This window comes from Aegilops tauschii, chromosome 6, assembly GCF_002575655.3.
Source record: "Aegilops tauschii subsp. strangulata cultivar AL8/78 chromosome 6, Aet v6.0, whole genome shotgun sequence".
In the NCBI taxonomy this organism is placed as follows: Eukaryota; Viridiplantae; Streptophyta; class Magnoliopsida; order Poales; family Poaceae; genus Aegilops; species Aegilops tauschii.
Genome location: NC_053040.3, coordinates 355,173,769 through 355,245,857, shown reverse-complemented (window position 1 = coordinate 355,245,857; position 72,089 = coordinate 355,173,769). Strand labels below are relative to the sequence as shown.

At 45.5% G+C, this 72,089-nt stretch overlaps 1 long non-coding RNA gene across 1 annotated transcript; it reads right to left on the bottom strand.

The window, feature by feature from the left end:
• Nucleotides 1-56,238: 56,238 nt before the first annotated feature.
• On the bottom strand, nt 56,239-63,067 carry LOC141025649 (uncharacterized). Its single transcript, XR_012187898.1, has 2 exons — nt 61,864-63,067; nt 56,239-56,842 (listed from the first exon to the last, which is right to left on the bottom strand). It is a non-coding gene; the product is annotated as an uncharacterized lncRNA (long non-coding RNA).
• Between the last annotated feature and the right edge of the window lie 9,022 nt (nt 63,068-72,089).

The following is a 72,089-nucleotide window of genomic DNA, read 5'->3' as shown; positions in this document are numbered from 1 at the left end:
ATCTCCGGCGAGCGATTACGGCGGAGCAGTGGGTTGGCAGGGGGTTTGAGCGGTCGAGCAGCATCAGTGGATGTTACCGGACTCGTTTTGCAGCTAAACGGGGCTGGCCCTGGCATAATGGCGTCTGTCCACGGTGAGGTGACCGCACGGGCTCAACGGCGGCAGAGAGCGCGCTCCGCGCCCTGGGGTTCACGACGAGAGCGGCAGCGCATTCGGGGAAGTGGACGGCCACGCGGCGGGCTCCGGTGGTTTGGGCGGTGCTGGGTGGAGTTGGCGGCGCCGTGTCTCCCGCTGGCGCCCGCAAAGCCGCCGCCGGCGTCGGTCACAGGGCGGCGCACCTTCTGCTGCTCGTCGCCGTCGCCCGCAAGATGCCAGGCACTCGTGCGGTGCAGGGACGAGAGGGCGAGGACGAGGAGCAAGGCGACGCGATGGCACTGGCGAGATCGACGCCCGTCTCTGAAGAAAACGACAGTGAGCACTGCAGTGTTGTCTGAACTTACTGAAACTTGACATGACCAAGCAATGCAGGTGTTCGACAGTAGGTTTGTTAAAGAGATAAAAAATTTCTGGAGCTGTAACTTGGTGAGATGATCACTCAAAGCACCCAGGGGCTGCATGAATTTACTTGGAATTTTTGGAGAAAGTTTTGAATGAATTTCACCAAATTTGGCAAATCTGGTCCAAACTTGCAGCTGATGTAGTTTGAAATTTTTGAACTGGAGATCAGTGGATCTTCATGGTTCTAGGTTGAGGGTTCAAAGGACTAGGAGGGGAAAGAAGTTTGGTGGTAAAAGTCCAAACAGAAAATGGAGTTCCTTTGTAAATCTCCAAGTGCTATAAGAGAAGACAGAAATTTATTTGAATAGAATTTGAATGGAAATAAATACATGGGGAGGTTCAACTTGCTGGATTTGATGCAAAACATGATCCAGAGGTGAGGGTAGGGTTAGGAGAGAGGATTTGCACTTATGTCATGGCAAGAAGGAATAGTTGAAAGTGGCAAAGTACTTCCCAAAAGTCATAGTGCAAATTCTCAAAAATATATCAAAGGTTATTTTCTCAAATGAAAAACATTTTGTCTTGAGCCCAAATGAAAAGCAAGAACCCCCAAGGTCAAAGGTAGATCTTGGGTGAATCCAAATAAAATTTTTGCCATAAAGAAAAATATTTGAGAGTGAGAGTTCTCTTGAAGAAAATTTTTAAATCACTCCCTCAAGTCAAATAAAAATCTTTTTGAAAAAGCCAAATAAAAACTTGGGTGTCACAACACCTACCCCCTTAGGAAAAATCTCGTCCTCGAGATTTCTGCTGATCCTCAAATAGATATGGATACTCTGCTCGGAGGAAATCTTCCCTTTCCCATGTGGCTTCATCCTCAGTGTGGTTGCTCCACTGGACCCTGAAAAACTTTGTCGTTTTCTGACGGGTCCTCCGTTCAGACTCTTCTAAAATCTTCACTGGCCTTTCTCTGTAGGTGAGATCTGGTTGCATATCAATGTCCTCATGAGGTACATGTTTCTCCGGGTTACTCACACATTTCCTCAACTGCGAGACGTGGAATACGTCATGGACGTCTGATAGCTCCTTGGGTAGGTCTAGTTGGTAGGCTACTGTGCCTCTTCGTGCCTTTACACAAAATGGTCCAATAAACCTTGGGGCTAGTTTCCCCTTTATTTTGAACCGTTGCAGACCCCTCATAGGAGATACTCGGAGGTATACGGAATCACCAGGCTCAAAGCTGACCTCATGATGCTTCTGATCATAGTAGCTCTTTTGTCGGCTCTGTGCTGTTTTGAGTCTGTCCCTGATTTGTTTAACTTTCTCCTCAGCCTCCTTAAGCATATCTGGGCCGAAGATACGGCTGTCACCTGTTTCTGACCAATTCAACGGGGTACGACACCTCCGTCCGTACAATGCTTCAAAGGGTGCCATTTGCAAGCTGGCTTGATAACTGTTGTTGTACGCAAACTCGGCATACGGCAAACTCTCTTCCCAACTGGTCCCATAGGTGAGCACACAGGCTCTTAGCATATCCTCTAGGATTTGGTTTACACGCTCTGTTTGTCCATCTGTCTGAGGGTGGTATGCTGTACTGAAAGCTAGTTGCATGCCCAGAGCTTGTTGTAGGTGATCCCAAAATTTGGAGACGAATTGGGTGCCTCGGTCAGATATTATAGTCTTTGGGACTCCGTGCAAGCAAACTATACGGGAGAGATAAAGTTTTGCCAGTCTCTGTGTGGAGTAGGTAGTCTTCACGGGAATGAAGTGAGCAACCTTGGTTAGTCGATCTGTGATGACCCATATGGCATCATTCCCACGCTGTGATCGGGGTAATCCGATAATGAAGTCCATTCCGATTTCATCCCATTTCCACTCCGGTATCCTGTTAGGCTGGAGTAGCCCTGCTGGCTTTTGGTGTTCGGCCTTGATGCGCTGACATGAATCGCAACAAGCAATGAATGTGGCTATATCTCTTTTCATACCGTGCCACCAAAATCTTTCCTGGATGTCTTTGTACATTTTGGTTCCTCCAGGATGTATCGAGTATGGAGCGGTGTGGCTCTCCGTCAAGATCTGTTGCTTGAGTTCCTCAATGTTAGGTACGCAAAGTCTGTCCCGGTACCATAATGTTCCTTCACTGTCCGTGACGAATTCTGAAGTCTTACTACGGTTCATTTTCTTCTTTATGCCTTCGATACTGGGATGTCCCTGTTGAGCCTTCTTGATTTGTTCCACTAGGATGGGTTGTATCTCCAGGTTCGATATGGTGCCCTCAGAGACTAACATCATGTTGAGCCGAGTGCACTCTCGCTGAAACTCAGGCCTCAAGTTTTGCTGACCGTCACTGTCCGGGCTGGGGTTTCGGCTAAGGGCATCGGCCACTACATTTGCTTTTCCTGGGTGGTAGTGAATACCGACGTCATAGTCCTTGACCAGTTCCAACTAGCGTCGTTGGCGTAAATTCAGCTCTGGCTGTGTGAAAATATATTTGAGGCTCTTATGGTCCGTATATATTTCACAGCGATTTCCCAACAGAAAGTGCCTCCACTCCTTGAGTGCATGTATAACTGCTGCTAGTTCCAAGTCATGTGTTGGGTAATTTTCCTCATGTTTCCGCAGCTGTCTGGAGGCATATGCGACAACTTTGCCATCCTGCATTAGCACACATCCGAGACCTTTTCGGGATGCGTCACAATACACCTCAAAGCTCTTGTGTATGTCTGGCACAGTTAAGACTGGTGCGGTTGTCAGCTTTTTCTTGAGTTCTTGGAAGCTCTGCTCACATGCTTCCGTCCATACGAATTTCTTGTCCTTCTTGAGTAACTGTGTTATAGGTTTTGCCACAGTGGAGAATCCTTCAATAAATCTCCTTTAATATCCGGCCATTCCTAGGAAACTCCGCACATCTGTGACGTTCGCGGGTGGCTTCCAGTCTAGTATGGCCTTGACTTTTTCTGGGTCTACGGCTACGCCTTCTTGGTTCAGTATATGGCCTAAGAAACCAACTTGTCTTAGCCAAAATTCGCATTTGCTAAACTTGGCGTACAACTGATGTTTCCTCAATTCTCCCAAAACAATTCTGAGGTGCTCAGCATGTTCTTCTGGTGTCCTTGAGTAGACCAGAATGTCGTCAATGAATACCACCACAAATTTGTCCATGAATTTCATGAATACTTTGTTCATGAGGTGAACGAAATATGTGGGGGCGTTTGTTAGTCCAAACGGCATCACTGTAAACTCGTATAACCCATATCTGGAAGTGAATGCTGTCTTGGGGATATCCTCTGTTCGTACCTTCAGTTGATGGTATCCTGATCTCAAATCAATCTTTGAAAATACTTTAGCTTGTGCGAGCTGGTCAAACAAATCATTTATCCGTGGCATCAGGTATTTGTTTTTGATGGTGACCATATTGAGGGCTCGATGGTCTATGCATAGTCTCAGTGTCCCATCCTTCTTCTTGGCGAACAATACGGGCGAACCCCATGGTGAGGAGCTGGCTCGTATAAATCCCTTGTCCAGTAATTCCTTTATCTGCTTCTTCAACTCCACCAATTCTGAGGGTGCCATTCTATACGGCTTCTTATAAATGGGAGCGGTGCCAGGTGCTAATTCAATGCTGAATTCGATCTCTCGGTCTGGTGGCATACCTGGTAGTTCTTCTGGAAACACATCAGGGAACTCGCATACCACTGGCACTTTTCTTAATTCTGCGATGTCCATCTTGTTCAGTTTTGGTTTCTGTGATCGTGGCCTTTCTTGAGCGGAAACTCTTATTGTTTTGCCGTGATGGTGAGTGAGAATCACTGTCCGATTGAAACAGTCGATGAATCCTTTGTTGGTGTTTAACCAGTCCATTCCTAAAATGACATCCAGTCCTTTACTTTCCAACACGATGAGATTCGCGTGGAATGGTAGTCCTTCGAACTCAATGACCACTCCTTGGCAGTAACCCTGAGCAATTTGCTTATTTCCGGGGGACTTGATGATCATAGCTTTTTCCAAGGGGAGTATCGGAAAACCGTGTTGTGAAACAAAACTCTTCGAAACAAACGAATGGGAAGCTCCAGAATCAAACAAAACCGTGGCAGGTACTGTGTTGACAGGGAACGTACCGAGCACGATGTCTGGGGCATTCTGCGCTTCTTCCCTGGTCACATGGTTCAAGTGACCCTTCCTGTGGTTGTTGTTGGGATTGAAGTTGTTGCGCTTGGGGGCGGGATTGTTTCCACCATTGTTCGGCTTGGGTGCCGAGTCTCTTGGCTTCGGGCACTGTTTAGCATAATGCCCTTGCTGTCCACAAGCATAGCAGGTGACCCCTGGACGGTATGTGAACTCCTTGTCTCTGGCATGAAATTGTCCGACGGGTCTTGGCTCAGTAGTCGTGGATCTCCTCGTGTCTGTCCTTGGGACCTCAGTCTTGCCTCGGTTGCTGCGGGCAAGAGTCGTCTTGTCCCTCTTCCGCTTGCGGATATCTTCCAGACTACGGCGCTCATTCTCCAGGGTGATGGCCTTGTCCACCAGTGTCTTAAAATCCGGAAAGGTGTGTACAATCAGTTGGCATCTTAATGCTGGTGCCAGGCCGTCCAGGAATTTTTCCATCTTCTTGTTTTCTGTCATGTGCTCGTCGTAGGCATAACGAGACAGTTGGGTAAACTGGCCGTTGTATTCTGTGACGGTCATGCCTCTTTGCTTCAGGTCATCAAACTCTCTCTTCTTGATCTTTAGGATGCTCCTGGGAATGTGTGCCCCACGGAAGCCTTCCTTGAATTCTTCCCAGGTGATGTTGTGTTCCCTGGGGTGCATGTGTAGGAAGTTTTCCCACCATGCTGCGGCTGCTCCAGTAAGGTAGTGTGGTGCGTAAAGCACCTTCTCATGATCTGAGCATTGAGCGATAATCAGTTTCCTTTCAATCTCGCGAAGCCAATCATCGGCTTCCAGTGGCCTGTCGGTGTGAGCAAAAGTTGAGGGGCGAGTCTTCTGTAACTCAGATAACGTGGAATGTGGTTGATAGGGTTCACGGTGGTTTCCCATATTGATGACATGGTTCATCATCTCCTGGTGCTGTTGCTGGCTTTGCTCGAAGAGACGGCACACTTGAGATAGCGCCGCTTCGCTATCCTGTTGGCTGGACTGACCTTGAGTGAAATTGTTGCTGGTCTGTGTTCCGTAAACCTCTTCTGGCTGATTGGGCATAGAGCGAGTCCAAGGGCGAGACATTTTTCCAGTCTGGGGTATCATTTGCAAAACCCATGAGAAAAATTGTGTAGCGCAGGAAAACCCTTGCAAAGGCGATAATCAAAAAGGCTTCAAGGTTTTCAAGAAACACAAATGATTTTTCACGGAGAAGAAGTGTTTAACACAAATCTTACATGCGAAAGCAAGTACAAGATACAGCACTCAGGTTGTGCGTACACAATCCTGACATGTTATTAAAAGCTAGCGTACTACTCCGGAAGGCAGCAAACACACCAATACAAACTAGCGTACAGATAAGAACAACACATCATACAAGCAGGCATAACACGCGGCTACTCGGTGCTCTCAGTCGGAGATGGTGAAGATCTCCTTCCCCTTGCCGAGGGCAAGGCTCAGCGGTCCAGGAGAATCAACCTCCTCCTCTCTAGCTGGCTCCTGGCGTGCGATGCTGTGCTGCGGTGATGGTGCGGGGGCGACTGGCGGTAGAGCGCGTGCGGCAGGCGGTGCGGCTCTGACTGGAGTAGGAGCGATGACTCGGTCGAACTCCTCAGTGGTAGGCAGTCAGCGAGCAGTGGCCAAAACGGCCGGTGCATACGAGGCTGAAGACGAGACTAATGTCAGAGGCGGCGCCGTGTGGAGAAGCTCCTTCCTGCTGGCAGGACCGCCCCGGACTAAGTCCATGCGGGCAGCCACAAGATCATCTACGAGGTTGTCGAAAGACTCCTCCAGAGCCTTGAGATACTCCACAACCATCTCGATGGCTTCATCTCGCTCTCCCCGATGGCAGGCGAACACATAGTGGCTGGTGTAAGGCACATGGCATGGGAGGTAGCGGTAGCGACGAGTCTTCATCGTAAGAAGGATGTCCCGAAGGCGAGCTATCGCCTCACGGGCAGCCATCTGCATGGCATGCCTCTCCGTAGGCATGGCCCTTCCCGTAAAACGGAAATGGCGAGCAGCAGATCGTCCTCCCTTGAATTGCACCACAGCCTGGTGCATAGACACGTCGTCACTGAGCTTGTGCTGATAGAGGGTGAACTCCGGGCGAGCTGCTGGCCCGATCGCGAGCTTGGTGATGGAGACGAGGAGCTTGACAAACCCCTCGGGCACGTTGGTGAACACTCGATTCTCACAGCCGCTGCCAGCCATCTACAAAAGTAGGCAAAAATTCTGAGTAGTCATGTCATAAATTTTATGATGACCAACAGAAAATAGCTACAATTGCAAAATGCTGAAGAAGCACTAAAGACGCTAATAACCGATTAGCGATCGCACCTAGTGGCTTCCTACAGTCAGCCTGGCTCTGATACCAAGCTTGTCATGACCGGTTTTTCAATAAAATAATTATTGAGAAACCAATCCCTGTTACGGACCAGCGAGGAAGAATTCCTTCTCACTGATAGACAATACATTGGTCACAGAAGAAAAAAAATACCAGGAGTACTAAATATAATACAAAGTTGAGCAGAGACTGCCCAACAATTTATTACATGTACGCCAATAAAACAATACGGCGGATAGGGTGGCAAACTTCTAACTCACGATAATAACGGTGGTGGAAATATCATCGCGAAGCGAGTGACATGATTCCAGGGTACTACAACTCTTCGAGCGTCGGAGTGAGGCTCGAGAATACTTATTTCGGGTGGCGGAAGCGTAAACGATACAAGTGACCAATATCCGGGATCGCGCAGGACTGACTGGGACTCCTCTAGGCGTCAGACGCGCTATCAAACTCTTCATCCAAGAGATCGCCTTTGTCAACATCTGGCCAAATCAACAAGCCAGGTGAGTACTATGAAAGTACTCGCAAGACAGTTCGGACATAAGGTATAACCAATGCAAACATGAAGCACATGAATAAGTTAACCAGTGCGATCAGACATAGAGATAATAAATACTGGGTGCCAAGCGAGGGTCTGAATGACGCCTCGAGCGGAAACTGCAGAATAGTAATGCGGGTGCCAAACGAGTGTCTGAAAGACTCCTCGAGCGGAAAATGCGGAATAATAATACTGGTGCCAAACGAGTGTCTGAAAGACTCCTCGAGAGGAAAATGCGGAATAATAATGCTGGTGCCAAACGAGTGTCTGAAAGACTCCTCGAGAGGAAAATGCGGAATAATAATGCCACAGTCGGGCGTCGGGGCGACACCACATAAAGGGCTTATAACAGAAAGTAAAGACAGTACATGCCGCAGTCCGACGTCTGAGCGACATCACATAAAGGGCTTATATCGAAAGTGAGAAACGAGTACACGCCACAGTTGGACGTCTGCGCGACGTCACATAAAGGGCTTATATCACAACTCATTAATACAATAGCTCGGAGACATAAATTATCACAAGCATGAGACACGAAATAAAGTTAGTCCATCCACAGGAATAACAATGAAATTGAATTTACCACTTGAGCTTGTCCACCGGGGGCAAGATTTTCACACGGATAGATTTGGATATAAAGTCTACATCACTGATCATGGATACGATGATTTGGAAAGACTTGACTCTGCAGAGTTTGTACTTAACCACAGCCAACGGATTTCAGTAGTCACGGGGACTAGTTCCGTCTACGGTGTTCTGGAAGGAACACGTCTAACCAGTACACACCCAATTTAACCATCCGAAGCCAGGGATCACCCTCGGCAACATTCAGGAAAAACCCTGAGTCGGGGAGGCTACAACCTCGCGTAGCATGGGATCAAATTTCTATACGCGCGCTATAAGGGGGTGCCCCCCTCTCGGTCCCAACCGGAAACACCCATGCCCCCTGACCGAATGACTGGCTTTAATCCTGGGCCAAGGTACCATCATCCCGGCCTCTCTGTTTGGTGTGTACACGGAAAGAGGTTACCAACTTACTAAACCGTATCCTGGCAATGAGACATGTGGTAGCACGGAAAGGGGAAGGGACGATAACACGGCTCCAACCATGTTAACGTCGGAAAAGTCGGATGACACAAGGTTGGCATGCGACAACAGTACCACCTTGCTGCCCTTCATGTCACCACATGATTAGGCCACCTCTCATCAGAGGTCATCGCAACTTTGGAACATGCGGGAAAAGATCGATAACGTGGCTCCAACCATGTTAACGTCGAAGAAAGTCGGATGACGCAAGGCTGGCATGCTACAACAGTACCACCTTGCTGCCCTTCATGTCACCACATGATTAGGCCACCTCTCATCAGAGGTCATCGCAACTTCGGAACAACCGGGTCGTTGCCTTACAAGCAACGGGGTATTTACCGACACTCATATGCCACACACAAACTTTCACGTGAACATACAAAACATCTGCCATATCAAATGTTCAAACATGCTTGCCTGGTTCGGAGAAGTCGGAGTCTAGCTCGGCGAAGTTCGCGGCTCCGTCCCCTCTCCCGGAACCTACGGCAATCACGAAACGGGGTACTAACGTGAAAATCAACACATGCACAGAAACTTTGCCAAATATTTTTCAAATAAATCCCATAAAAAACTAGACAAAATTTGGAGAGTGACAGAAAAAGAATCACTCAAAAATACCTTTTTATTAAAAAGTTATAAAGGTTTCTGTCCAGGGACTTATCTGTAATGAAACAGAAAAGTTCCAGGGTTTTAACTGAGAAAACAGAAAACGCTTCGGCTGGGAATGCGCAAGCGCAAAAGGGAAAACGTATTTTGCCCGAAGGCGCCAACAAAAAACGGTTCGGGGAAATAAAACAGAGGCTGACACGCGGGGCCCGCATGTCAGGTTTGAAAGTTCGCCGGCGCCCGAAGACGGCGGTGGACGCCGGCGTCGAACCACGGCGAATTAGGAGAAACGGAGGGTACCAAGAGCTTCAGTGTCTTCTTCCGCGTCGGTGGGTGGTGGACTCGTCCAACGGGGAGCACCACGTCGACGGCGACACTATCTCCGGCGGACGGCGGTTCGGGTGAGGTTGGGGAACTCCGGTGGAGGGCTGCAAAGTACGAATTGAGGCGCGGGTCAGAACGGGTGATGCAAGGAGAAGCTACTGGCAAGAGAATGGGGGCTGCGGAGCACACACGGGGGCGAATCGGGCGGGATCCCGTGGCGGATCGCGGTGGCCGGAGTCGAGGAAGGAGACCTCCTCGGGGCTCTTCCAGTGGCTGGGCGTGCTCTAGGGGAAGTGTAGGGCTGGTGGGTGCTCGAGTTGAAGCTCGGGACCCCTATTTATAGGCAGATCGACGGGGTGGCCGTGAACGGAGAATCTCCGGCGAGCGATTACGATGGAGCAGTGGGTTGGCAGGGGGTTTGAGCGGTCGAGCAGCATCAGTGGATGTTACCGGACTCGTTTTGCAGCTAAACGGGGCTGGCCCTGGCGTAATGGCGTCTGTCCACGGTGAGGTGACCGCACGGGCTCAACGGCGGCAGAGAGCGCGCTCCGCGCCCTGGGGTTCACGACGAGAGCGGCAGCGCATTCGGGGGAGTGGACGGCCACGCGGCGGGCTCCGGTGGTTTGGGCGGTGCTGGGTGGAGTTGGCGGCGCCGTGTCTCCCACTGGCGCCCGCAAAGCCGCCGCCGGCGTCGGTCACAGGGCGGCGCACCTTCTGCTGCTCGTCGCTGACGCCCGCAAGATGCCAGGCACTCGTGCGGTGCAGGGACGAGAGGGCGAGGACGAGGAGCAAGGCGACGCAATGGCACTGGCGAGATCGACGCCCGTCTCTGAAGAAAACGACAGTGAGCACTGCAGTGTTGTCTGAACTTACTGAAACTTGACATGACCAAGCAATGCAGGTGTCCGACAGTAGGTTTGGTAAAGAGATAAAAAAAATTTGGAGCTGTAACTTGGTGAGATGATCACTCAAAGCACCCAGGGGCTGCATGAATTTACTTGGAATTTTTGGAGAAAGTTTTGAATGAATTTCACCAAATTTGGCAAATCTGGTCCAAACTTGCAGCTGATGTAGTTTGAAATTTTTGAACTGGAGATCAGTGGATCTTCATGGTTCTAGGTTGAGGGTTCAAAGGACTAGGAGGGGAAAGAAGTTTGGTGGTAAAAGTCCAAACAGAAAATGGAGTTCCTTTGTAAATCTCCAAGTGCTATAAGAGAAGACAGAAATTTATTTGAATAGAATTTGAATGGAAATAAATACATGGGGAGGTTCAACTTGCTGGATTTGATGCAAAACATGATCCAGAGGTGAGGGTAGGGTTAGGAGAGAGGATTTGCACTTATGTCATGGCAAGAAGGAATAGTTGAAAGTGGCAAAGTACTTCCCAAAAGTCATAGTGCAAATTCTCAAAAATATATCAAAGGTTATTTTCTCAAATGAAAAACATTTTGTCTTGAGCCCAAATGAAAAGCAAGAACCCCCAAGGTCAAAGGTAGATCTTGGGTGAATCCAAATAAAATTTTTGCCATAAAGAAAAATATTTGAGAGTGAGAGTTCTCTTGAAGAAAATTTTTAAATCACTCCCTCAAGTCAAATAAAAATCTTTTTGAAAAAGCCAAATAAAAACTTGGGTGTCACAATATACATGATCATTGCCTTGAATATCGTCATAACTATGCGCTTTTCTATCAATTGCCCAACAACAATTTGTTCACCCACCGTATGCTATGTGCTCGAGAGAGAAGTCTCTAGTGAAAACTATGGCCCCGGGGTCCACTTTTATCATATATAAAAACCCAAAAATACCTTGCTACAATGTTATATTTCTTTTTATTTTATCTTTTCAATTTATCTATCTACCACTACAAGATTTAATCCTGGCAAGTAACCGTCAAAGGGATTGACAACCCTCTTGTTTGTGTTGGGTGCAAGTATTTGGTTTTATGTGTGAAGGTGTTGTTCACGAGACTTTGTGGGATTCTCCCACTGGACAGATAACCTTAGTTCTTAACCGAGGGACATACTTTATCTCTACCGTACTGCATCTCCTCTCCTCTTCGGGCAAAACCCAACGCAGCTCACAAGTAGCAATAGTGTTCACCGAAGGTTGCCGCATGTTCATCCCCTGCAGGAGGTTAATGCGAGCTTCAAAACTGAGTAGCTGGTTGTATAGCTCGGTGACGGTGATTGGCTCGACGAGGGCAGAGAGAACCAAGACCACCGAGTTGTACTCGAGGTCCAGGCCCTTTAGCACGAAGGAGACAATTTTCCCATCAGAGAGAGGAGATACTGTGCAGGCGATCTCATCTGTCAAGCCTTGATCTTAACGAGGTACTTGGGCATCCCCAAGTAACCCTTCTAGAGATTTGCAAGTGCGATACAGGTGTTGACAAGCTGCATTTGTGTTTGCGCAATGAAGAAGGCGTGGATGGTACTCCACAGCTCATCGACGTCTGGAGAGTTACGAACTCCGCAGGAACCTCACATGATAGAGATCCCATAATGTAACCTTGTGCCTGCTGCTGTTGGGCGTACCAAGTCGTCCCGGCGAAGTTGAGGATCTGCTCTTCCTTCCCATCCTTGGTCATGGTGATGGTGGCAGGGGCGCCGTATTTGCAGTGTCAAGGTAGTGTTCCATCTATGCCCCCTTGATCTGGGGTAGCACGATGGCCTTCCAAAGAAGGAAGATTATCCTCGTCAGCTTCTCTAACGAAGGTGGCCCGAGGGAGCTAGCAGCGCTGCTAGAGGTGGAAGATGATGCATAGGTGGAACCGACGAATAGGGTAGTTAGGGAGCTCATGGTGGATGTGGTGAGGGTGGAGATGGTAAAGGCAGCGGTGCAAGCGGCAGTGCCTAACATGTCTTTGATCTGCAAAGGCTAGATTGGTTTTCCTCTTGGGCTAATGGCTTTCTCCTAAGTTTGCTAGATGCGTTGAGGATAGGCTCTGATGACCATGTAAAGATTGGAGGAAGTGTAGAACCCTTTGGTCGCGGGCCGTGATGTATATATCTGGAAGTTTGTCGTGGCTAACAAGTTGTGGAGATCGCTAGGGTACTCTAGGAGTTGAATGAGAGAGACAAAGAGAGATTACATCAAGAGGAAGGCTAAACAGAGAAAACAGAAGAAGAGATAGATATTTAAACAAACATCATATCTCCTATGTAATCTATCTAACACAGAGGTGTGGAGGATGAGGCCCGTCTTGAGAAGCTTTACATGCAGGCGTTGCCGCTGGTGGTGCTCGGCGTTGTCGGCGAATTCTGGCAGCTTGAGCTGCCATAGCAGCTCCAGTGGAAGGATGATCATATATCCTCTTCTGCCCACGTGCATTTCCATCAAGTCCATCCATTCAGAACAAATCATCATATCAAACGAACACAATGTATTTGCGTGTCAATGGTGTGCATAAAGCCATAAACATACGCACATGTCCGATGAGGGTGCGCATGAGTGTCTTGCGTAGGCGGGCGTCGCCGTGCTCCGTGACGCGCATATGTTGTCCCATGATCTCGGCAGAGGTCATGGGCCGCCATGGCACTTTCATCTACCTAGCGAGGCCAGGGACGAGGTGTACGGCAGCGCAAGGCTGGCCATGTCAAAGTTATGCGTTGGCATAACACTAGGTAGATACGCGGGTTTGATGTGGACATCGCGGGATAAACCCACATAATCCACATCTCTCGTGGTTCCACCCACGGGTGTCTACGAGTGCCAATTACATGGGCTTTTAAGTGGGTGCGTGGGTGCCACATGTCCACGTGCGGCCTGACATGGCTCCCCTACCCTATACTTGTGTATATATGTGCTTGTTTTAGGCTTGTAATCTCTCGTATTTAAGATGAAAACATGTATTAGAATGATTTGGCCTTTGTTACATAGTATTTGTCAACTCATTTGGTCCCTTTCATCTTTGATTTCTGCCTCCACTGGTGATGGAACATACGGTTAGAGACGGACACCCTAAACTAAAACATGTGATGTTCACACGTAAGTTGGCCTTTACCACGATGGCTCGAGAGCACGTGCGTGCACTGTTGAAACTCTCATGACGGCGTTCAATTGTCAGTGTGGTAGGACATTTGTGTTCACGGCCATGGCTTTGGTTGCATGGTGATGTTCAATGTAAAGGTTATGCACGCGAGCATCTCTCCTGCCATGCACGCATGGAACGATTTGTATTTCAGTTTCTCGTGATAATTGTGTATGGTTGTGCCCCTCAAATACCTCATAATCTTCTTCAGCAAGTGGCGGCGGCAACACACGAGAACTTTCGGTTTGGTGGTGCTCTCTGAGCAGAGGATCTCGAGCTCTGGTGTGAAAACCCAAGATATGAACTTCATTAGTTGCATCAAACAGTTGTGGTGTTTGCGCTTCGTGTCCTTGTTGAAGCCATTGTATTGGAGATTTCTTAGACATGCTCTCCGAAGTGGAAACCCATGATGGATCCGACGACGACAGTGCTTGGAAGTCGTTTCCATCCTGGAGGCATTGCTTTCGAAGAACCTTGCACGTGGTTCATGTGTTGTCAATTGTTTTGCTCTGTGTCCAATTTTACTTTTTATTCTTTATATATTTTGGATGTGTGCATGTTCATTGTCTCAACTAGTTTTTGATATTTTGCCAGAGGACGTAACTGGTATCATCTTGATAATAATTTATTATCTTTTATAAATAGGGAAACTGTACAGTAGACAATAGACATTTTTTAAGGCGATGATAGGCACCTTAGTCAAGGTCTGAGTATGTTTGAGACTCTGAGCTAACGATAATAACTGAACAATGGTTGGACCGAACAAGGATAACTGGGCCAACCCAAATCCTCATCGACAATGTCTACAAAACTGATCAGGCCGCAGCAAGGTGATATTGTCGGGCAATAGATATCCCACAAAGGCCACGTAATAGGCGGCCGAGTAGGAAGTGCCGGCTGGGTAGGTTTTTTAGAGTATTTTTTTGTGTCAGTTTATTTCGTGTGGCTTTTGGTGGTAATCCCAGTTTGGCTTGGTTTTTTGTTTTATACATTTCCAGTTTATTTTTCCTATGTTTTTTCTCTTTCTTTTTGTTTATTAATTTATTTATTTCTGTTTTTAAACTTTCTTTAGTTCATTTTGTTTTTGGTTTTGCCATTCTGAGTATTCTATATTATTCTGTTTAATACATTTATTTAAATAACATTTAAAGTCTCTAGGACCTACTGTACAATGAGAGTTGCGTCAAACAGTAGGTGCTTCGCACATGTGCGCTCTTGATTGGGTCGACCCATTATAGCGAGCTAGCTCACTGTAAAAAGCAGATCTACTAGTGAGCCAACTAACGGTAGCAAACCGAACACTATAGCAAACAATATTTAAAAACATGCAAACATTTATATCCGAAACATTTTTTAAAGATGGAAACAATTTTAATTTTCCGAACATTTTATAAAAAACATGGTTTGTTTTTTCAAAAATCAATCATTTTCCCAAAAATAGTACATTTTATGAAAAATATTTTTTTGTAAAATGCGAATATCTTTACAAGTAGTAGTATATTCTAAAACAAGAATTTTTTAATTACAAAGGTTTTTTAGTTTTCCATATTTTCAAAAATCTGGACATTTAAAAAAGAAAGAAAAAGGAAAAAACAGAAACTGGACCAAAACCTTCAGCAAAGTTTGTATAACCGGAATTCTTATTTATCTTTTTTTTGAGAAAAAACCAGAATTCTTGTAGAGCAGGTCGCAGCTAAATGGGCATACCCATGTCTAGGTCGGTTAGGCGAAGCCGAGAGACAGAGTGGGTGAAATAGGAATGGGAGCTCCTATTAGGCAGATTCTATTTGGTGCTTCAGGCGTGTGTTACTGTGCATTTTCCAAACGGGAGCCTAAAGCCATCAATGCTGGACCGGCCCGTTTAGCCACTATTTAATTTTTACTTAATTTCATCAACTTTTTCCAAAATCGGTGAAGTTTTTTTTAAATGATGAACTTTTCCATTTTTATGAACTTTTTTCAGAATTGATGAACTTTTTTCAGTATCGATGAATATTTAAAAATTGACAATCTTTACAGAAAGTTTTGCAAAATCGATGAACTTTTTTTTCAAATTCTTCGATGAACCTTTTTTCAAAATTGGTGAACCTTTTTTAAATTTGGTGAATTTTTTTTCAAAATCATTATTTTTTTCAACCTTGTCAAACTTTTTTCAAATTCATTGATATATAGAAAAATGATGAACTTTTTCAAATTCGATAAAATTTTCTTCGAGTTCATGAACCTTTTTTCAAAATCCGTGAATTTTTTAGAAATCTTGGTTTATCCTTTTTTATGGTTTTGTTTTTCGTTTTTCACACAAATGTTTCCCTGGCGCCTGAAGCGCCGAATAGGAGGAACCTTATGCGCCAGTTTTTCCAAGGGGCGCTCACGCGCAGGTCGTTTGGCCCGGCCCATTCAATACGACACAACTCCAACAGGCAGCTCGCTTGATCGATCTTGTCTCATAAAATAAGAAAAAACTTGCTCGATCGATCTACTAGCTCGGTCGTTGATTCTCAAAAAAAACCTAGCTCGGTCGCTAGTTTTTCCTGAACAAATAAAAACTCGCTCGTCAGTTGACCATTGGATCTTTGACCACTTGACGTTGACCGTGTTGACCATTGACATTTCAAATTTGAACAAATATCATGAAATAAAATATGATTCATGAATTTGACAAATAAAGGTTTGCAGATGCAAAAAAATCATGTATTTGAACAATTTCCTAGAATAGATTTTTTTAATATTTCTAATTTTTTCACAAAATTGAATGAGATTCCCGAATTTGAAAAATATTCACAAACTTGATAAAAGTTCAGTAATTTTAGAAAAAGTTCTTGAATTTTTTAAAGTTTGTGAATTCAAAAAAATTCACGAATTTGTAAATGTTTTTTGAATTCGAAAAAAGTTCTCGAATATAAAATAATGAGAATTTAAGAAAAGGTCATGAATTTGGAATTGTTCATGAGTTTGAAAAAGGAAGAAGTTCATGAAAATTAAAATGAAAAGGGGAGGAAGGAAAACTAAAAAGAAAAGAAAACCGAACAAAAATCGGCCTAAAATGGATAGAAACAAAAAAAGTGAGAAAGAAATGCAAGAAGAACCATACTACTGTTACAGTGCTAAATGGGCCAGCCCGTTCGGTCAGGTGTGTGTTCGTCGCGTACGAGTTACACTATATTTGACGCTTAAGGCGCTAAATAGGATGGGCAAATAGAGACTACGGGAGGAAGCCAATATGGATTGACTGTTTCTTCATTTTTCATAATTTTAGTGATATTTCTTTTGAGTTTTGTCCTAGGGAAGCCCATATGGCGTCACATGTTTTAGTTAGTTAGCCGGAGCCTAGCCCTCTTGTGTGGCAAGAGGATCGAACATGGAGTATTTGATCCCGAGCTCATATGCTCCCGCATGAACAGTAAAATCAAAAAACAATAGTAAAAAAATTCAAAAAAATCTGAATTTTTTTTGTGATGAACATTGATGAATATTCTAAATGCATGCAAAATTTCAGGTTGAAATGACATTCGTGGAGGTCTGGGCAAAAAAATAAAATCGATGATCCAAAAAGACTATTGTTGGAAGCATTTTGGAGTATCGATTTTATTATTTTTGCCCAGACCTCCACGAATGTCATTTCGACCTGAAAGTTTGCACGCAGTTAGAACATTCATCAATCTTTATCACACAAAAATTCAGATTTTTTTATTTTTTTACTATTTTTACCGATTTTACTGTTCATGCGGGAGCATATGAGCTCGGGATCAAAAGAGCACTTTCGAAGAGGATCCTCCTTTATTCCTTTGTCTCTCTTATCAAATGATATAAGTGTTTTGCCAAATGAATAGAACTACAATGTAGGTGATGGAGTCAAATCCAGCAAATCTCGGGTAGGGAGTCCCGAGCTGGTAGCTTTGGCATGATAGTAACAGAGACACAAGATTTTACCCAGCTTCGGGTCCTCTCGGAAAACTAATACCCTACGTCCTACTTTGATTGTATTGATTTCGAGGAAGTACAAGTTACAGGTTGATCTACCACGAGATCTGTAACATCCCAGACCATAGTCATGTTACAAATAACCTAATTAATGTGCCCTGTCTTCATGATTACCATAATTAGATTACAGTCAAGAATCAAGCCAACTCTCGAGTTCAATTCAAAAAAAAGTTTTGTCAAATGGTCAATTAAAAAAGTTTACACTATTCCTTAAAAGCCCTAAACATTTGTCACAAGTGTAACCCTAACTCAATTGGATTCCTAAATTGTCCCAGCGACCATTTTATTGTACTAGCAGCATTTACATTGGCAGTTTTAAAATAAACAAATATTTATACATCTCCAAATATTCCAAAAACTTGTGTGTGGCATTGTTGTATTGTACTTGAATTACGTGCAAAGTTTATGATGAACTAAAATAATTTTCTACCTAAACTAAATAAAAGACAACAGGTAAAATAAACTACAAAAAACAAATAGAAATGTTGCACTGTACTTGTACCTCACTGCTACAGTGCACAGCCCAGCCCACCAACCAGCCATCTCCTTCCTATGTACAGAGAGGAGGCATAGGCATGCCGTCGCAACAATCCATGGCGCCATGGGCGTCGGATGCATGACGTCTGGCGCTACAGGGACACCTGGAGGAGGATAAGACCATCTCCAACCCCGTAGAAAAACCCTAGCTTCATTCCTCTTGCTCTCTCGCTCAACATCGTTGATTTGGACGCGCCCAAGCTCGTGGTCTCCATGGCCGTCCTCGTAGCCACAACCACCGTCCAACCCGCCTCGTGAGAAGACGTCCAGGAGAACCGCCGCTATCGACTTCGTCCGTCCCGAGCACCGAATCGAGCTGTGGTAGCCCGTATATTCGCCATCGCCGTCGTCTTCGTCACAAACATCATCGTCGTCCATCGTCGATTGCCGCCACTCCTATCCACCTCCTGCCTTTCCGAACTCATCATCCCGGTCTTGATCCGCATCGTATGGCGCCGCCCCACCGCCATGGCCGCATCCGCGCGCCCCTGCCCCTCCTCCTCACCGCATGCCGCAGTCGCCCGAGTGCCCCAGCGCGCGCCCGTGTGCAAGCAGCCACGCCCGCCGCTGCTCCAGACTGCCCCGAGCGCCACCCCACGCACCGTCGCACATGCCCATGGCCTCCCTGGCGCGGGCATGCACCGCCCAGGCCACCGCCGGATGTGACCCTAACTAGTAGGATTGGCCTTGTTAGATTTGGACTTGGATTAGCTTAGGTTAATTTAATTTTTTAGTTTGTCTAAATGTGCGAATAACACGTGGGCCCCATTGTTAAATTAAAAGTTAAGTCAAATTAAAATTGTCTAAGCCTACGACATGCGGGGCTCACCTGCATTTTTCGTCTGTTGACCAGTCAAATGTTGATTGTGTCAACTCTGCCGCTGGATCCCACCTATAAGCCACCGTAGCTAGGTTGTGCTGCGTGCACTTAGCAACTTCCTTGTAAATTCAAATTAAAACAATTTCAAAAATCCCAGAAAAATTTTAAAACTTTGGACATTCATATAAAAAACTATAATAACTGAGTTGAAAATAATTTATATATGAAAAATGATCAGAAAATTATAACGAATCCGAATATGTCATTTGCATGCATGACAAACATCATTATCATAATAAACCTTGAACTTTTACATCAGGATCAATATAGAAAATAATGTGTGGAGTTAGGCAAATATTCCAAATATTTTCCCTCTTCAACTAAAATGCGTAGTAATGCATTAAATCACATCACCAACAGATGTTATAACTCCATGCAAGAGGCAATAATATTGTATTATTATATTTCCATGTTTATAATTAAAGAGTTTATAATCTATTTTATAACTGCTATACTTCTGGAATGTGCGATTTAGTGAAAAACACATATGCACGTGTGGAATGATAAACGGTAAAATATGACTCCTAGTCTCTCCTCTAAGACTAGCTCACGTGTTTTTGGTGATAATGTTTTCCAGATCTTAGGATATTCCTCAGAGTAACGATAGTCCTAAAACAATTTTGAGAATATGAGTTGGAAGAACGATTATATTGAATTGACCCAAACTTATTTGTTATACTTTGAGATACTATCGTCACAAGTCAATTGTTATAACACGAAGAGTTGACGGGTGCCTTAGTTCCTTACACCATGAGAGTATGGTAGTCACTCTTAATGTACAGTTGATAAACCAAAAGTATAGGGGATCGTTTGTAGCCTTCTTCGATAAATAAGAGTGTCGAACCCAACGAGGAGCTAAAGGCAGAACAAATATTCCCTCAAGTTCTATCGACCACCGATACAACTCTACTCACACTTGACGTTTAATTTACCTAAAACAAGTATGAAACTATTTGGCAAGAATAAAACTACGAGTACTTTGCGAGAATAAAACTATGGATAAATTACAAGGTAATACAAATAGATAGCTTTTTTAATAAGAAAGTCATTTATCCTTAGGCAATCAATAACAAGTACCGGTAATCATTCTTGTAATTTTATATGAGGGAGAGGCATGAACTAACAAACTTTCTCTACTTGGATCATACGCACTTATGACTGAAACTCTAGCAAGCATCCGCAACTACTAAAGATCATTAAGGTCGTGAAACCCAACCATAGCACTAAGTATCAAGTCCTCTTTACTCCCATACGCCATAACCCACTTATCCGCGTTTAGGCTGTTGTCACCCCCGCAACACTGGTAATAAGCAAACCATTAACATATTGCAACACCCTATAGCGGGGGCCCCTCACATTTGCACGAGATGAAGGGCACCGTAGGACAGCACCATAAATAAAATATACAATCATACCAACCAAGATCACGATTAACCCATAGGACAAAACAGATCTACTCAAACATCATAGGATAGCCATAGATCATTGGGAAATAATATATGGAGTTGAGCACCATGTTTTAGTAGAGATTACAGTGGGGAGAAGGGGTGCTACACCGCTGCATAGAGGGGGAGAGAGTTGGTGTTGACGGTAGCAAGATTGTTGATGTAGATGGCCGTCACGATCCTAGCCCCGGTGGCACTCCGGCGCCCCCGGGAGAGAGGGGGAGAGAGCCCCCTTCCTTCTTCTTCTTCCTTGGCCTCCCCCCTAGATGGGAGGAGGGTTTCCCCTCTGTTCCATGGCCTCCATGGAGGCGGAGGGGCGGGAGCCCCTCCGAGATTGGATCTCCCTCTCTGTTCTCTTCTGTTTCGCCTCCCTCAGAGCTGGCCCTTCACGGTTTCTTAAATTCCCGGAGATCCGTAACTCCGATTGCGCTGAAATTTTTACACGATTTTTTTCCATAAATTATCTTTCTTGCGCCAGAAGAAGGGCTCCAACCGATGTTCGATGAGGGCAAAAGACATCAGGGCGCGCCTGGGCCCTGGTGGCGGGCCCTAGTGGGCTGTGGGCACTGTGGGCCCCCGTTTGTGTCGATTCCACCTCCTAAAAATTACATATACTCCAAAATAATTCTCCATAAATTTTTATCGCGTTTGGACTTCGTTTGATATGGATTTTCGGCGATACCAAAAACATGCAACAAACATGAACTGGCACTAGGCATTGGATCAATAGGTTAGTCCAATAAATCATATAAAAAGTTGCCAAAAATATGTGAAAGTTGTATAATATTGGCATGAAACAATCAAAAATTATAGATACGACGGAGACGTATTAGCATCCCCAAGCTTAATTCCTGCTCGTCCTCGAGTAGGTAAATCGTAAAAAAGATAAATTTTGATGTGGAATGCTACCTAGTATAAACTTGACCATATATCTAATCATGGCATGAATATTAAGACATAAATGATTCAAAGCAATAGCCTATAATTTGATATAAAGACATCAATACTCAGGCATCCCAACAAACAATCATGTCTTTCAAAATATCAACACTAAAGAAAATTATCCCTACAAAATCATATAGTCTTGTCATGCTTTGTCTTCTTAACACAAAATCATAATTGCAAAATTTTATTAGCCCTCGAAGCAAAGTACTACTACGCATGCCCCTAGGGGGATAGATTGGTAGGAAAAGACCATCGCTCATCCCCGACCGCCACTCATATGAAGGAAATATGCCCTAGAGGCAATAATAAAGTATTATTTATTTCCTTATATCATGATAAATGTTTATTATTCATGCTAGAATTGTATTAACCGGAAACATAATACATGTGTGAATACATAGACAAACAGTGTGTCACTAGTATGCCTCTACTTGACTAGCTCGTTAATCAAAGATGGTTATGTTTCCTAGCCATAGACATGAGTTGTCATTTGATTAACGGGATCACCTCATTAGGAGAATGACGTGATTGACTTGACCCATTCCGTTAGCTTAGCACCCGATCGTTTAGTATGTTGCTATTGCTTTCTTCATGACTTATACATGTTCCTATGACTATGAGATTATGCAACTCCCATTTACCGGAGGAACACTTTGTGTGCTACCAAACGTCACAACGTAAATGGGTGATTATAAAGGTGCTCTACAGGTGGCTCCAAAGGTACTTGTTGGGTTGGCGTATTTCGAGATTAGGATTTGTCACTCCGATTGTCGGAGAGGTATCTCTGCGCCCACTCGGTAATGCACATCACTATAAGCCTTGCAAGCATTGTGACTAACGAGTTAGTTGCAGGATGATGTATTACGGAACAAGTAAAGAGACTTGCCGGTAACGAGATTGAACTAGGTATCGAGATACCGACGATCGAATCTCGGGCAAGTAACATACCGATGACAAAGGGAACAACGTATGTTGTTATGCGGTCTGACCGATAAAGATCTTCGTAGAATATGTGGGAACCAATATGAGCATCCAGGTTCCGCTATTGGTTATTGACCGGAGAGGTGTCTCGGTCATGTCTACATAGTTCTCGAACCCGTAGGGTCCGCACGCTTAAAGTTACGATGACAGTTATATTATGAGTTTATATGTTTTGATGTACCGAAGGTTGTTCGGAGTCCCGGATGTGATCACGGACATGACGAGGAGTCTCGAAATGGTCGAGACATACAGATTGATATATTGGACGACTATATTCGGACACCGGAAGTGTTCCAGAGAAGTTTCGGATAAAACCGGAGTGCCGGAGGGGTTACCGGAACCCCCCGGGAAAGTATTGGGCCTTAGTGGGCCTTGAGGGGAGAGAGAGGGCAGCAGCCAGGAGGTGGCGCGCCCCCTCCCAGGAGGAATCCTAGTTGGACTAGGAGAGGGGGGCGCAACCCCTCTTTCCCTCTCTTTCCTTCGCCCCCTCTCTTCCTAGTTGGACTAGGAAAGGGGAGTCCTACTCCTACTAGGAGGAGGACTCCCCCCTCTCCTTGGCGCGCCTAGGGCAGCTGGCCTCCCCCTTGCTCCTTTATATACGGGGGCAGGGGGCACCTCGATACACACTTGATATACGATATTTTAGCCGAGTTCGGTGCCCCCCTCCACCATATTACACCTCGATAATACCGTTGTGGAGCTTAGGCGAAGCCCTGCGTCGGTGGAACATCAACATCGTCACCACGCCGTCGTGCTGACGAAACTCTCCCTCAACACTCGGCTGGATCGGAGTTCGAGGGACGTCATCGAGCTGAACGTGTGCTGAACTCGGAGGTGCCGTGCGTTCGGTACTTGATCGGTCGGATCGTGAAGACGTATGACTACATCAACCGCGTTGTGATAACGCTTCCGCTGTCATTCTATGAGGGTACGTGGCCAACACTCTCCTCTCTCGTTGCTATGCATCACCATGATCTTGTGTGTGCGTAGGAAATTTTTGAAATTACTACGTTCCCCAACAGTGGCATCCGAGCCAGGTTTTATGCGTTCATGCTATGAACGAGTAGAACACAAGTGAGTTGTGGGCGATATAAGTCATACTGCTTACCAGCATGTCATACTTTGGTTCAGCGGTATTGTGAGATGAAGCGGCCCGGACCGACATTACGCGTACGCTTACGAGAGACTGGTTTCACCGTTGCGAGCACTCGTTGCTTAAAGGTGACTGGCGGGTGTCTGTCTCTCTCACTTTAGTTGAACCGAGTGTGGCTACGCCCGGTCCTTGCGAAGGTTAAAACAACACCAACTTGACAAACTATCGTTGTGGTTTTGATGCGTAGGTAAGAACGGTTCTTGCTAAGCCCGTAGCAGCCACGTAAAACTTGCAACAACAAAGTAGAGGACGTCTAACTTGTTTTTGCAGGGCATGTTGTGATGTGATATGGTCAAGACATGATGCTATATTTTATTGTATGAGATGATCATGTTTTGTAACCGAGTTATCGGCAACTGGCAGGAGCCATATGGTTGTCGCTTTATTGTATGCAATGCAATCGCCATGTAATTGTTTTACTTTATCACTAAACGGTAGCGATAGTCGTAAAAGCAATAAGTTGGCGAGACGACAACGATACTACGATGGAGATCAAGGTGTCGCGCCGCTAACGATGGTGATCATGACGGTGCTTCGGAGATGGAGATCACGAGCACGGTGCTTCGGAGATGGAGATCACAAGCACAAGATGATGATGGCCATATCATATCACTTATATTGATTGCATGTGATGTTAATCTTTTATGCATCTTATCTTGCTTTGATTGACGGTAGCATTATAAGATGATCTCTCACTAAAATTTCAAGATAAAAGTGTTCTCCCTGAGTATGCACCATTGCGTAAGTTCTTCGTGCTGAGACACCACGTGATGATCGGGTGTGATAGGCTCTACGTTCAAATACAACGGGTGCAAAACAGTTGCACACGCAGAATACTCAGGTTAAACTTGACGAGCCTAGCATATGCAGATATGGCCTCGGAACACGGAGACCGAAAGGTCGAGCGTGAATCATATAGTAGATATGATCAACATAGTGATGTTCACCATTGAAACTACTCCATCTCACATGATGATCAGACATGGTTTAGTTGATTTGGATCACGTAATCACTTAGATGATTAGAGGGATGTCTATCTAAGTGGGAGTTCTTAAGTAATATGATTAATTGAACTCAAACTTATCATGAACTTAGTACCTGATAGTATCTTGCTTGTCTATGTTAATTGTAGATAAATGGCCCGTGCTGTTGTTCCGTTGAATTTTAATGCGTTCCTTGAGAAAGCTAAGTTGAAAGATGATGGTAGCAATTATACGGACTGGGTCCGTAACTTGAGGATTATCCTCATTGCTGCACAGAAGAATTACGTCCTAGAAGCACCGCTAGGTGCCAGGCCTCCTGCAAGGGCAACGCCAGAAGTTATGAACGTCTGGCAGAGCAAAGCTGATGACTACTCAATAGTTCAGTGTGCCATGCTTTACGGCTTAGAACCGGGTCTTCAGCGACGTTTTGAACGTCATGGAGCATATGAGATGTTCCAGCAGTTGAAGTTAATATTTCAAGCAAATGCCCGGATTGAGAGATATGAAGTCTCCAATAAGTTCTACAGCTGCAAGATGGAAGAGAATAGTTCTGTCAGTAAGCATATACTCAAAATGTCTGGGTATAATAATCACTTGATTCAACTGGGAGTTAATCTTCCGGATGATAGCGTCATTGACAGAATTCTTCAATCACTGCCAACAAGCTACAAGAGCTTCGTGATGAACTATAACATGCAAGGGATGAATAAGACAATTCCCGAGCTCTTCGCAATGCTAAAGGCAGCGGAGGTAGAAATCAAAAAGGAGCATCAAGTGTTGATGGTCAGTAAAACCACTAGTTTCAAGAAAAAGGGCAAAGGGAAGAAGAAGGGGAACTTCAAGAAGAACAGCAAGCAAGTTGCTGTTCAGGAGAAGAAACCCAAGTCTGGACCTAAGCCTGAAACTGAGTGCTTCTACTGTAAGCAGACTGGTCACTGGAAGTGGAACTACCCCAAGTATTTGGCGGAAAAGAAGGATGGCAAGGTTAACAAAGGTATATGTGATATACATGTTATTGATGTGTACCTTACTAATACTCGAAGTAGCACCTGGGTATTTGATACTGGTTCTGTTGCTAATATTTGCAACTCGAAACAGGGGCTACGGATTAAGCGAAGATTGGCTAAGGACGAGGTGACGATGCGTGTGGGAAATGGTTCCAAAGTCGATGTGATCGCCGTCGGCACGCTACCTCTACATCTACCTTCGGGACTAGTTTTAGACCTAAATAATTGTTATTTGGTGCCAGCGTTGAGCATGAACATTATATCTGGATCTTGTTTAATGCGAGACGGTTATTCATTTAAATCAGAGAATAATGGTTGTTCTATTTATATGAATAATATCTTTTATGGTCATGCACCCTTGAAGAGTGGTCTATTTTTAATGAATCTCGATAGTAGTGATACACATATTCATAATGTTGAAGCCAAAAGATGCAGAGTTGATAATGACAGTGCAACTTATTTGTGGCACTGCCGTTTAGGTCATATCGGTGTAAAGCGCATGAAGAAACTCCATACTGATGGACTTTTGGAATCACTTGATTATGAATCAATTGGTACTTGCGAACCGTGCCTCATGGGCAAGATGACTAAAACACCGTTCTCCGGAACTATGGAGAGAGCAACAGATTTGTTGGAAATCATACATACAGATGTATGTGGTCCGATGAATATTGAGGCTCGTGGCGGATATCGTTATTTTCTCACCTTCACAGATGATTTGAGCAGATATGGGTATATCTACTTGATGAAACATAAGTCTGAAACATTTGAAAAGTTCAAAGAATTTCAGAGTGAAGTTGAAAATCATCGTAACAAGAAAATAAAATTCCTACGATCTGATCGTGGAGGAGAATATTTGAGTTACGAGTTTGGCCTACATTTGAAACAATGCGGAATAGTTTCGCAACTCACGCCACCCGGAACACCACAGCATAATGGTGTGTCCGAACGTCGTAATCGTACTTTATTAGATATGGTGCGATCTATGATGTCTCTTACTGATTTACCGCTATCGTTTTGGGGTTATGCTTTAGAGACGGCTGCATTAACTCTAAATAGGACACCATCGAAATCCGTTGAGACGACGCCTTATGAACTATGGTTTGGCAAGAAACAAAGTTGTCGTATCTTAAAGTTTGGGGTTGCGATGCTTATGTGAAGAAACTTCAACCAGATAAGCTCGAACCTAAATCAGAGAAATGTGTCTTCATAGGATACCCAAAGGAGACTGTTGGGTACACCTTCTATCACATATCTGAAGGCAATATATTCGTTGCTAAGAATGGATCCTTTCTAGAGAAGGAGTTTCTCTCGAAAGAAGTGAGTGGGAGGAAAGTAGAACTTGATGAGGTAACTGTACCTGCTCCCTTATTGGAAAGTAGATCATCACAGAAATCTGTTTCTGCGACACCTACACCAATTAGTGAGGAAGTTAATGATGATGATCATGAAACTTCAGATCAAGTTATTACTGAACCTCGTAGGTCAACTAGATCAAGATCCGCACCAGAGTGGTACGGTAATCCTGTTCTAGAGGTCATGTTACTAGACCATGACGAACCTACGAACTATGAAGAAGCGACGGTGAGCCCAGATTCCGCAAAATGGCTTGAAGCCATGAAATCCGAGATGGGATCCATGTATGAGAACAAAGTATGGACTTTGGTTGACTTGCCCGATGGTCAGCAAGCCATTGAAAATAAATGGATCTTCAAGAAGAAGACTGACGCTGATGGTAATGTTATTGTCTATAAATCTCGACTTGTTGTGAAAGGTTTTCGACAAGTTCAACGGATTGACTACGATGAGACCTTCTCACCCGTAGCGATCCTTAAGTCTGTCTGAATCATGTTAGCAATTGCCGCATTTTATGATTATGAAATTTGGCAAATGGATGTCAAAACTGCATTCCTGAATGGATTTCTGGAAGAAGAGTTGTATATGATGCAACCGGAAGGTTTTGTCGATCCAAAGGGAGCTAACAAAGTGTGCAAGCTCCAGCGATCCATTTATGGACTGGTGCAAGCCTCTCGGAGTTGGAATAAACGCTTTGATAGTGTGATCAAAGCATTTGGTTTTATACAGACTTTTGGAGAAGCCTGTATTTACAAGAAAGTGAGTGGGAGCTCAGTAGCATTTCTGATATTATATGTGGATGACATATTGTTGATTGGAAATGATATAGAATTTCTGGATAGCATAAAGGGATACTTGAATAAGAGTTTTTCAATGAAAGACCTCGGTGAAGCTGCATATATATTAGGCATTAAGATCTATAGAGATAGATCAAGACGCTTAATAGGACTTTCACAAAGCACATACCTTGACAAAGTTTTGAAGAAGTTCAAAATGGATCAAGCAAAGAAAGGGTTCTTGCCTGTACTACAAGGTGTGAGATTGAGTAAGACTCAATGCCCGACCACTGCAGAAGATAGAGAGAAGATGAAAGATGTTCCCTATGCTTCAGCCATAGGCTCTATCATGTATGCAATGCTGTGTACCAGACCTGATGTGTGCCTTGCTATAAGTTTAGAAGGGAGGTACCAAAGTAATCCAGGAGTGGATCACTGGACAGCGGTCAAGAACATCCTGAAATACCTGAAAAGGACTAAGGATATGTTTCTCGTTTATGGAGGTGACAAAGAGCTCATCGTAAATGGTTACGTTGATGCAAGCTTTGACACTGATCCGGACGATTCTAAATCGCAAACCGGATACGTATTTACATTGAACGGTGGAGCTGTCAGTTGGTGCAGTTCTAAGCAAAGTGTCATGGCGGGATCTACGTGTGAAGCGGAGTACATAGCTGCTTCAGAAGCAGCAAATGAAGGAGTCTGGATGAAGGAGTTCATATCCGATCTAGGTGTCATACCTAGTGCATCGGGACCAATGAAAATCTTTTGTGACAATACTGGTGCAATTGCCTTAGCAAAGGAATCCGGATTTCACAAGAGAACCAAGCACATCAAAAGACGCTTCAATTCCATCCAGGATTTAGTCCAGGTGGGAGACATAGAAATTTGCAAGATACATACGGATCTGAATGTTGCAGACCCGTTGACTAAGCCTCTTCCACGAGCAAAACATGATCAACACCAAGACTCCATGGGTGTAAGAATCATTACTGTGTAATCTAGATTATTGACTCTAGTGCAAGTGGGAGACTGAAGGAAATATGCCCTAGAGGCAATAATAAAGTATTATTTATTTCCTTATATCATGATAAATGTTTATTATTCATGCTAGAATTGTATTAACCGGAAACATAATACATGTGTGAATACATAGACAAACAGTGTGTCACTAGTATGCCTCTACTTGACTAGCTCGTTAATCAAAGATGGTTATGTTTCCTAGCCATAGACATGAGTTGTCATTTGATTAATGGGATCACCTCATTAGGAGAATGACGTGATTGACTTGACCCATTCCGTTAGCTTAGCACCCGATCGTTTAGTATGTTGCTATTGCTTTCTTCATGACTTATACATGTTCCTATGACTATGAGATTATGCAACTCCCGTTTACCGGAGGAACACTTTGTGTGCTACCAAACGTCACAACGTAAATGGGTGATTATAAAGGTGCTCTACAGGTGGCTCCAAAGGTACTTGTTGGGTTGGCGTATTTCGAGATTAGGATTTGTCACTCCGATTGTCGGAGAGGTATCTCTGCGCCCACTCGGTAATGCACATCACTATAAGCCTTGCAAGCATTGTGACTAATGAGTTAGTTGCGGGATGATGTATTACGGAACGAGTAAAGAGACTTGCCGGTAACGAGATTGAACTAGGTATCGAGATACCAACGATCGAATCTCGGGCAAGTAACATACGGATGACAAAGGGAACAACGTATGTTGTTATGCGGTCTGACCGATAAAGATCTTCGTAGAATATGTGGGAACCAATATGAGCATCCAGGTTCCGCTATTGGTTATTGACCGGAGAGGTGTCTCGGTCATGTCTACATAGTTCTCGAACCCGTAGGGTCCGCACGCTTAAAGTTACGATGACAGTTATATTATGAGTTTATATGTTTTGATGTACCGAAGGTTGTTTGGAGTCCCGGATGTGATCACGGACATGACGAGGAGTCTCGAAATGGTCGAGACATAAAGATTGATATATTGGACGACTATATTCGGACACCAGAAGTGTTCCGGAGATGTTTCGGATAAAACCGGAGTGCCGGAGGGGTTACCGGAACCCCCCAGGGAAGTATTGGGCCTTAGTGGGCCTTGAGGGGAGAGAGAGGGCAGCAGCCAGGAGGTGGCGCGCCCCCTCCCATGAGGAATCCTAGTTGGACTAGGAGAGGGGGGCGCAACCCCTCTTTCCCTCTCCCTCTCCCTCTGTTTCCTTCCCCCCCTCTCTTCCTAGTTGGACTAGGAAAGGGGAGTCCTACTCCTACTAGGAGGAGGACTCCCCCCCTCTCCTTGGCACGCCTAGGGCAGCCGGCCTCCCCCTTGCTCCTTTATATACGGGGGCAGGGGGCACCTCGATACACACTTGATATACGATATTTTAGCCGTGTGCGGTGCCCCCCTCCACCATATTACACCTTGATAATACCGTTGCGGAGCTTAGGCGAAGCCCTGCGTCGGTGGAACATCAACATCGTCACCACGCCGTCGTGCTGACAAAACTCTCCCTCAACACTCGGCTGGATCGGAGTTCGAGGGACATCATTGAGCTGAACGTGTGCTGAACTCGGAGGTGCCGTGCGTTCGGTACTTGATCGGTCGGATCGTGAAGACGTACGTCTACATCAACCGCGTTGTGATAACGCTTCCGCTATCGGTCTACGAGGGTACGTGGACAACACTCTCCTCTCTTGTTGCTATGCATCACCATGATCTTGTGTGTGCGTAGGAAATTTTTGAAATTACTACGTTCCCCAACATCATAAGGAAGACAATCAATAATAAATCATGCTCCAACTTCATAGCATAACGAGAGACTATACGTGCATGCTTCGAGAATCACAAACCTTAACACCAATATTCTTACTAAGCACAACCATTTACTAGTACCTCCCACATATTACCATCTCTATATCACAAAACTATTGCAAGGAATCAAACATATCATATTCAGTGATCCATAAGTTTTATGTAGGATTTCGTGACTAACCATGCAATTGACAAGTTCCTATTGACTCTCTAAATGGATATAAGTGAAGCATGAGAGTTTAATTCTTTCTACAAAATACCATGCTCTAACAAATATAAGTGAAGCAAAAGAGTATTCTACAAACAATGGTTTTCTATGTGAAGAGAAACATGCAATCCAAACTTCAAATGATATAAGTGAAGCACGTGAAGCATTCTGTAAAGCCATACTCAAAAGATATAAGTGAAGTGCAATGAGCATTCTATAAATCAACCATGGACTGTCTCATACCAGCATGGTGTAGAAAAGAAAAGTGAAAAATAAACACAAAAGACACTCCAAGATCTGCACATATCACATGAACGAAACAAAGACGAAAACATACCGATACTTGTTGAAGAAAGATGGGATGCCTTCCAGGGCATCCCCAAGCTTAGACGCTTGAGTCTCCTTGAATATTTCCTTGCGGTGCCTTGGGAATCCCCAAGCTTGAGCTATTTCCTCTCCTCCTTCTCCTCATATCGAGACCTCCTCGATCTTTGATCACTTCATCCACACAAAAGTCAACAAAAACTCGGTAAGATCCGTTAGTATAATGAAGCAAATCACTACTCTAAGTACTGTTGCAAACCAATTCATATTTTGTTTTTGCATTTTAGCTACTGTAATATAACTTTTCCATGTCTTATACCACCGATAGAATCGATAGTTTCATCAAAACAAGCAAAACAATGCATCAAAAACAGAATCTGTCTTAAACATGACAGTTTGTAGCAATCTGAACATCTACCATACTTCTCGTACTCCAAAAATCCTGAAAAATTAGGACAACGTAAACAATTTGTATAGAAATAGTTTGGAAAAAGTTTCAGAAACGTTTGACGTTCCAGTAAAAAAATGAAAATCCACAAGCTACAACCAAAGTTTCTGTTTCTGCACCGCACATACCAACAAGCAATCTAATCATCCTAAAGGCAAATCTTGGCACATTATTTTTATAATACAATGGAATTGTACAAGGGGATAATTATTTTGGTTGAAAAGTTTCTGTAATTCAAGATTCACAAAGTTTCCATGGGCATGAACAAAGTTCAAGGCATGCTCCCACTTCCACGGTGCTCGTCCTTCTCACTTTCACTTTTCTTTTTGTGAACGGGGGTCCCCAGACTTTCCTGCCTGCGGCCCGCGGCGTGGCGTTGCTAGCAGGCCTGTATGGCCCATCTTCATCAACAAGGCATTCAATACCCTCGCGAGGCGGACGACGCAAGACCATCTCAGGAGCTGCCTCCCCAGGCAGGCTCACGAGGAGCGGAGATATCAAGGCGTGGCAAACCTCGCGAGGCTCCTGTGACGTGAGCCATGACGATCGACACCAGGCGGGCGCCAGCGCGCTCAGCATCCTTGTTTCCTCTTTGGTGCTAAGGAAGCAGGCGCAGGCACGGAGTACCGAGGCATCAGGCAAAGGTTTCCATATCGCTGCAACAAGACCAAGACCAGCAGGCCAGTAGGACGGAGGTCACCATGGAGCCCAAGGCGGCGTCACCCCCAGGGCCTTTTGTAGGCGAAGACCACTTTTGTCAAGATAGCTTGTACTAGTTGTCCCCTTTAAAATTTGCCCGCCGTTGTTGGCTCCCTTCCCGCTCAATATTTGGGGAGAGGACCAGGGCCTATATAAGTAGAACTAGCCACCACGGTAGAGGGCATCGCATAGTGCATCAAGTCCTCACCACACAAGTCCGCAGAGCACAAGAACACCTCAACCTCAGGAGGCTGTTCTTCCCCTTGTATTGTTCATCATCAGCCCAAGAGGCAATCCACTACCACCACACTGGAGTAGGGTATTACACCACATCGATGGTCCGAACTAGTATAAATCTCGTGTCTTTCCGTGTCACGAGTTCGTCGAGTTCGTCCGCGAGATCTTAGCGAGCTAGGGCATAGATCGGTAGGAGGGAAAGACTTCGCGCGCACCCCAGAGTTCGAACCTTAAGGGTTTTGCCGGAACCCCAGATCCGACATTTGGCGCACCAGGTACGGGTGTGCCGTAGCTTCCCATCCGTCGATCTGCGCTCCGCCCGCATGGCAGGCGCCCCGTCGTCGCCTCCGACAGCCAGCATCGACCACGGGGCCGCGGGGTTCCTGGCCCTGGCCCCTGCCCTGCGGCGGGTGCGGTGGCCAACCAAGTTCAAGTCGGAGATGCCGCCGCGCTACGACGGCGCGGCAGACCCAACGGCTTTCCTGCTAGCATACGAGGAAGGCGTCCTCGAGGCCGGGGGCGACGACAAGGTCATGGCCAACTGGTTCCCCATGGCACTCGCCGGCGAACCACGCGCATGGCTGCTCAACCTCCCAGGATCCACGGTGGCGTCCTGGGGGGAACTCCGCGACCTCTTCACTGCTCGCTACGCGGTGCCGGTGCACCACGCAGTCGCAGCCCTGTTGGGCGGTTCTCAAGCACCGCCTTCAGATCGCCACGTCAAGCCGTTCCTCCGTTAGATTGGGGCCGCTTCCAAGCACCCGGGGGCTCCGCCGAGTTGGCTGCGCTAGAGGCCGACCTCACCTTGGGCTCAGAAGACCATCCCGACTCTACCACCGGCTCGGGCAAGCTCCCAATGCTCTGCACGCCCACCATCTGCAACGTGGCTGTTACCAAGACCCTCATCAACGGCGGTGCCGGCCTCAACTTGCTCTCCGTGGGGGCCTTCAGCCTTCTTCACGTGCCGCTCGAGCGGCTCAGTCTTAGCAAGCCCTTCTTAGGAGTTGGTGGCGGCGCTGCCCACTCTCTGGGACAGATCCGTCTCCCAGTCACCTTTGGCACACGCGACAACTACCGCACCGAGCTGGTCGACTTCGACATCGCCCGCATCAGTCTCCCGTACAACACCATCCTCGGGTACCCAGCTCTCGCCCAGTTAATGACGACGACTCACCCGGCCTACAACCTCATGAAGATGCCTGGGAGCAAAGGCGTCCTTGTTGGGGAACGTAGCAATAATTCAAAATTTTCCTATGTGGCACCAAGATCAATCTAGGAGATGCTAGCAACGAGAGAGAGGGAGTGCATCTTCATACCCTTCAAGATCGCTAAGCGGAAGCGTTACAAGAACGCGGTTGATGGAGTCGTACTCGCAGCGATTCAAATCGCGGAAGATCCGATCTAGCGCCGAACGGACGGCGCCTCCGCGTTCAACACACGTACAGCCCGGGGACGTCTCCTCCTTCTTGATCCAGCAAGGGGAGAGGAGAAGTTGAGGGAGAACTCCAGCAGCACGACGACATGGTGGCAATGGAGCTCGTGGTTCTCCGGCAGAGCTTCGCTAAGCACTACGGAGGAGGAGGAGGAGTATGAGGAGGGAGGGCTGCGCCAGGGAAGAGGTGCGGCTGCCCTCCCACCCCTCCACTATATATAGGGGCAAGGGGAGAGGGGGAGGCGCCCTAGGGTTTCCCCTAGGGGGCGGCGGCCAAACAGATTGGATCTCCCTAGGGAAAATCCTAGGGAGACTTGCCCCCAAGCCAAGCAGGTGGAGGCTTGCCTCCCAAGCCAGGTGGAGGCGCCCCACCTCCCCAAGTAACGTGGGAAAGGGTGTGGGGGGCGCACCACCCCTTAGTGGGCTGGTTTTCCCCTTCCCCTTTGGCCCATGAGGCCCTCCAACACTTGCCCGGGCTCCCGAAACACCTTTCGGTCATGCTGGCCATAGCCTGGTACCCCCGGAACACTTCCGGACTCCAATACCCTTCGTCCAATATATCGATCTTCACCGCCAGACCATTCCGGAACTCCTCGTGATGTCCGGGATCTCATTCGGGACTCCGAACAACCTTCGGTAACCACATACTATTTCCCATAACAACTCTAGCGTCACCGAACCTGAAGTGTGTAGACCCTACGGGTTCGGGAACCATGCAGACATGACCGAGACACCTCTCCGCCCAATAACCAATAGCAGGATCTGCATACCCATATTGGCTCCCACATGTTCAAGATGATCTCATCGGATGAACCACGATGTCGGGGATTCAATCAATCCCGTATACAATTCCCTTTGTCTATCGGTATGTTACTTGCCCGAGATTCGATCGTCGGTATCCCAATACCTCATTCAATCTCGTTACCGGCAAGTCTCTTTACTCGTTCCGTAATGCATGATCCCGTGGCTAACTCCTTAGTCACATTGAGCTCATTATGATGATGCATTACCGAGTGGGCCTAGAGATACCTCTCTGTCATACGGAGTGACAAATCCCAGTCTCGATTCGTGCCAACCCAACAGACACTTTCAGAGATACCTATAGTGCACCTTTATAGCCACCCAGTTACGTTGTGACGTTTGGTACACCCAAAGCATTCCTACGGTATCCGGGAGTTGCACAATCTCATGGTCTAAGGAAACGATACTTGACATTAGAAAAGCTCTTAGCAAACGAACTACACGATCTTGTGCTATGCTTAGGATTGGGTCTTGTCCATCACATCATTCTCCTAATGATGTGATCCCGTTATCAATGACATCCAATGTCCATGGTCAGGAAACCATAACCATCTATTGATCAACGAGCTAGTCAACTAGAGGCTTACTAGGGACATGTTGTGGTCTATGTATTCACACATGTATTACAGTTTCTAGTTAATACAATTATAGCATGAACAATAGACAATTATCATGAACAAGGAAATACAATAATAACCATTTTATTATTGCCTCTAGGGCATATTTCCAACAGTCTCCCACTTGCACTAGAGTCAATAATCTAGTTCACATCACTATGTGATTGTAATGAATCCAACAACCATGGGGTTTGTTCATATCTCGCTTGTGAGAGAGGTTATTAGTCAACGGGTCTGAACCTTTCAGATCCGTGTGTGCTTTACAAATCTCTATGTCATCTTGTAGATGCAGCTACCACGCGCTACTTGGAGCTATTCCAAATAACTGCTCTACTATACGAATCCGGTTTACTACTCAGAGTCATCCAAATCAGTGTCAAAGTTTGCATCGACGTAACCCTTTACGACGAACTCTTTTACCACCTCCATAATCGAGAAAATTCCTTAGTCCACTAGTTACTAAGGATAAGTTCGACCGCTGTCATGTGATCCATTCCTGGATCACTCTTGTACCCCTTGACTGACTCATGGCAAGGCACATTTCAGGTGCGGCACATAGCATAGCATACTGTAGAGCCTACGTCTAAAGCATAGGGGACAACCTTCGTCCTTTCTCTCTCATCTGCCATGGTCATGTCTTGAGTCTTACTCAATACTCACACCTTGTAACACAGCCAAGAACTCCTTCTTTGCTGATCTATTTTGAACTCCTTCAAAATCTTGTCATGGTATGTATTCATTTGAAAGTACTATTAAGCGTTTTTGATCTATCCTTATAGATCTTGATGCTCAATGTTCAAGTAGCTTAATCCAGGTTTTCCATTGAAAAACACTTTTCAAATAACCCTGTATGCTTTCCAGAAATTCTACATCATTTTTGATCAACAATATGTTAACAACATATACTCATCAAAACTTCTATAGTGCTCCCACTCACTTCTTTGGAAATACAAGTTTCTCATAAACTTTGTATAAACCCAAAATCTTTGATCATCTCATCAAAGCGTACATTCCAACTCCGAGATGCTTACTCCAGTCCTTAGAAGGATTGCTGGAGCTTTGCATACTTGTTAGCATCTTTCAGGATTGACAAAACCTTCTGGTTGTATCACATACAACCTTTCCTCAAGAAAATCGTCGAGGAAACAATGTTTTGACATCCTATCTGCTAGATTTCATAAATAATGCAGTAACTGCTAATATAATTCCAACAGACTCTTAGCATCGCTACGAGTGAGAAAGTCTCATCGCAGTCAACTCCTTGAACTTGTTAGAAAACATCTTAACGACAAGTCGAGCTTTCTTAATGGTGACACTTACCATCATTGTCTGTCTTCCTTTTTAAAATCCATCTGCACCCAACAGCCTTACGACCATCAAGTAGTTCTTCCAAAGTCTATACTTTGTTTTATACATGGATCCTCTCTCGGATTTTATGGCCTCGAGCCATTCGTCGGAATCCGGGCCCACCATCGCTTCTCCATAGCTCGTAGGTTCATTGTTGTCTAGCAACATGACTTCCAAGACAGGATTACGTACCACTCTGAAGTAGTGCGCATCCTTGTCGACCTACGAGGTTTGGTAGTGACTTGATCCGAAGTTTCATGATCACTATCATAAGCTTCCACTTCAATTGGTGTAGGTGCCACAGGAACAACTTCATGTGTCCTGCTACACACTAGTTGAAGTGACGGTTCAATAACCTCATCAAGTCTTCACCATCCTCCCACTCAATTCTTTCGAGAGAAACTTTTCCTCGAGAAAGGACCCATTTCTAGAAACAATTCCTTTTGCTTCCGGATCTGAGACAGGAGGTATACCCAACAGTTTTTGAGTGTCCTATGAAAATGCATTTATCCGCTTTGGGTTCGAGCTTATCAGCCTGAAACTTTTTCACATAAGCATCGCAGCCCCAAACTTTTAAGAAACGATAGCTTAAGTTTCTCTAAACCATAGTTCATACGGTGTCGTCTCAACGGAATTGCGTGGTGCCCTATTTAAAGTGAATGCGGTTGTCTCTAATGCCTAGCCCATAAACGATAGTGTAATTTGATAAGAGACATCATGGTATGCACCATATCCAATAGGGTGCAGTTATGATGTTCGGACACACCATCACACTATGGTGTTCCAGGTGGTATTAGTCGTGAAACAATTTCTTAATTGTGTGCCAAACTCGTAACTCAGATATTCATCTCTATGATCATATCACAGACATTTTATCCTCTTGTCACGACGATCTTCAACTTCACTCTGAAATTACTTGAACCTTTCAATAATTCAGACTTGTGTTTCATCAAGTAAATATACTCAGCATCTACTCAAATCATCTGTGAAGTAAGAACATAACGATATCCACTGCATGCCTCAGCACTCATTGGACTGCACACATCAAAATGTATTACTTCCAGCAAGTTGCTTTCTTGTTCCATCTTACTGAAAACGAGGCCTTTCAGTCATCTTGCCCATGTGGTATGATTTGCATGTCTCAAGTGATTCAAAATCAAGTGAGTCCAAACGATCCATCTGCATGGAGTTTCTTCATGCATATATACCAATAGACATGGTTCGCATGTCTCAATCTTTTCAAAAACGAGTGAGTCCAAAGATCCATCTACATGGAGCTTCTTCATGCGTTTTATACCAATATGAGTCAAATGGCAGTGCCACAAGTATGTGGTACTATCATTACTATCTTATATCTTTTGGCATGATCATGTGTATCACTACGATCGAGATTCAATAAACCATTCATTTTAGGTGCAAGACCATTGAAGGTATTATTCAAATAAATAGAGTAACCATTATTCTCCTTAAATGAATAACCATATTGCGATAAACATAATCCAATCATGTCTATGCTCAACGCAAACACCAAATAACTATTATTTAGGTTTAACACCAATCTCGATGGTAGAGGGAGCATGCGATGCTTGATCACATCAACCTTGGAAACACTTCCAACACTTATCGTCATCTCACCTTTAGCTAGTCTCCGTTTATTCCGTAGCCTTTTATTTCGAATTACCAACACTTAGCAACCGAACCGGTATCTAATACCCTGGTGCTACTACGAGTACTAGTAAAGTACACATTAATATAATGTATATCCAATATACTTCTGTCGACCTTGCCTGCCTTCTCATCTACCAAGTATCTAGGGTAGTTCTGCTTCAGTGACCGTTCCCCTCATTACAGAAGCACTTAGTCTCGGGTTTGGGTTCAACCTTGGGTTTCTTCACTAGAGCAGCAACTGATTTGTCGTTTCATGAAGTATCCCTTCTTTCCCTTGCCCTTTTTGAAACTAGTGGTTTTACTAACCATCAACAATTGATGCTCCTACTTGATTTCTACTTTCGCGGTGTCAAACATCGCGAGTTGCTTAAGGATCATCATGTCTATCCCTGATATGTTATAGTTCATCACGAAGCTCTAATAGCTTGGTGGCAGTGACTTTGGAGAACCATCACTATCTCATCTGGAAGATTAACTCCCACTCAATTCAAGCGATTGTAGTACTCAGACAATCTGAGCACATGCTCAACGGTTGAGCTTTTCTCCCTTAGTTTGCAGGCTTAAGAAACTTGTCAGAGGTCTCATACCTCTTGATGTGGGCACGAGCCTAAAATCCCAATTTCAGCTCTTGGAACATCTCATATGTTCCGCGACGTTTCAAAATGTCTTCGGTGCCTCAATTCTAAACCGTTCAACACTACGCACTGAACTATCACGTAGTCATCAAAACGTGTATGTCAGATGCTCGCAACATCCACAAACAACGCTCGAGGTTCAGCACACCGAGCGGTGCATTAAGGACATAAGCCTTCTGTGCAGCATTGAGGACAATCCTCAGTTTACGGACCCAGTCCGCATAATTGCTACTATCAACTTTCAACTAAATTTTCTCTAGGAACATATCTTAAACAGTAGAACCAAAGCGTAAGCTATGACATAATTTGCAAAGACCTTTTGACTATGTTCATGATAATTAAGTTCATCTAATTATTTAATGAACTCCCACTTAGATAGACATCCCTCTAGTCATCTAAGTGATACATGATCCGAATCGACTAGACTGTGTCCGATCATCACGTGAGACGGACTAGTCATCATCGGTGAACATCTCCATGTTGATCGTATCTACTATACGACTCATGTTCGACCTTTCGGTCTCTTGTGTTCCGAGGCCATGTCTGTACATGCTAGGCTCGTCAAGTCAACCTAAGTGTTTCGCATGTGTAAATCTGGCTTACACCCATTGTATGCGAACGTTAGAATCTATCACACCCGATCATCACGTGGTGCTTCGAAACAACGAACCTTCGCAACGGTGCACAGTTAGGGGGAACACATCTCTTGAAATTTTAGTGAGGGATCATCTTATTTATGCTACCGTCGTTCTAAGCAAATAAGATGTAAACATGACAAACATCACATGCAAATCATAAAGTGACATGATATGGCCAATATCATCTTGCGCCTTTTGATCTCCATCTTCGAGGCGCAGCATGATCACCTTCGTCACCGGCATGACACCATGATCTCCATCATCATGATCTCCATCATCGTGTCTTCATGAAGTTGTCTCGCCAACTATTACTTCTACTACTATGGCTAACGGTTAGCAATAAAGTAAAGTAATTACATGGCGTTTTTCATTGACACGCAGGTCATACAATAAATTAAGACAACTCCTATGGCTCCTGCCGGTTGTCATGCTCATCGACATGCAAGTCGTGATTCCTATTACAAGAACATGATCAATCTCATACATCACATATATACTTCATCACATCCTTTTGGCCATATCACATCACATAGCATACCCTGCAAAAACAAGTTAGACGTCCTCTAATTGTTGTTGCATGTTTTACGTGGCTGCTATGGGTTTCTAGCAAGAACGTTTCTTACCTACGCAAAAGCCACAACGGTGATATGCCAATTGCTATTTACCCTTCATAAGGACCCTCTTCATCGAATCCGATCCGACTAAAGTGGGAGAGACAGACACCCGCTAGCCACCTTATGCATCAAGTGCATGTCAGTCGGTGGAACCTGTCTCACGTAAGAGTACGTGTAAGGTCGGTCCGGGCCGCTTCATCCCACAATGCCGCCAAATAAAGATAAGACTAGTAACGGCAAGCAAATTGAACAAATCATCGCCCACAACTACTTTGTGTTCTACTCGTGCATAGAATCTACGCATAAACCTGGCTCATGATGCCCCTGTTGGGGAACGTAGCAATAATTCAAAATTTTCCTACGTGTCACCAAGATCAATCTAGGAGATGCTAGCAACAAGAGAGAGGGAGTGCATCTTCCTACCCTTGAAGATCGCTAAGCGGAAGCGTTACAAGAACGCGGTTGATGGAGTCGTACTCGCAGCGATTCAAATCGCAGAAGATCCGATCTAGCGCCGAACGGACGGCGCGTCCGCGTTCAACACACGTACAGCCCGGGGACGTCTCCTCCTTCTTGACCCAGCAAGGGGAGAGGAGAAGTTGAGGGAGAACTCCAGCAGCACGACGGCGTGGTGGCAATGGAGCTCGTGGTTCTCCGGCAGAGCTTCGCTAAGCACTACGGAGGAGGAGGAGTATGACGAGGGAGGGCTGCGCCAGGGAAGAGGTGCGGCTGCCCTCCCACCCCTCCACTATATATAGGGGCAAGGGGAGAGGGGGATGCGCCCTAGGGTTTCCCCTAGGGGGCGGCGGCCAAACAGATTGGATCTCCCTAGGGAAAATCCTAGGGAGACTTGCCCCCCAAGCCAAGCAGGTGGAGGCTTGCCTCCCAAGCCAGGTGGAGGCGCCCCACCTCCCCAAGTAACGTGGGAAAGGGTGTGGGGGGCGCACCACCCCTTAGTGGGCTGGTTTTCCCCTTCCCCTTTGGCCCATGAGGCCCTCCAACACTTGCCCGGGCTCCCGAAACACCTTTCGGTCATGCTGGCCATAGCCTGGTACCCCCGGAACACTTCCGGACTCCAATACCCTTCGTCCAATATATCGATCTTCACCGCCAGACCATTCCGGAACTCCTCGTGATGTCCGGGATCTCATCCGGGACTCTGAACAACCTTCGGTAACCACATACTATTTCCCATAACAACTCTAGCGTCACCGAACCTTAAGTGTGTAGACCCTACGGGTTCGGGAACCATGCAGACATGACCGAGACACCTCTCCGGCCAATAACCAATAGCGGGATCTGGATACCCATATTGGCTCCCACATGTTCAAGATGATCTCATCGGATGAACCACGATGTCGGGGATTCAATCAATCCCGTATACAATTCCCTTTGTCTATCGGTATGTTACTTGCCCGAGATTTGATCGTCGGTATCCCAATACCTCGTTCAATCTCGTTACCGGCAAGTCTCTTTACTCGTTCTGTAATGCATGATCCCGTGGCTAACTCCTTAGTCACATTGAGCTCATTATGATGATGCATTACCGAGTGGGCCTAGAGATACCTCTCCGTCATACGGAGTGACAAATCCCAGTCTCGATTCGTGCCAACCCAACAGACACTTTCGGAGATACCTATAGTGCACCTTTATAGCCACCCAGTTACGTTGTGACGTTTGGTACACCCAAAGCATTCCTACGGTATCCGGGAGTTGCACAATCTCATGGTCTAAGGAAACGATACTTGACATTAGAAAAGCTCTTAGCAAACGAACTACATGATCTTGTGCTATGCTTAGGATTGGGTCTTGTCCATCACATCATTCTCCTAATGATGTGATCCCGTTATCAATGACATCCAATGTCCATGGTCAGGAAACCATAACCATCTATTGATCAACGGGCTAGTCAACTAGAGGCTTACTAGGGACATGTTGTGGTCTATGTATTCACACATGTATTACAGTTTCCAGTTAATACAATTATAGCATGAACAATAGACAATTATCATGAACAAGGAAATACAATAATAACCATTTTATTATTGCCTCTAGGGCATATTTCCAACAGTCTCCCACTTGCACTAGAGTCAATAATCTAGTTCACATCACTATGTGATTGAATGAATCCAACACCCATGGGGTTTGTTCATATCTCGCTTGTGAGAGAGGTTATTAGTCAACGGGTCTGAACCTTTCAGATCCGTGTGTGCTTTACAAATATCTATGTCATCTTGTAGATGCAGCTACCACGCGCTACTTGGAGCTATTCCAAATAACTGCTCTACTATACGAATCCGGTTTACTACTTAGAGTCATCCGAATCAGTGTCAAAGTTTGCATCGACGTAACCCTTTACGACGAACTCTTTTACCACCTCCATAATCGAGAAAATTCCTTAGTCCACTAGTTACTAAGGATAAGTTCGACCGCTGTCATGTGATCCATTCCTGGATCACTCTTGTACCCCTTGACTGACTCATGGCAAGGCACATTTCAAGTGCGGCACACAGCATAGCATATTGTAGAGCCTACGTCTAAAGCATAGGGGACAACCTTCGTCCTTTCTCTCTCATCTGCCGTGGTCATGTCTTGAGTCTTACTCAATACTCACACCTTGTAACACAGCCAAGAACTCCTTCTTTGCTGAACTATTTTGAACTCCTTCAAAATCTTGTCACGGTATGTATTCATTTGAAAGTACTATTAAGCGTTTTTGATCTATCCTTATAGATCTTGATGCTCAATGTTCAAGTAGCTTAATCCAGGTTTTCCATTGAAAAACACTTTTCAAATAACCCTGTATGCTTTCCAGAAATTCTACATCCTTTCTGATCAACAATATGTTAACAACATATACTCATCAAAAAATTTATAGTGCTCCCACTCACTTCTTTGGAAATACAAGTTTCTCATAAACTTTGTATAAACCCAAAATCTTTGATCATCTCATCAAAGCATACATTCCAACTCCGAGATGCTTACTCCAGTCCTTAGAAGGATTGCTGGAGCTTTGCATACTTGTTAGCATCTTTCAGGATTGACAAAACCTTCTGGTTGTATCACATAGAACCTTTCCTCAAGAAAATCATCGAGGAAACAATGTTTCGACATCCTATCTGCAAGATTTCATAAATAATGCAGCTGGTGGGGGTTCCGAGAGAGGTGATTCAGCATCACTTAAGGGTGTGCCCCAACATGTGCCCTGTCAAGCAACGAGCGAGGCGGCAATCCACGGAGAAGCAAGCCTTCATCGTCTAGGAGACCCACAAGCTGGAGGCGGCGGGTGCCATTCGCGAGGTTCGGTATCCCACATGGCTGGCAAACCCCGTTGTAGTGCCGAAGAAAGGCAGGAAGGAACGGATGTGTGTCGACTTCACCAACCTTAACAAAGCCTGCCCCCAAGATCCGTTCCCGCTCCCACGCATCGATCAGATCGTCGACTCCACCGCCGAGTGCGACCTGTTGTGCTTCCTGGATGCGTTCTCAGGGTATCACTAGATCAAGATGGCGGTGGAAGACGTAGAGAAGACAACCTTCCTGACCCCGTGTGGGGTGTACTGCTACACTTGCATGCCCTTCGGGCTGCGCAACGCGGGCGCGACCTTTCAGCGGCTAATGCATATTGCCTTGGGGCGGCAGCTCGGGAGAAACACAGAGGCCTATGTCGACGACATAGTGGTAAAGTCTTGGGAGCGAGAACCTTGATTCAAGACTTGGAGGAGACCTTCGAGAGCCTGCGCCAAGTGAACTTGCGGCTTAACCAGAGAAGTGTGTGTTCGGTGTCCCTTCCGGCAAGCAGCTGGGATTCCTCATGTCCCACAGGGGGATCGAGGCGAATCCGGAGAAGATCAAGGCCATAGAGGACATGAGCCCACCACAGACCCTCAAAGAGATGCAGAAGCTGGCGGGACGGGTGACCGCGTTGGGGCATTTCATCTCCAAGCTGGGAGAGCGCGCCTTACCCTTCTTCAAGCTCATGAAGAAGAAGGGCCCGTTCGAGTGGACTCCGGAGGCCGACCGAGCCTTCCGGTGATGGTGGCACCACGACCTCTCGAGCCCTTGGTGCTCTACCTTGCCGCCACCTCGTACTCCACCAGCGCAGCGCTGGTGGCGGTTTGGGAGGAGCACCAAGCCAAGGGCGCGCCGCGCCAAGCTATAGCTGAAGTAATGCAGGGTCAGGAAGGCGCCACAAAAGCCTCAGCACCAGAAGACCAAGCTCGGCAAGACAACGTCGCCGAAATTCCCGAAAGCAATCAGACCTCAGGAGCCCCTCCACCACAGGAGACGCCCCAATCTCTGCAAGACCCGAGCCTCAACAGCGTGCCGTCCCTTGTCGAACACCCGGTGTACTTTGTCAGCACCGTGTTGCGGGACGCGAGGGCACGATACCCCATGCCTCAGAAGCTCCTGCTCGCGCTCTTGGTGGCCTCACGCAAGCTGCGACACTACTTCCAGGGCCACCCCATCAAGGTCGTCTCGGCCTACCCATTGGAGAGGGTGCTCAGGAGCCCCAACTCAGCTGGAAGGGTCGCTGAGTGGAACATCGAGCTGCAAGCATTCCAGTTGGAGTTCAGCACTACCAGGGTCATCAAGGGGGCCGCTCTCGCTGATTTCGTGGCGGAATGGACGGATGCCCCGACACTTGAAGAAGGTGAAGACCGATCCACCTCGCCAGGAAGCGAGGCACCGGACGGTTGGGTCATGTACTTCGATGGCGCCTTCGCGCACCAGGGCGCGGGGGCTGGGGCAGTGCTCATCTCACCCACTCAGGACAAGATCTACTACGCCGTGCAACTCCGCTTTCAGCATGGCGAGAAGGTCTCCAACAACATCGTAGAATACGAAGGCCTCATAGCTGGCCTGAAGTCCGCGGCAGCTCTGGGGGTGAAGCGCCATGCCGTTAGAGGCGACTCGCAGCTCCTCGTCAACTTCTCCAACAAAGTATACGAGCCAAAGGACGAGCATATGGAGGCATACCTCGCGGAGGTGCGCAAGATGGAGAAGCAGTTCTTGGGCCTGGAGCTGCAGCACGTGCCCCGGGGCACCAACAAGGAAGCCGACGACATCGCCAGGAGAGCATCCAAGCGGCAGCCGCAAGGACCCGGCATCTTTGAGGAACGGCTCTTCAAGCCATCAGCGACACCACCACTTTCAAGCACGGCCTAGCCTCGGGAGGAGCTCCCACAGCCTCCTGCTTGGGGGCCCCAGCCTGTGGCCCGACCTCAGGAGCTCGCCTGCTCTTGGCTCGAGCCCCAGGAGGAATGCTGGACCAAGGAATTCAAGGAGTACCTGATGCAAGGGACGCTGCCGGGGAAGGAAGAGGACGCAGAGCGCGTGGCCCGACAGGCCACGACATACTGTATCCAAGACAGTGAGTTGTACAGGAAGCGGCCGAACGATGTTATGCTGCGATGCATCTCCAGTGACCAAGGAAAGGAGTTGCTGGTTGACATACATGGTGGGGACTGCGGGCATCGCTTGTCGTCACGGACTCTCGTCGTCAAGGTGTTCCGCAGTGGATTCTACTAGCCCACGGCGCTCAACGACGCGACCGAGTTGTTGAAGTCCTGCGAAGCTTGAGAGTTCCACGCCAAGCAAATTCATCAGCCGGCTCAGGGCCTCCAGACCATCCCGCTCACGTGGCCATTCGCGGTCTGGGGGCTGGACATCTTGGGCCCGTTCCCTCGAGCGCCAGGGGGCTACCGCTACCTCTACGTCGCCATCGACAAGTTCACCAAGTGGGCGGAAGTGGAAGTCGTCCGTACCATCCTAGCCGACTCTACTATCAAGTTCATCAAGGGCCTCGTGAGCCACTTCGGGGTCCCCAACCGCATCATCACAGATAACGGCTCGCAGTTTACTAGTAACCTCTTCAAAACCTACTGTGCTAACCTTGGAACGCAGATTTGCTACGCTTCGGTGGCGCACCCCAGGAGCAATGGTCAGGCCGAACGCGCCAACGCGGAGGTCCTAAGGGGCCTCAAGACCAGGACCTTCAAGAAGAAGCTCGAGGCCTGTGGCAGGGGCTGGCACGACGAGCTTCAGTCCGTGCTGTGGTCCATCCGCACCACCGCCACCAAGCCAACGTGCGAGACCCCATTCTTCCTCGTCTACGGAGCTGAAGCAGTCCTTCCTCATGAGATCAAGCATTGCTCCGCACGGGTCCTGGCGTTCGATGAAACGCAGCAGGATGCCACGTGGGGGATGGATCTCGTGCTGGGGGAGGAACATCGTCGTGAAGCTGCACTGAGGGCGGCAAGGTACCAGCAAGCGCTGCCGCGATACCAGTGCCGCAACGTCTGCTCCAGGACGCTCGAGGTGGGCGACCTCGTCCTAAGGCGGGTCCTCTCCAGGGAAGGGCTGCACAAGCTTTCACCCATGTGGGAGGGCCCGTTCAGGGTCGTCCACGTCTCCAGCCCTAGCGCCGCGCGCCTGGAGACGCAGGACGGGATACCCATCCAGAACGCTTGGAACATCCAGCATCTCCGGAAATTATACCCATGAAGCAAGGCCCAGAGCCTGTGAGGCAAGGCCCAGAGCCTGTGAAGAAAGGCCCAGAGCCTGTGAAGAAGGCCCGGTGCCTGTGAAGAATCGCCGCCCGTGACACTCTCACGTAATAATGAGTGGGGCTGTACACGCCCCGGAGTCTCAGGAGCGCCGGCCTCAGGCCCTGGGGCTCCCTCCCACGCCTAGTGGCAGCACTTAGCTCCGCGCTGGTGAGAAGACTTGAAGACTAGATTAGGTGCCAGACGCGGCTTTTTATTTGCTTTCCGTAGTTGGCTCACTTTTTCTTAATCGAAGGTTGCTTTTGGTGTTCCTTGCTGATTCGATTCCCTCACCTCTTACCGCATTTTCTGGCTCTGGTTCGCTCGTGTTCTCTCTCTCGCATACCTCGCGAGGGGGCTAGGCAGGTGCCCTCGCGATCATTTTTCTCCTCTCCGCCTTCTCGCGAGCCACCCTCGTTCGAGCTCAAAAACTGGCGCATCTCTCCTAGTCCGTGCCCCTCGGGTACCGCGATACAAAGCGCTAGGTCAAGGCTTGGGTGAACGGCAAATCTTCTAGCGCACCTCCTAACGAATTTTTGCAGTTCCACCAGGTCAGGATGGACACGAGGAAACAAACACCTCGTAAGCAAGAGGGCGCCCCGGATGCACCAGGTTAAGTTATCTTTGCTCAAAGTAGCAACACGGCACAGGAACAACATGCATAGTGCAATAACCAAGGAACCACAATTCGATACACGCCCCTCTGGGCCCATACTGGTTTCATTTTTTATGCAGGAAAAAGAGCAAAACAAAAGCGGCGTTGCAGCGATCCGCGGAGGCAGGCCCCTAGCGACACCCCGAGCCTAGCCAGACCCCTCCTCGCGCTTCAAGGTGGCGCGGCGACGAGATGACCCGCTGCCGCCTTCAAAGCGGGCACGGCGGCTGGTCATAGCCAGCATTGCTGGAGCTGTTGCCGAAAGAAAAGCCGCCGTAGCTGGACGAGACACGGTCGCCACCGAGGGCGGGCTCGCCCTCAACCTCGTCGCGACCGTCACCAAGGCCGACCACCTCCTCACCGTCGTTCTCCTCGGGGAAGCACCCGGCGCGGCGACCATCTTCCCCAAACACCCTCACATAGAGGGTCGATCCACCATCGTACTTGAAGTGGAGGGTGCACCGCCGGCCCAGGCCGCGCGCGCGGGCGAACGTCTGCCAGCCGCGGGCCAGGGCTATATTGCCCGCGGCGGAAGTCTCGACCATGACCCAAGAGGCCTTGCTGCAGCAACCATCCGCCTACAACCAGAGCCTGCCTGGACCAGAGGCCGGCAGTTCGTTGACGAAGAAGCGTGGAAGCTAGAGCCAGTTGCCGGCCGGGTTCTCCGACCAGACGATGAACTCTGGCGAAACCTCCGCCGAATGGAAGCGCGGACGGGGAGGCCGTGCCGCCATAGCACACCTCCCTTCGTCAACTGGACCGCCATGGCTGGGACGACCCCCTCCGCGTGCCGCGGCGCGGCCACGACAGTGGGCCGCGGCGGGGGTCGCAACATGCTTGCGCGGACGGCCGCGTCCGCGCTTGGGCGCCGGGGAGCCGGGTCCCTCGCGAGGGGCCTTCCCCTTCTTGGCGGCAGAGAACTTCCTTCGTGGCGCCATTGGTGGTGCTGCTAGCAATGGAGCGAGGAAGAAGAAGCAAGCGAGCAAGGAAGAGATGGGCGACGGGGGCTTCGCCCCCTCCCCATTTATAGCGGAAGAAGGCCAACCAGCGCCCCCCACGATCACAGATAATGATGGTTTTCCTTGCATGTCGCAGGGACTTGTCAAGTCGAGCAGTTGCCGAGGCAGCGTGGGGAAGCGAAGACGCCCACGTCCAATCAACCGCCACGCGTCGACCAAGGCCGCAGGCTTTTGGGGCCTGTGGCGCTCCGTACTTGACCTTTGGCTTCGCCTTGAAGCCAAGCCCGAGCGCGCCTTATTGGGCCCGGGGGCTACTGTCGGCGTTCTGGGAACGGGGGTCCCCAGACTTGCCTGCCTGCGGCCTGCAGCATGGCATTGCTAGCAGGCCTGTACGGCCCATCTTCATCAACAAGGCATTCAAGACCCTCGCGAGGGGCCAAGCCTCGCGAGGCGGACGATGCAAGACCACCTCAGGAGCTGCCTCCCCAGGCAGGCTCACGAGGAGCGGAGATATCAAGGCGGGGCAAACCTCGCGAGGCTCCTGTGACGTGAGCCATGAGGATCGACACCAGGCGGGCGCCAGCGCGTGCAGCGTCCTTGTTTCCTCTTTGGTGCTAAGGAAGCAGGCGCAGGCGCGGAGTACCGAGGCATCAGACAAAGGTTTCCATATTGGTGCAACGAGACCAAGACCAGCAGGCCAGTAGGACGGAGGTCACCATGGAGCCCAAGGCGGCGTCACCCCCAGGGCCTTTTGCAGGCGAAGACCACTTTTGTCAGGATAGCTTGTACTAGCTTTCCCCTTTCAAATTTGCCTGCCGTTGTTGGCTCCCTTCCCGCTCAATATTTGGGGAGAGGACCAGGGCCTATATAAGTAGAACTAGCCACCACGGTAGAGGGCATCGCATAGTGCATCGAGTCCTCACCACAAAAGTCCGCAGAGCACAAGAACACCTCAACCTCAGGAGGCTGTTCTTCCCCTTGTATTGTTCATCATCAGCCCAAGAGGCAATCCACCACCACCACACTGGAGTAGGGTATTACACTACATCGGTGGCCCGAACCAGTATAATCTCATGTCTTTCTGTGTCGCGAGTTCGTCGAGTTCGTCCGCGAGATCTTAGCGAGCTAGGGCGTAGATCGGTAGGAGGAAAAGACTTCGCGCGCACCCCAGAGTTCGAACCTTAAGGGTTTTGCCTGAACCCCTGATCCGACAAGTTCCCCTCTATATTTTTTTGTTTTTAAACTTTATAAAAGCACTCAATAGAATTTAATGACTCTCTAAAACTTTCGGGTTGTCTCCCTGGCAGTGCTTTCTTTAAAGGCATTAAGCTAGGCATAAAGTGCTCAAGTAATGGATCCACCCGGATCCCAAGGTATATCAAAGCTAATTTTAATTAGCAATGATTTAGCATTTAGTAGTGAGAACAAAGCAACATATATCATGCAACAATGAAGTCTAACCCTCTTCTTATGTATCGGCATGTCATACAAGAACAATTCATGCACATCAAGTAAAGGCCAATACATAGCATAAGTAGTTTCTTGCAATTTTATTGTGTTGGAAACATAAAGAGGTGGAGATGTAGTTCCCCTCTCATAATAATTGCAAGTAGGAGCAGCAAGCACATGTATATTACATTCATCAAAATTATCATGTGCAATGGTAAAGGGCAACCCATCAATATAATCCTTAATAAGAACAAACTTCTCCGATATAGTGTAGTTTGGAGAATTCAAAAAGATAATAGGACTATCATGTGTGGGTGCAATAGCAACAATTTCATTCTTAACATAAGGAACTATAGCAAGTTCATCTCCATAAGTGTAATTCATATTGGCATCATGGCCACAAGCTTAGCAAGCATCAAGTTCATCAAAAAGGGATATCTCAAAAGAATCAACGGGATCATAGCAATTATCATAGCATTCATCCTTCGGTAAGAACGAAGGGATATCAAACAATGTTTGAGATAAAGAGTTACTCTCATTAGAAGGTGGGCACGGGTGATCAACCCGCTCTTCCTCCTTTTGTTCTTCACTCCCCTCCTCATCTTTTTCAGCCAATGAGCTCACAGTTTCATCATTTTCTTCTTCCATAGACTCCTGCAAAATGTTAGTCTCTTCTTGGACAACGGAGAAGTAATCAATATATTCTTTAACATAAGCATTGGAAGCATAGTTTTCATAGCAATATTTAAGTATGGCAAAATTTTCAGATTTGTAAAGAGTAGCATCATACTTTTCAATCAAGGAAGCAATTTCATAAGCACCCTTAAAAGCAGCAAATTCTTCAATTTGTTCAATATCAAAGTAATTATAAACACCCTTGGCATAAGAAGATAAGGTTCCATTATCCTTAAACTCACATTGAAAGGGGAGGTGTTTTTAGGGTCTTCATAGCAACAAGTAAAATCATGTATTTCACATAAATTCAGAGCGTAGCAATACAAACTATTAATATGATGCCATAAAAGTTTCCCTTTTCGAGATAAACGATGTCGCACAAAATAAGCATGCTCATTTAATGATTTTCCCTCAACTAAGCTAGTTGAGTTTTCAGCACGAGCACAAATGGATCGAAGATGATCCAATTAGAAAGCTTTAGTAGTATGATAGATTTTGGGTGGTTCTTCAACCATTGGTTTAGCAAGTGCAACTATATTTTTTTTGGTATTTTGTGTTTCCTACCCATAACTAAAGATAGAAAACAAGGACACAAAATAAAAATTAATTAGTGATAAAGCAAACAAGCACACACGAGAATATTCACCCCACGCTATTGCTCCCCGGCAACAGCGCCAGAAAAAGGTCTTGATAACCCACAAGTATAAGGGATCGTTTGTAGCCTTCTTCGATAAATAAGAGTGTCGAACCCAACGAGGAGCTAAAGGCAGAACAAATATTCCCTCAAGTTCTATCGACCACGGATACAACTCTACGCACACTTGACGTTTGCTTTACCTAAAACAAGTATGAAACTATTTGGCAAGAATAAAACTACGAGTACTTTGCGAGAATAAATCTACGGATAAATTGCAAGGTAATAAAAGTAGATGGATTTTTTCAATAAGAAAGTCATTTGTCCCTAGGCAATCGATAGCAAGTACCGGTAATCATTCTTGTAATTTTATATGAGGGAGAGGCATGAGCTAACATACTTTCTCTACTTGGTTCATATGCACTTATGATTGGAACTCTAGCAAGCATCCGCAACTACTAAAGATCATTAAGGTCATGAAACCCAACCATAGCATTAAGTATCAAGTCCTCTTTACTCCCATACGCCATAACTCACTTATCCGCGTTTAGGCTGCTGTCACCCCCGCAACACTGACAGTAAGCAAACCATGAACATATTGCAACACCCTATATTGGGGGGCCCTCACGTTTGCGCGAGATGGAGGGAACCGTAGGACAACACCATAAATAAAATATACAATCATACCAACCAAGATCACGATTAACCCATAGGACAAAACGGATCTACTCAAACATCATAGGATAGCCATAGATCGTTGGGAAATAATATAACGAGTTGAGCACCATGTTTAAGTAGAGATTACAGCGGGGAGAAGGGGTGTTACACCGCTGCATAGAGGGGGAGAGAGTTGGTGTTGACAGTAGCAAGATTGTTGATGTAGATCGCCGTCACGATCCTAGCCCCGGCGGCACTCCGACGCCCCCGGGAGAGAGGGGGGGAGAGCCCCCTCCTTCTTCTTATTCCTTGGCCTCCCCCCTAGATGGGAGGAGGGTTTCCCCTCTGGTCCATGGCCTCCATGGCGGCGGAGGGGCGAGAGCCCCTCCGAGATTGGATCTCCCTCTCTGTTCTCTTCTGTTTCGCCTCCCCCGGATCTGGCCCTTCACGGTTCTTAAATTCCCGGAGATCCGTAACTCCGATTGCACTGAAATTTTTACATGATTTTTTTCCATAAATTATCTTTCTTGTGCCAGAAGAAGGGCTGCAACCGATGTTCGAGGAGGGCACAAGACACCAGGGCGCGCCTGGGCCCTGGTGGCGCACCCTGGTGGGTTGTGGGCACTATGGGCCCCCGTTGCATCGATTTCACCTCCTAAAAATCATATATATTCCAAAATAATTCTCCGTAAATTTTTATCGCGTTTGGACTTCATTTGATATGGATTTTCTGCGATACAAAAAACATGCAACAAACAGGAACTTGCACTGGGCACTGGATCAATAGGTTAGTCTAATAAATCATATAAAAAGTTGCCAAAAATATGTGAAAGTTGAATAATATTGACATGAAACAATCAAAAATTATAGATACGATGGAGACGTATCAACGATAGGCTTTGGGGTTGCTCAAACGTTATCTATAACATAGTGATCATAACAAAAACTTATGGGTTCATCAGAAAGTTTGACAAGGGACTAGATAGCTCAAGAGTGGGATCTGCTCCTCTGACGATGGAGAGATATTCTTAGGTCCCTCTCGACGTGAATACATCCATCATTGTCTGGCTAGACACAGGTGACTAGGTCACGGGGATTCCAGAACATGTCAACGAGAAAGAAGAACAAAACCGATAACGAGGAGACCGGTATAGTGAGCATACGTATGACTCAAGAGGATACCTATATATCTCAGCTCGGGTTTTGTAAAGTATCACGAAGAAAACATAATAGCACACGATAACCAAAAAGGTTCACTCGAATGTCATTCGTGTACTCATAGGGATCGATACGGATGTGCATGGTTCCAGTATTGGTCATTGAACGAAAGCGGTTTTGCTCATGTCTATGTTTTGCCGAACCTATAGGGCCACAAGCTTAAGGCAATCATCCTATCCCGAGTGTTAGTAGGACAGGAGTAATGAGGATATATTTATGAAATAGTTTCTTTAATATTCAAATATTTTCAAGAGGAATTTGAAGTGTTTCGGGGTCACCGAAAGGGTTTCAGGGTTTGCCGGGTAATATCGATAAATAATATATAGGTGGAAAATGTTCCCGAAGATGTTAAATTAATAATAAAAGGTTCAAATAATAGTTAGGATGCTTTTATATTTAATTAAATATTAACGGGCCTTAAAAGGCCAAGTGGTGTAAAGGATATTGGGCCACATGGGCCTAATAGGAGGTGGCGTCCCCCTTTCTTCTTGGAGAAGGACGGGGGAGAATTGGAGGGGAACTCCCCCTCCTCTTGGCCGGTGCAAGGGGGGAACGTTCCCCCCTTGTGGCGCCCAACTGCCTATCTCCCTTCCTCCAACCTATATATACTAGAGGTTTTGGGCACTTTTGAACGCACAAGTTTTGGAGTGTCCTCTAGTTCTTGTTCTAATTGATCCAATTAGAGCTAGATCTAGATCATCTACATTCCTCATAATTAGAAGACCAGTGTGGTTCTAATCTCCCCCCTCTAATTCTCCGATGGTGATTAGCTCTGGACGGTGAAGCGCTGCTGGATCGTGAAGACCGGAAGCTTGCAAACTATGGAGAGGTCGCGCTTTCGGTCTTCCGTTCAAGGGATCGTTCATGAATGGTTTGAGGGACTTCAAGTATGATCTACACCAACTCATCTTCTTTCGCTGCTACTCAGAGTTGGTAATGATCCGATCTAAACTACCCTTCAGTGGACTCGTTGATCGTAGGATGATTTTTTTGTTTTCTACTATGTTTCTCAACAGTGGCATCATGAGCGGTTCTATGAGTAGATGCAGCTTTCGATCTAGATCACATGTGGATGTGAGGGTTTGATGTTCTTGCTATTCTTCCCTCGAGTGTTGCTTTGGTTCAGTTCATTGACAACATGATGTAGCTTTGCACAAAGTTCTGATAATCGATCGGCTCTGGTTGTCGACGATCTGCTAACAGTTCTTTGGGCTTCATCATAGTCAAGAATAGTGAACTATCGCAAACACGAGAGGGCGATGAAGATGTACGATCTTCTAGGGGGTAATGCGTGTATTGATGAAGTTTAATGTGGGGCTAGAGATTTTTTATTTAAGTCTGTTCCCTCACACACCCTGAAAGTTAATCTTGCAACAAGAATTGTCACCTTAATGGTGGACGTAGGTAGCTAGAATTCTCCGGAAACCCTAGAAGTCATGTAACTAAAATTTGCCAAACCGATTAGAGGACGTCTAACTTGGTTTTCGCAGGATGCATGTCTTGTGGTATAGCTTTCGTCATGATAATGACTTTATGTATGAGAGTTATATGATGTAACGTTAAGTGACCTGCGCGTCACAGTACGACATCATGGCCGGAGCCAAGGGATTGTCGCTTTAATGACCTATGTGTCAACCTCTTTATTTTTATCAATAGTGACACATGTGCAACGGAGGATCCCGGAGCTAGGTGGCTTCACAAGGCACATGAGATCATGGTGGTGGCTACGACACCACCTCAGAGTACTTTCATGAAGACCATGGAGGATCATGGACTCATACCCGACGCCAAGTGCTATTCCATATCATGCTATTTATGAATTGCCTGAGATGTTTATCCCTTTGTTGTTTGCACCCTTTGATTGCACAATACACAATTATTAGGGTGATCTCTCACGGAAAATATCAAGTTGATAGTGCTCTTCTCAGTGTAGCAAATGTCTATAACACGTAGCTTTTTGGGGTACATCATGTCCATATGAGTACGAACGGATCGTGAGGTGTAAGGCGGGTGAATGTCAGACGGTCAGACCTCACAGCGAAAACACCCGGTTGTCTTGAAGTTCCAGTAGAATTTTTTTGAGCTCGGAGCACAAAGCATCGAAATATGAACAAGAGTCATATGGAGATATCATCGACAAAAGTTCGCCTACCAGTTGAAGTTCACGTCATCAGTGATATCCACATCAATGGCTGTGAATAAGACCAGGATCTTGAATCACTCACTTTCAATTAAGAGAAATGAGTGGGAGTGCACTTTATATTAAAATTTGTTTAAATAATAGTGCAAATTAATTATGAACAATGTCTAAGGGAATCTTGTGATTATTGTTGTTGATAAATTATATGTCTCCGTCGTATCTACTTTTCCAAACACTTTTGCTCTTGTTTTGGACTCTAATTTTCATGTTGAATGAAACTAACCCGGACTGGCATTGTTTTCAGCGGAACTACAATGGTGTTGTTTTTGTGCAGAAATAAAAGTTCTCAGAAATGGACGAAACTTTTTGGAGGTTTTTTATGGAATGTATAAAAAAATACTAGAGCGAAGATCCACCAAAGGGGGGCCACCAGTTGCCCACAAGGCAGCAGGGCGTGACCACCCCCTGGGCGTGCCCGGTTACCTTGTGGGGCCCACGTGGCTTCACTGACCCTAATCTCAAGCCTATAATTTCCTTTTCCCAAAGAAGAAGTTTCATCTTGTTTTATGATACAAAGCCGCCGCCACCTCCTGTTCTTCATCGAGAGGGTGATCTGGAGTCCGTTCAGGGCTCCGGAGAGGGGGATTCATCGCCATCATCATCACCAACCCTTCTTCATCACCAATTTCATGATGCAGACCGCCGGGAGTGAGTAATTCCTTCGTAGGCTTGCTTGACGGTGATGGAGTTGGATGATATTTGTCATGTAATCGAGTCAATTTGTTAGGGCTTGATCCCTTGTATCCACTATGTTCTGAGATTGTTGCTATGACATTGCTATGCTTAATGCTTGTCACTAGGGCCCGAGTGCCATGATTTTAGATCTGACCCTCTATGTTTTCCTGAATATATTTGAGTTCTTGATCCTATCTTGCAAGTTGTATGCACCTATTACGTGTTATGATCCGCATACCCCAAAGTGAAAATAGTTGGGATTTTTTCCGGTGATGACCGTAGTATGAGGAGTTCATGTATTCACCATGTGTTTAATGCTTTGTTCCGGTTCTATATTAAAAGGTGGCCTTAATATCCCTTAGTTTCCATATGGACACCGCTACCACGGGAGGGTAGGACAAAAGATGTCATGCAAGTTCTTATTATAAGCTCGCATGACTATATACGGAATACATGACTACATTACATTGATGAATTGGAGCTATTGTGTATCGCTCTAGGTTGTGACTGTATTATGATGAATGTCATCCAACACAAATATCCATCACTGATCCAATGCCTATGCTCTTGGCATATTGATCTTTGCTAAAAGTTACTTTCGTTACTGCTGCTATTACAATCACTTTAAAACTGCTACTATTACCATTAACGTTATTATTGCTATTGTTACTACCGCTATCAAAACTATCGTACTACTATGCTACTAAACACTTTGCTACAGATATTTAGTTCTCCAAGTGTGGTTGAATTGACAACTCAACTGCTAATACTTGCAAATATTCTTTGGCCCCCCTTGTGTTGAATCAATAAATTTGGATGAAACACTACCCTCAAAGACTGTAGCGATCCCCTATACTTGTGGGTTATCAAGACCTCTTTCTGGTGACGTTGCCGGGGAGCATAGCTCCATTTGTTGTGTCACTTCAGAATTATATTTATTGATCACTATGAACAATCTGAAAGACACTAGAACCAAGATCGTACAATCTAAGACGAGTTGAGGTAAGGAACTGCCATCTAGCTCTGCACTTGATTCACCTTCTGTTTTGAGTAGGCTTGCGACACCACCACCTGCTATTCAATCTGATATGTCACAAGTAATTGATGATGCTACTTCTGCTATGAATGATGCTATTGATGATGCTAGTGCTCTGCTTAATAAAATTGTGCCACTAGGTGAATTTCTTGTTGAACAACTTGCTAAAGATAAAGAACTTCAAACTATTGAAACTGATGAAAATTATGATTCACCTATTAGGCCTAGCTCTCCTAGAATCAAAATGCCTAAGATACCTGAGGGTTATGTTATGGATGGGGAGATAGCTAGAGAATTTCTTGCTTGTAATGATAGAGATGATGTTAAGAAACTTTTGAGTAAGCTGAAAGAAAAGTCTATGATGGCAAGAATGAAATATGATCCTAAGTTTGCTACTTCTCCTATCTTTGTTAGTGATAAGGATTACGAATTCTCTGTCAACCCTGAGTTAATTACTTTGGTTGAATCTGATCCTTTTCATTGTGATGAAACATAAACTGTTGTGGCAAATCTTTGAATTGAATGATATAGCCACCTTATTTTCTCACGAGGAAAAAATTGATTACTACTATATCCTTAAGTTGTTTCCTTTTTAATTGAAGGGTGATGCTAAGAAATGGTTTAGTACTCTTACTCTTGGTTGTGTGGATAGTCCCCAAGATATGATATATTACTTCACTGAAAAATATTTTCCTCCTCATAAGAAACAAGCAGTCTTACATGAAATATTTAACTTCGTGCAAATTCAAGAAGAGAATCTCCCTCAAGCCCGGGGGAGACTTCTCCAATTACTTAATGCTTTGCCTGATCATCCTCTTAACAAAAATGAAATACTTGATATATTTTATAATAGACTAACCAATGCTTCTAGGGACTACCTAGACAGTTGTGCTGGTTGTGTTTTCAGGGAATGAACTATTGAAAAGGTTGAAGAATTATTGAATAATGTACTGAGAAATAAAAATGATTGGATACTTCCTGAACCACCACCTAAACCAACTCCGAAAAAGAGGTATTCTATTCCTCGGCCCAGAAGATATGCAAGAGGCGAAGAAATCTATGAAAGAAAAGGGTATTAAAGCTGAAGATGTTAAGAATTTACCACCTATTGAAGAAATACATGGACTTAATACCCCATCATAGGCAGTAGAGTTAAATTCTCTTCATGGATTTGATGAAGGTGATATTCCTTATAATAAATGTGCTACTCAATGCCTGGCTAAATTTGATAATTACATTGTTAAGCAAGAAGACTTCAATATGTATGTTAAGAATCAATTGAAACGGAATGCTATTTTGATTGATCGCTTGAGTGACTTGATGTTTAGAATTGCTAATGATGTTAAAGGTTTAGCTAAACATGCATCCATGGTTCATACTTAGTTGGAACAACTTGCTAAGTCCCAAAATGATTTGCTTAATGAGATGAACAACAAAATGAATGATCATGTTGTTAGACTAATGACTAGAGGAGGTAGAATGACTCAGGAGCCACTATATCTGGAAGGTTACCCTAAAAGAATTGGGCAACATTATCAGATAATTAATATTGATGCACCTAGTTCATCTAAGAAGAAAAAGAAAAGGAAAAATGATAGAACTTTGCATGCTTCTAGTGAACCCGTGGTAGAAAAACCCTCTGAGAATCATAATGATGTTTCTATTTCAGATACTGAGACACAATCTGGTGATGAACATCCACCTAGTGATAATGATATTAATGATGTTCATGTGGATGCTCAACCAGATAATGATAAAGAACCTGATAATGATGTAGAAATAGAACCCGTTGTTGATCTTGATAACCCACCTCCTAAGAATAAAAGATATGATAGAAGAGATTTCATTGCTAGAAAAAATGGTAAAGAAATAGAACCATGGGTTCAGAAACCCATGCCTTTTCCTACTAAGCCTCCAAAAAATAAGAATGAGGAGGATTTTGAGCGCTTTGTTGAAATGCTTAGACTTGCCTTTTTGCGCACGTGCTTGACTGATATTTTGAAGATGCCTCCATATGCTAAGTATATGAAAGATATTATCACTAATAAAAGAAAGATACCTGAAGCTGAAATTTCCACCATGCTTGTAAATTATTATTTTAAGGGTGGAGTACCTAAGAAGCTAGAGATCTAGGAATACCCAGTATACCATGCTCCATTAAAAGAAGTTATGTCAAAACTGCTTTATGTGATTTGAGAGCCAGTGTTAGTATTATGCCTTTGTCTTTATATAGGAGAGTTGATTTGAATAAGATGACACCTACTAAAATCTCTTTGCAAATAGTTGATAAATCAACTGCCATACCTATAGGTATTTGTGAGGATGTGCATGTTGTAGTTGCAAATGTTACTATCTTAAAAGACTTTGTTATTCTTCATATGACCGAGGATGACAACATGTCGATTATCCTTAGTAGACCCTTTTTGAATACTGCAGGGGTTGTTATTGATTGCAACAAAAGCAATGTCACTTTTCATGTCAATGATAATGAGCATACGGGTATATTTTCCGAAGAAACAACTCCAAGTGAATAGTATAGCCTCTATTGAAAGAATTATGACAATCACTATTGGAGGTTTTGAATTCCTTCTTCCGTCCGTCAAAAATAAATATGAAACTCTTATTGTTATGGAGATGCATATCCCCATTGAGGTAACCTAGTGTTATACGAAGATTCTTCGGTTTCATGTTACTCGGAAATAGTTTTTAATAAGACTTGATCAACCTTATTAATGAATTCTTTTTAGGGGCATGAGGTCGATGAATTTAGTAAGCACAACCTACTGTACCCATAATTTGCTCTTTGTTATTTATAGTTTAATAAAGTAAAATGCCATGATTATCATGTTTTCTGAATTATCCGTGCAATAAAAAATGACCCAAAAATAAAAGTGCTCAGAGTGTTGCAAAATTTTAACATGATTTTTTTCTGAAATACTTAAGAATTTTTGGCACTGAATACATCCCAGGGGGTGCCCCTGTTGTTCACAAGGCAATAGGGCTTTGTCACCCCCTGGCCGCGCCAAGATGCCTTGTGGGGTCCACAAGACCCCACTCACTTATCCATTCAGCCGATTTCATCTCCTACCTCTAGAAAAAAAATCTTTGTAGCTCTCGCCCTCGTGTTCTTACTCCCAAACCTGAGATTTTCAATCTCTTTGCTTAGAGCTCCATTTCTGAAACTGTTTTAGGGGATTGCTCCTTGGTATGTGACTCCTCCATTGCTCCAATTAGTTTTTGTTTTAGTGGCTTATATTTTGCTTCTATTAGTGCTACTAAAAATGAGCTTGCATGTTGAATTCTTTGAGTTCCAAGTAGTTTGAATGCTTGATATAGCCTCTAGGCATCCATATGAGTAGTTTCTATCAATCTTGTGAAGTTTTGTTAACATCTTTTTGTGGTCCAAAAATTTCAAAAGTTTGTTCTTAGGAAGATGAACTTCTTTAGGAGGAGTTCTTCGAGGAGGAGGTCCGTGGAAGGATCGTCGAGTAAGAGCTCGGCACGGCAAGTTTGGCGCGAGATGTCGAAGCAAAATCATGTCGATGGCCTTGCAATGAATTCATGATAGGTGCAGGCACTAAGGAAGAACTCGATCAATACATTCAGAACACCAAGCTCTCCGCCTTCATCGCAGATAAGCGCACTCAGCACTACGACCTCACCTGGTCGTTCACCCAGAGGTTTAAGTATCATTCCCGTAGTTCTAGAGTTTTATTTCATTTTTGTGATTGATCCTATGGTATGTCTCTTTAAGAATTTTGTGATGCATGCAAAATTCCATATTGGGGATCGGTTAGCGAACCGCAGAAATCTGATTATGATATGTTTCTTAGTATCCTTTGCAATGGTGAGGATAGGGGAGCTATGCTAGCTAGAATAAAAAGCATTCATTTCCCCTCTATCAAATACTTTGCACTTTTAATGGGAAATGTATTGCTGGTAAGCAAGATTGTAGTGCACTTTGTGCCCCTGACTTGAGCATTATTCATCTTTACCTAATAATAAAGAGAATTGGGTTTCTGGTCGTCCGTCATCGCTAGCTATTTTGCATAAAAGTCCCTTGGTTTATAAGAAATTAACCCACAGTCCCTGTTTTAGTGGGTCTCTATAAAACGTTTCAATTTTGCAAAAAAACCCTGTACTCATTTGAATTCCACCCGCTGTCCTCCCGCCGTCTTACACAGATGTTCAGAGACGAGGCGATGGCGTGGCCGTGCAGCAGAGGACGAGCGGGAGGCGACGCTCGACAACTGAGGATCAGTACAAGAGCAGCGGCAACATCGCCATGGGAGAGTGGTGCGTGGCAAAGAGGAGGAGGCAAGGCGCAGCCATGGCGGCATGAGCAGCCAGAAAGAGAGAGAGACGCGCGGGAGCTTGACGTTGAGATGACAACAGGGGGACGGTGCGGGGCGGCAGCCTGCTGTGGTGGTCGCCGGCGACGGCTGGTGGCGAGGGGCCGCCGGAGCGGTGAAGGAGGCGCTGGATCGGGCAAGGGCTCCTCCTACTGGTGGCACTACGGTGAACGAGAGGAGGACGAGGGGGGTCATACCGGCGGCACGTGGGATCGAGGCAACGGCTAGACTGCACGGCCGGATGAGCAGCCAGTCATGAGATGCCCGCCATGGCCACTGCTGATGTGGAGCAGGGGAGGGGGACAGGGTCGGTCCTGAGATTTCAGGGGCCCGGGGCGAAACCAAAAGTCGGGGCCCCTTCACATAAACATTATAGGAGTATATATATTATCGCTTAAATGCACCAAAAGCGACATTCTTATCAAATAATGTATACATATTACCTTTCAACCATTTCAAACAATCAATCATAAAATTTCACTTATGATGGGGCCGATCGATCCTCCTTAAACTTCTTATTTCATTTTTTTTCTCTTTTTAGTGGATGCATATATTCTAGTCGACATGATAATACGCATTGCTGAAAACGAAAAATTAAATTACGTCAAAAGCTTGAACACTGCAATCTATGTATCATGCATGTGAACATAAATAAATTACTCAATTAGCAATATAGATATAGGAAGTAGATAGTCTGATGTTACCTCGGATTGATCGGAGCAGCGTTGACCACCTGATCAGGCAATGGCCATGATGCGATTTAGTCTGACGTGAGATAGGAGGCGCTTGATGATTTGCATCACCTGGCGACCGGAGAGCGGCGCAGTTCGCCGGCGCGCAAATTGTGACCTGCATCTGGAACATCAGATCTCCGGCTGCCACCATGGCCGTCGTCAGATAGAACTGCACGGGCCACCACCTTTGAAATCCAGCATCAACGTCGCTCCCTCATCCATCCCCATCGCCGGCTTGCCGCGAGAGGAAGGGAAACAAGGAACGACGGCTGTCTCCGGTTTGTTCGGTTCGGCCATGAGCATGCGAGATCTTGGAATAGATTTCTTTTTTAGGAATAATATATCGAGGAATAGATGAATAGGGAACATCGTCACGATTAGAAGGAAATCCGAGCAAGGGCAACGCGTACACGCTAGCAGATCGACTGACGAGATGAGGAATCAGCGGCTCCGTGGGCTAGCTACATGCATCGGAGGACAACGCGTACAGGCCTTTTGTGCATGCGCTGACCTGCATCCCTGGGCCTTGCGTACGTGCATGCTAGCTGGGTGGGGGCCCCTAGACTTTGGGGGGCCCGGGGCGGCCGCCCCCTCTGCCCCCCCTCAGGGCCGGCCCTGGAGGGGGATCCCGGCGGCGCATGTCCCGGTGGTGGTCGAGCTTTGGGGGGAGGGGGGTCCGGAGGCGCGCGGGGGTGGCCCAGCGGTCGGGGATTCGGAGGCGCGCGGGGGCGCGGGGGTGGCCCAGCGGTCGGGGATTCGGAGGCGCGCGGGGGCGCGGGTGTGGCCCAGCGGTGGTGGAGCTTGTGGGGAGCAGGAGATCCGGCGGGCTCTAAGCGCGGAGGCGAGCCGGTCGGCCTCGAGCTTGAGTTCTACGGGGCGGCGTCGGAGATGTGGGCGACCACTGAACGAGAACCGAACCATGACCACTCACCCCATTGAGGCGATTCGTGAGCTCCAGGCCAGGCACCACGGCAGCCGGACCCCACCTTCAGTTGGGCGCTGCCTCAACACGCACCCGCACCCGTAGCTCCCAGAGCGACAGCGTGCAGCACGACCAGCGGCCGGCCGGCCAGCTTGCCTGCACGCGTCAGGTTAGGTCTTGCAGCGGGCTGTGGATGGAGCAGCGCGGATGGCCAGGTTAGCAACGCGTGGAGAGGCCTGCGAGGCTCACTGCGGATGAGATGGAGAGAATGGTCCAGCGTTTTCCAGAAGAGAGATGATAAGATTTGTGTGAGGCCACGTGTGGTTGGTACGTGTTCAGCTTGGGTGAAAAAGTGTGTGCTGCACGTTGACACGTATGTTTGGGAGAAAAAATATAGCTGGTTATACGATGCAATTTTCGTTGTCCTACTTTCCAGCTTGCGTGAACCATCGCCTACCAATTCTTTTTGTTGCATGCATTCCAATCTACACGGCATGTATAGCAGAACAATGCATGCATTCTCTTATTCTTTATTTTTAAGAAGGAAAAAGGCATGATGAATAATTGTTAAAGGCTTCCAAATCTTTACACAATTATATATTAAAAAATTCCAAACACCACTCTTCAGTCCGATGATTGTGCGAAGCTGAAGGAGCCGTCGTTGGAGAACATGAATGCGACATCATCAACTATATACTTCATAATCACTGGAAACATGCAACGGATTTTATTTTTCCGCTGGAACGCGCGGGCACTTTTATTATCTGTTGCCTCTTAGCTTGCAAAATCTTAAATTGGATGAGTTCTTTTCTTTTTGTGATGATCAAGGGTCTCACACAATGAGGATTTGATACCAAGTTCTTATCATCTGATTTCATGATTCACATTCTGCTTACATGAAGATTTAGGTTTCGACCTTAGATGGACATGCAAGTTGAATAGTAACATGTACTTAAGAAGTTATACTTGAGTTTCTCCTATGATTACTGGGCTAGGGCCATGTGTGTACGTGGCGCCGCTCGACCGTGATGAGGTGTGTACATGGCGCCGCTCGATCTCTGATTTAATCAATAAATGATAGGTGTGTGTTTACCGGCTGATGGAGGCTTTTTACTCAAGAGAAACATAGGAAAGTTTTTTAATGTCAATGGGGAACGGGAAGATGTGTGCCTGCGGTTCTGTGCATTTGTTTTAGACAAAGAGCCCCTGTTGTGTATGTGAAATGTTTATGTTTGAGACTTTGGGTCAAGTTCAAATAGTGCAAAAAAGAGAACATAATCTTGTAAACCAAACAACCAACATTCTCTAAAGAAATGAACGTAGTAAAACACCGCTTGTGTTCGAATATAATAAAATCTATAGAACCAATCCACTTCGATCTACCACTACTCTTTCACCCGATGATAGTCTGAAGGTGAATGAGACTTCGTCGGAGGACATCAATGCGGTTTCGTCAACTTCTATAAATTGGGGACACTAGAAATCATACCATCATTAATCACGATAGCAAACATGAAAAGTGGCAACATTAATGAGTCACAAGAAATGTGTGATGAATTTTTCTACCGTTGCAACCACGGGCACATTAAATTAATGCATGCAAAGGTTTAAGTGAAACTTTAAAAAAACATAGTATAGATGTCGACGCTCATAAACACGTACATACACTCAGCCCTATGAACATACGCACACATATCATACCCCTAGAAGAACTAGCAACAGCACCGACGGGTTTTGAAATTGATGAAGTCATCACAAGCGCCTCACTATCCACGAGAATGTAGTTTGGAACAGAAAAATATTTCGCCTTAATGAGACATCAATGCGTCAGACCTGGGGTTTAATCCCGGCTGGATTGGGGTACCACTGCCCTCCTAACCGTTCGATCGAATGTTGGTTGTCATGGTTAAAGCGAAACTGACCAATCCAGGTAACCTTCCCTTTTTGTTCGGTGCTCACATTCATGCCCAGTAGTAATTGACATTAAAGCATGATTTGCAGTTCTTCTATATTTCAGCATGCGCATCCCTACCCCATCATGATATGTTGATGAGTGTTTTGATGGACACCTCAATTTTATCTCCCGTTGCAACGCACGGGCATGTGTGCTAGTACCACCTTAACAGGCAATAGACTATTTAATCTTGGGGCAATTGTTGCACGTCGGTTGCACCGCAACGCGGGTAATGGTGATTTGTACGGAGGAATTTATGCCTCCCGCGTAGCTGCAAGGCTTGGGGTCTCCCCTCGGCCTACTGATCCCATATTACCTGATAAACATCTAGATTTTGCGGCGATGTAGCGCCATGAATTTATTAACAATACTCATAGATATGACTATAACTAGATATTTGATAAATATCATGTTGTCTCTATTGTTTTGCCTGCTCCTATTCTCTTTGACTTTCAGAGCAAACAAAGGTATTTTGTCTATGAGAACGAGGCACGTGAGTACAACGCGGCGATAGAGGCCCGCTCCTCTTGCTGAGGAGGCAGCACAGAACGCTATCATTTCAACTACTATCCTGATCAACAGTGGTGATCACCAAGCTAGGCTAAAAGCCTAAGCTTGGGGGAGTACGTAATTGTTACCACATTACATTCATGTCCACACGTTCATTCCAGTTGTCGGTGTTCATCATGTTTCATTGTATATCCATGTTAGTTTTATTTTCGTATTCTTCTTGTGTGTTTGAAAACTTCCAAAAATCCAAAAATATTTATCGCTTCTTCTTGGTTTTTATTTCTTGTTTATTTAATTCGTAGTAGTAAAAGAAAACCCAAAAATATTTCTCGTTTCTTCTTTTGTTTGTTGGGATCTTTCCCGTGTAAATAGTTTTTCTCACTTTTCATTTTCCCTTCGTTAGTTTGCTTTCTTCAGAAAAACTAAAAACTCCAAAAATATTTTAGTGTGTTTCTCTGAATTTCTTTTCTTTTCGTCGAGTCATCATAAGGAGAAGACCATGATGAAATTGTTGAGTGGCTCTCATATGCTTTGTTGTTAATCTAACGAAGAGCCAACATTACCTTGTCTTCTCCTTTGAATAAATGTTTGCATATTCCAACTTAGTCCACGACACTCTTGCACTATTATTATTTTCATATCATTCGGTCATGCAAGTGAAAGGAAATAATGACAATGATTTGATGAAGTGATTGTGGCAAAGAAAAGTTGGTATGAACTCTTCTTGTTTTTGTTTTTGTAAATATGTTTAACTCAGCATCCATGATTCAACGTATTATGAGTAAACATGTTTGTGATGAAAATTAGAGATAATAGTTGCTCATGCCATGCTTAAGTAGCTAGGAGTGGATAATGGTTTATCTTGAATGTCAACATGCATTAAAATGGTTATGATGTACTATGTTAGTATAGTATCCTCCTCCGAATGTTTCAAGTGGCTTGACTTGGCACATGTTCACACATGTAGTTGATTCAAAACCAAGATAGCCTCCACGATATTTATGTTCATGGTGTTTTTATCCTACTCATGCTAGTATTCAATGTTAATTATTCACAATGCATGATTTTCACCGCTGTCGCTCTCTAGTTGGCCGCTTCTCAATATATTTGCTAGCCTTTGCCTGTACTAAGCGGAATGCTGCTTGTACATCCAAATCCTTAAAACCAAAGTTGTTCCATATCAGTCCACCATACCTACCTATATGCGGTATTACTTTGTCTTTCCAAGTAAATTTGCATGTGCCTCCTCTAATCCTTCAAATAATCATCTGTTTTGTGTGCCCGTACCGCTCATGGAGCGACAGGGCAGTCAGTATCTTCCATTCTAAGCGGGTTATTCTCATGGCGGGTGTTTATTCACTTCTCATTGCATGAGGGAGGCTGGTAATTGGGGTGCCCAGTCCCATAATCAAAGTAAAGAGAAATATAATAAAATAAAGTCCCCCGGAAAGTTGATTGTATGGATGGTGCCCGTGAATTCGGCTAGCCATGGCTTGTGTTTGAATGGTTGAGAGGGAGTAAACTTTACCTTTCCTCTTGGGAACAGCTGAAAATGTGTTTAGCATGGAAGATATTGAAAATCCTTGGTCGTAACGTTGACAGGAAAAGTACACCTCTCAAAATGTATTCATCTATGATTTAAGCTTCGAGCTCTGGCACCTCTGCAAATCTCTTCTTCCCTCTGTGAAGGGCCTATCTATTTACTTTTATGTTACTTACTATTATTGTTCAGTCATCACCTTCTCAATTAAAGCACCAGTCCCGAGAGTGCTACTGTCATTCTTATGCATTGAGTATAGTTAATGTTGTGTGCATCATGACTAGATATCTTCGACCATGAATTACAATGTTTAGTCACTGCTTCAACTTTAGAGGAGCTCTGCATTTATGTCTTGCGGTCTCAAAAAGGGCTAGCGAGATACCATGTTATCATATTATATCATGATTGTTTTGACAAATTGTTGGCATTTGAGATATGTTATTATCGCTCGCTAGTTGATTATGCCATTGATATGAGTAAAAGTTATTTTTAAGTGTTATCATACACATGGTTAGTTCATGATCTTTGCTGAAAACTTGGGTGCTATTTAAGCTTATATACGGATACAAGAACAAAAGAGTTCATAAAAAGTTTTTCTTTATCACTTTCAGTTTGTCAACGGAATAGCTTGAGGACAAGCAATTAGTTAAGCTTGGGGGAGTTGTTACGTCTTCGTCATATCTACTTTTCCAAACACTTTTGCTCTTGTTTTGGACTCTAATTTGTATGATTTGAATGAAACTAACCCGGATTGACGTTGTTTTCGGCAAAACTACCATGGTGTTGTTTTTGTGCAGAAATAAAAGTTCGCAGAATTGGACGAAACTTTTTGGAGACTTTTTATGGAATATAAAAAATCCTAAAGCGAATATCCACTGGAGGGGGGCCACCAGTTTCCCATAAGGCAATAGGGCGTGGTCTCCCCCAGGGCGCGCCATCTTACCTTGTGTGGCCCACATGGCTCCGCTGGCCCTAATATCAAGCCTATTAATTCCTTTTCCCCGAGAAAAAAATAAGAGAAGAAGTTTCATCAGGTCTTACGATACGGAGTCACCACCACCTCTTGTTCTTCATTGGGAGGGCTGATCTGGAGTCCGTTTGGGGCTTCGGAGAGGGGGATTCATCGCCATCATCATCACCAACCCTTCTTCATCACCAATTTGATGATGCTCGCCACCAGGAGTGAGTAATTCCTTCGTAGGCTTGTTGGACGGTGATGGAGTTTGATGAGATTTGTCATGTAGTCGAGTTAATTTGTTAGGCCTTAATCCCTAGTATCCACTATGTTCTGAGAGTGATGTTGTTATGACTTTGCTATGCTTAATGCTTGTCACTAGGGCCTGAGTACCATAATTTCAGATCCAAAACCTCTATGTTTTCATGAATATATTTGAGTTTTTAATCCTATATTGCAAGTTGTATGCACCTATTACGTGTTATGATCCGCATAACCCAAAGTGACAATTATTGGGATTCTTTCCGGTGATGAGTAGTACGAGGAGTTCATGTATTCACCATGTGTTAATGCTTTGTTCCGGTTCTGTATTAAAAGGAGGCATTAATATCCCTTAGTTTCCATATGGACCCCGCTGCCACAGGAGGGTACGACAAAAGATTTCATGCAAGTTCTTATTATAAGCACGTATGTCTATATACGGAATACATGTCTATGTTACTTTGATGAATTGGAGCTATTGTGTATCGCTCTAGATTGCTGTTATATGATGAATGTCATCCAACACAAATATCCATCACTGTGTCTACATTTGTTGCATATTGATCTTTGCTAAGTTACTTTTGTTACTGCTGCTGTTAAAATCACTACAAAACTTGCACTGTTACTTTTACCGTTACTATTGCTACTGTTACTACCGTTGTCAAAATAATCATACTACTATGCTACCAATCACTTCTCTGTAGATATTTAGTTCTCTGGGTGTGGTTGAATTGATAACTCAACTGCTAATACTTGCAAATATTCTTTGGCTCCCCTTGTGTCGAATCAATAAATTTGGGTGAAATACTACCCTCGAAGACTATTGCAATCCACTATACTTGTGGGTTATCAATCAATGGCTCGCAATGTTTTCAACTTAGCCCCTATGTCAGAGAAAGAAAAGTTGGCTGCAAATGATGGAAACTATGCAGATTGGATCCGGAGCCTGAGATTTGTTCTGAGGAGTGCTAAGAAATAGTATGTGCTAGATCAGCCCCTAGGTGATCCTCCTGCACCACGGGTGTCACAAGAAATTCCAGTTTCTTTCACTTCTCATAGTGATGACTATGAGTTAGTCCAGTGCCTCATGCTGACTTGCATGGATCCTGAACTACACAAACATTTTGAACGGTCTAGCTACTCAATTTATAATAGGGTCACTAGATGCTTTGTCCAAGAAGCAGACAAGAATCGAATGTTTTGAGATAACCAAGGCCTTGATTGAATGCAAGATGGCAGAAGGTTCCTTAATGAGTGAGCATATAGTAAAGTTGGCTGGCTATGTTGATAGACTGGCTTCTCTGGAATTTGGAATTCCTCCAACACTCGACATAGATATTGTGCTTGTTTCACTCCCCCCATCTTATGATGGTTTTATCATGAATTACAACAGGAACGGGATGGAAAAAGTGCAAACAAGTTGTTCACTATCAATAAGATTGTTGTCGGTGCAACAAACCTTGGCGTATGTTGCCTGGACTGTACACAGGCTCGAGAGCAAGGTTGCAACATCCAAGACAAGACCAAGCCAGAGAGATAGCTCTTTGAGGAATCAAAGGGCGGATCAAGAAGGCCAAGACTGACCAAGAGAGAAGGGCATCACTAAGGAAAACCCTCCCTTGCCGGACAGGCGAGCCTGGCAAGGCCGAGGCCACCCAGAAGACACGTCTCAAGACACCCCCCGGCAATTTGCCAGGGACGCCGAGGGCGGATTACCCCGCCAAGGCTCCACCGCTCCACCTCACATCAATGCAAGCCATCTATCTGAAGGAAATATGCCCTAGAGGCAATAATAAAGTTATTATTTATTTCCTTATATCATGATAAATGTTTATTATTCATGCTAGAATTGTATTAACCGAAACTTGATACATGTGTGAATACATAGACAAACAGAGTGTCACTAGTATGCCTCTACTTGACTAGCTCGTTGATCAAAGATGGTTATGTTTCCTAGCCATAGATATGAGTTGTCATTTGATTAATGGGATCACATCATTAGGAGAATGATGTGATTGACTTGACCCATTCCGTTAGCTTAGCACTCGATCGTTTAGTATGTTGCTATTGCTTTCTTCATGACTTATACATGTTCCTATGACTATGAGATTATGCAACTCCCGTTTACCGGAGGAACACTTTGTGTGCTACCAAACGTCACAACGTAACTAGGTGATTATAAAGGTGCTCTACAGGTGTCTCCGAAGGTACTTGTTGGGTTGGCGTATTTCGAGATTAGGATTTGTCACTCCGATTGTCGGAGAGGTATCTCTGGGCCCTCTCGGTAATGCACATCACTTAAGCCTTGCAAGCATTGCAACTAATGAGTTTGTTGCGAGATGATGTATTACGGAACGAGTAAAGAGACTTGCCGGTAACGAGATTGAACTAGGTATTAAGATACCGACGATCGAATCTCGGGCAAGTAACATACCGATGACAAAGGGAACAACGTATGTTGTTATGCGGTTTGATCGATAAAGATCTTCGTAGAATATGTGGGAGCCAATATGGGCATCCAGGTCCCGCTTTTGGTTATTGACCCGAGACGTGTCCCGGTCATTTCTACATAGTTCTCGAACCCGTAGGGTCCGCACGCTTAACGTTACGATGACAGTTTTATTATGAGTTTATGATTTTTGATGTACCGAAGGAGTTCGGAGTCCCGGATGAGATCGGGGACATGATGAGGAGTCTCAAAATGGTCGAGACGTAAAGATCGATATATTGGACGACTATATTCGGACATCGGAAAGGTTCCGAGTGATTCAGGTATTTTTCGGAGTACCGGAGAGTTACGGGAATTCGTATTGGGCCTTAATGGGCCATACGGGAAAGGAGAGAAAGGCCCCAAAGGATGGCCGCACCCCTCCCCATGGACTAGTCCGAATTGGACTAGGGAGGGGGGGCGCCCCCTTCCTTCCTTCTCCTTCTCGCTTCCCTTCTCCTACTCCAACAAGGAAAGGAGGAGTCCTACTCCCGGTGGGAGTAGGACTCCCCCCTTGGCGCGCCCTCCTCCTTGGCCGGCCGCCTCCCCCTTGCTCCTTTATATACGGGGGCAGGGGGCACCCCAGAGACACAACAATTGATCCCTTGGATCTCTTAGCCGTGTGCGGTGCCCCCCTCCACCATAATCCACCTCGATAATATCGTAGCAGTGCTTAGGCGAAGCCCTGCGTCGGTAGAACATCATCATCGTCACCACGCCGTCGTGCTGACGAAACTCTCCGTCAACACTCGGCTGGATCGGAGTTCGAGGGACGTCATCGAGCTGACCGTGTGCTGAACTCGGAGGTGCCGTGCGTTCGGTACTTGATCGGTCGGATCGTGAAGACGTACGACTACATCAACCGTGTTGTGTTAACGCTTCCGCTTTCGGTCTACGAGGGTACGTGGACAACACTCTCCCCTCTCGTTGCCATGCATCACCATGATCTTGCGTGTGCGTATGGAAATAATACATACTGATGTATGCGATCCGATGAGTGTTGAGGCTCGCGGCGGGTATCGTTATTTTCTGACCTTCACAAATGATTTGAGCAGATATGGTTATATCTACTTGATGAAACATAAGTCTGAAACATTTGAAAGGTTCAAAGAATTTCAGAGTGAAGTGGAAAATCATCGTGACAAGAAAATAAGGTTTCTATGATCTGATCGCGGAGACAAATATTTGAGTTACGAGTTTGGTTTTCAATTAAAACAATGTGGAATAGTTTCACAAATTCGTGCCACCTGGAACACCACGGCATAATGGTGTGTCCGAACGTCATAACCGTACTTTATTGGATATAGTGCAATCTATGATGTTTCTTACCGATTTACCACTATAGTTTTGGGGTTATGCATTAGAGACAGCTGCATTCACGTAAAAAAGGGGCACCATCTAAATCCGTTTGAGACGACACTATATGAACTGTGGTTTGGCAAGAAACCAAAGTTGTCGTTTCTTAAAGTTTGGGGTTGCGATGCTTATGTGAAAAAGTTTCAACATGATAAGCTTGAACCCAAATCGGAGAAATGCGTCTTCATAGGATACCCAAAGGTGACTATT